At 44.9% G+C, this 66,779-nt stretch overlaps 2 protein-coding genes across 3 annotated transcripts; one reads left to right on the top strand and one right to left on the bottom strand.

The window, feature by feature from the left end:
• The first annotated feature begins 25,251 nt into the window (after positions 1-25,251).
• Positions 25,252-51,153, top strand: TEKT1 (tektin 1). 2 transcript variants are annotated; one of them, XM_058560017.1, is made up of 8 exons: positions 25,252-26,090; positions 27,308-27,514; positions 36,192-36,357; positions 38,636-38,764; positions 39,231-39,443; positions 41,307-41,529; positions 50,263-50,459; positions 50,906-51,153. In XM_058560017.1, exons 2-8 carry the CDS (start codon positions 27,325-27,327, stop codon positions 51,111-51,113), a joined length of 1,326 nt encoding a protein of 441 aa, XP_058416000.1. In that variant the 5' UTR covers positions 25,252-26,090; positions 27,308-27,324; the 3' UTR covers positions 51,114-51,153. The 2 variants fall into 2 exon arrangements, with proteins under 2 accessions (XP_058416000.1, XP_058416001.1); XM_058560018.1 differs by having other exon boundaries at positions 25,253-26,090; positions 39,300-39,443.
• An 8,941-nt stretch (positions 51,154-60,094) lies between these two features.
• Positions 60,095-63,784, bottom strand: FBXO39 (F-box protein 39). Its single transcript, XM_058559287.1, has 3 exons — positions 62,730-63,784; positions 60,911-61,087; positions 60,095-60,613 (listed from the first exon to the last, which is right to left on the bottom strand). Exons 1-3 carry the CDS (start codon positions 63,753-63,755, stop codon positions 60,485-60,487), a joined length of 1,332 nt encoding a protein of 443 aa, XP_058415270.1. The 5' UTR covers positions 63,756-63,784; the 3' UTR covers positions 60,095-60,484.
• Between the last annotated feature and the right edge of the window lie 2,995 nt (positions 63,785-66,779).

Genomic DNA, 66,779 nt, shown 5'->3' with positions numbered 1-66,779 from the left:
TCCTGAGAGAATTATTTCTCAGAGCTGCTTGTAAGATTCTGCTTTTCCAGATCGATTCCTTCACCTGGATTTTGTTAAAACTTATTAAATTTGACCAAATTGGCTTGTGTGTTTCCCCAAAGTGAACGTTTCACCAGAGCCAAGATGGGTTTTAGCTTTTCTGACAGCTGATGGATATTTTTCAAGGCAAGTGAGAGCTTATGAGCACTCTCTGAACATGATATAGCACACGCTGGTTAGAGGAGAACGCACAGGCCAGGTGTTGGGGGAACAGTTTGTTAAAGCCAATGAGTTTCGCAAATGTGTTAGATGACGAAAAGTTCTCAGCTTTCCCAGTTGCAGTGGTCAGTGCTCTGTAACTGGAGGAGTCCAGTATGAGAGAATATTTTATTTTCTGCCTTACTGGGTCTATATGACTCCAGGCAAGTGAATGGCAGATTCAAGATGCCGATTCAGCAGTCAGTTTTGGGTGGGACATCTCAATCCAGCAGAACCAACTCTGGATGGGGTTTCTCAAACTGGTGACAGGTGACCAACTCGTTCTGATCAATTGATTATGCCTGTTGAGATGGCCAACTTAATTCCTCCCTCCCTCTCCTGGCTGTGCTCTCACATCTACGCGATCGGTGGTCATCAGCTTCTGCTGAATGATAAATGGACTGGTACGATTATTATCCATCTTATCTCTCTCGCTCGTGAGATTTGTTTTGGGCTTGCTCCTAGAGCCTCTGATCTCTTATCTCGTGGTTCTCAGACTTACTTTGACATCAAACAGCCTTCATTTTCCTTTGAAAGAGTACGTTAAAAATGCCTGGGCCTGCCTTCTCCCTAGAAAGCACCAAACAGGAAAAAACACCCAGGAAGGATGGGGCCGAGAATACTGCACTCTCCGGGGTATCTGGGCAGCCTCTGCTGGAGGGAGACAGTCCGACCGGGTGCAGTAAAGAGCTGCGGGGGATCCGAATCAGTAGGGCAGGCGGTCTGGTTGGCGGCATCAGACAGATGCCACACAGCGTTTAGGCGCATCCTGACTCCCCACCCTCATGCCTTGAGTTGATCCAGTGCTGTCATGTAGGCAGGGGTCAAATCTATATTTTTTACAAACCCAGTTTTTAATCACTCACAGTTATAAGTGTTCTTCGCATGTTTGGCGTCTCAGTGGCATTTGCGCTGCTGGGCCCCTCTTCCTGGTGTCCGTGACCCCACCCACAGTCTCCAGGTTCCCCCACCTTCTCTGGTGCATCATGGCCTCCTTTTCCTCTATCCATCGGCCCTCTGTGCTGTCTGTCTCACACTCTGTGCTCCATCTTCTACATCAGGGGTTCATAACCCAGGGCCGGTTTGGGCTTTGGGAGTCTGTGGATGTCTGGATTGAGTGTTTTACCTCCCTTTTCCCTCTCAAACTGGTTCCTTCTCCAGAGTTTGCTACCTCCGCAAACGGCAGCCTGATCACCACCCGTTGTCCATGCTAGAGACCTGGGCGTCCTGTTACACCTAGCATTGTGGACCTACTGCGAAAGCAATTCACTTGCTTCCTTTCATGCAGTGTGAACTAGGCATTTGGAGCACCCTTGCCAGTGGAGGCTCAAGATTTCTCTTCTACTGAGTGTTCTGAAGCATCAGAGCTACTAATTTTCCCCAAGGTTTTATTTGAAAAGTCTCAAATTTACAGAAGAGTTGGAAGAAGAGATGAACATGTGTAATCCTTTGTTTTGACTGTGAACATTCTGCCATGTTTGTGTTCCGTCTCTGTTTTTCTGAGCCATTTGGAAGTAAGGTACAGACATCGTGGCACTCACACCTAAATACTTCAGCAGATATCTCTCAAGAATAAGAACATTCTCCTACATAAGCACGGTATGTTGGCATACCTAAGAAATCAAACATTTATTCACCTAATGTACAGTCTATATTTAAAGTTTCTCTAATTGTTCCCATATGCCTTTTATGGCTGTTAAACAAATTTTAAAAGCCCAGGATCCAATCAAAGTTTACACATTGCATTTGGTTGTTATGTCTCTTTAATCTCTTTTAATCTGGAACAGTCCCTCCACTTTTTGTTTACTGTCTATTTTTCCCTGGAATCTTTTGAAGAGCCCAGGCCGGTTGCCTCACAGACTGTCCCCCAGCCTGCTGTTGTCTGTTTCCTCCCAAATAGATTCAGGTGAAATGTGTTTGGCACGATGGCTAGTTCCGTGGCATCCCATCAGGAACGCGTGGGCGGGTTTGTCCACCATTGGCCCTGGGAGGACTGACTGCGTGGTGAGGGTGTCCATCAGCCTCTCCAGGGCACTCTTTCCCCGTAATGAGTTGGAAATCTGGGGGTGATACTCTTTAAGACCATGGGAGTATCCTGTTCCCCAGCATCTTTAGGATTATCAATTGATTTTTGCCTAAATGTGTAATTATATCGAAGGTGGAAAACAGTGATTTTTAAATCCCATCATTTCTTCTATATTTACTAGTTGGCATTCGTTTGTAGAGAAGGTCTTTCCCTTTTCCTACCTCGTTGTTTGAGTATTACTATGGACTCATGAATTCTCTTTTTTCTAATTCAATGTGTTGTAATCCCTTACTGTCATTATTCTTTTGATGCTCAAATTGTCCAAAGTCTGTCCAGTGTGAGAAGACAGCCCTTGTGTCCTTTTGACAAGCCCCCATCAGCCTTTGGGGACTTCCTTGTTTTCAGGCACAAGATGTTCCAGGCTGACCTTTAATTTTCTTTATCTCAACCCTGGAATCAGCTGTTTCTTCAAGATATTCTGGTCTCTTTTAGTGAGGAATCGTGTTTATCAATCAAAATCCGGGAACTAGCTGGGTTCATTGCTATTGGGTGTCATGCTTCTAGGCCCTTTCAATGAACACAGCTAAGAAATTTTATGTATAGATGCCTCCAAGTTTATCAATACCTCCAATTTAAATCCAAGACCATAGGACTCATCTGTACATTCTTCTATCTCATATTTACATATTCTCCAACAGTCCTGATTCCCAACAATTTCAATATATTGACAGACTACTTCTACAATATGCAGACAACAGTTTCATAATTTTTAAACTGATGCCACTGCCAATAACCAACTCCCTGAGTGAAGTTCAGGATTCCTCGGCAGCCCTTCTTCCCCCCTAGAATACATCCTCTTAGGATGCACAGAACACTGGACACAAATGTTACTTGTATTGTTTTTTTCTTTTTAAAGTCACGTTATGAATTTGGTATACAGTTAGGTTCATTTGTTCCTGTTTGTATTCGATTGAGGGTTTGTTTCCATTATTTTATTTCATTTTTTGAATGTGTAAATTCTTTACCTAATTCAGAAATTAAAACCATATAAAAGGAATTCTCCCATTCATGTCCACTCTTGCTCACCCCTTTAGTCTCTGGTTTATCCTCCCTGTGTGTTTTTCTTTTCTTCTTTTATTCCCTCCCTCCCTCCTTGCCTCCCTCTCTTTGTCCCACAACAGTAAGCAAATACATATCTATGTTTCTATTTTCCTTTCTTCCTTACACAAAAGATAGCCTAGCACATACTCTCTATGTACCTTGCTTTTTATTTTCATTAACAAGTGAAACCGTTTCATAGAGATGCTCCTCATCCATATAAAGTGGCCGCATGGTCCTCGGCTGTGTGGAGAGTTCTTGGTTTAGTCTACCAGTCTCGTGCGTATGGGCACCTACGCAGCATTTTTTTTCAATGTTTTCAGCATTTTGCTGGTACAAACAGGGCTGCAGTGAACAGCTATGTGCATGTGCTGTTCCGCACTTGTGAGGGCGTATCTTCAGGGTTAAATCCCAGAAATGAGGTTGCTGGGTTAGGGGTAAACGCATCCTTTGTTAGATGTTGTCAAATTCCCCTCCACAGGCCTTGTTCCATTTGCGTTCCCACCAGTAACTATGAGATGCCTGTTTTTCCCCCAACTCACTTTTTCCCCAAGTGAGTGCTGAACTTTTGTCAGTCTCATAGGTGACAGATGATATTAGTATGTTTCAATTTGTATTTCTCTTATGAGTGAAGATGAGCATATTTTCATATTTATGGGCCCTTTGTCTTTTCCTATGAATTTTCTGTTCGTCTTTTGCCCATTTTTCTATCTCTTGATTTTTAAGAGCTCTTTATATCTGAGGAAGATTTCTGTACCTCTTGATCCTATTTTCTCCATCCACTCTGTCCTGTAACCTTATCTAGCTCAGATCTCTCCTCTGATTAGAACAATTACCTCCTGGAACTGGTTTCCAGGCCTTCACTCTTTTTTTTTTTTTTGTGTGGAAGATTGGCCCTGAGCTAACATCTGCCAATCCTCCTCTTTTTTTGCTGAGGAAGATTGGCCCTGGGCTAACATCTGTGCCCATCTTCTTCCACTTTATATGGGATGCCGCCACAGCATGGTTTGACAAGCGGTGCATCTGTGTGCACCCGGGATCGAACCAGCGAACCCCGGGCCGCCACAGTGGAGCGCGCGCACTTAACCGCCTGTGCCACCGGGCCAGCCTCCCAGGCCTTCTCTCTTGGCCTCCTCTAATCCAGTCTCTATACTGCCTCCAGAATAATCTTAAAATGCAAATCTGATCTCCTCTCCACCTCCATTGAATGGATTCCCTGCTCTCCTTAGGATAAGCAATTCCACCACCTAACCTGGCCATTGTCTCCAGCCCCAACTCTCACCTTCACACCTGTCCTCCCCTGTTCCCTCTGCCCGGTTCCCCCGAATCTTTCCTACTTCATGCTCAGTCTAAACATCACTTCCTCAGGGAGGCCTCCCCTGGCAGCCCTCCGCCATCTCTGTCCCCAGAGCACTGGGACTTACTTTGCCCTATCACTCACCACTCTTGTTTTGTCACTAGACCATAAGCTCCACGAGGGCAGTGGGCCTGGGTCCCCACCGGGTCACCACGACCTAACAAGTGCCCGACACATAGTCGGTGCTCCGTGAGTATTTTTTGAATGGAGGCCAGTGCTGCTAAGTCAGCAGGCTACTCAGTGCCAGGTGAGTACAGGAAGAACTGGCTGAACCAATCAGCTGTCCTGGGCCCCGTGGACCCGGCCCAAGTTTCTGAAGGTTAAGTGCTTGCTTTCAGAATTCATCTGGTGCCACTGCATTTCTTTCCAGTGGGACATTCTTACTCAAGATGCTTCAATTCCAGTCACCAGAGACTCTTGAGGACCAGTGGGAAGAGGCTCAGGAGATCAGAGTTACGCTCCAGTCAGCATGTGTTATTCAGCAGATGTTAATAAACGAAGCCAAAGGTCACAAACTGTGACTTGGCTTCTCCAGGCTTGACTGGAAACACATTGGTTAAAGGGCTCAGATTTCAGCCCCCAGAGTGCAGCGTCACTGCCTGGGATGAAGGACAGTGATTAGTGTCACAGGGAGACCACTGGTCTCAGTCCCTTCAGTCATTATCAAGAGACTGGAAAAAAAATCAAATTCAGTTAGAACAGAGAAGTGCGGAGAACTCAGCCAGAGACCCTGCGGATCTGCCGTACTTGGTCACAAAACAATGCCAGTGAGGGAAAAGCAGACGACAGCCCCCTCCACTTGCTCAAGGACCCACAGAATGACCAACAGGGCAGCACTTTCCAACGGCTAAAACACTGCCCGCAGCGGAGTAAATTACAGGATCCTGCCCTAGCGTAGTTAAGCAAATTGGATTAACCACACTGCACGTGGCAGAATCACAGAGCAAAATGCCGCTGAGGAAAGTGAGGGTTTCCTGAGCCAGAGTCTGTCCACTGCCCGCACCCTGGGGGCGGAGATGGAGCTTTGCTCACCTCTGTTCCCACTGCCCTCTGGGGCCTCGGACCGAGTCTGCACACAGTAGGTGCTCAGCGGGTTCTGTGGACTTGGCCGTGGCAGGGTCATCTGCCCACCTGTTGGCACGGCTCCACCATCATGGTTACCATTGCGTTGCGCGTCGGCAAGTTTGGGGGACACTTTTCACCAGGCCACTTGAGCACGTTAATAAGGGCTTTGATGTAACTAACAACAAATCAGGGGGTTAGCTGGCTCTGCTGGCTGTTCAGGGTCTGCAGAGGGTTGACTGATTTACATGATCTTGCCTCCCACTGTTGTGTTTCTCTCCGCTCCCCACCGCAGGGTTGGGCTCTAGGCACACTAGGCCCACCCCCTAATAGGGACCAATTCTCAGGAGAAAACCCAAGATTCTGCCCAGGACCGTGCCCCCTGACCCCTCGCTGCAGTCTTCCTCGGGGCCAAGGAATTTCATTCCAAAGGAGCTCTGTTTATTTCTTTCTGTTACTTTATCCAGCAGGCTTACGCTGACCTGAAGGAGAGTGACTAAGGGGAAATGGAGTATTTTCAGCCAGGGGCCATCACACTTGCTGTATCAAGTATCTTTTGGGGGCAGTGGATTTCATGACAGGTGTGTTGTTATTCATGAAAAATAATACACTTAATTTAGAGAGATGGACTTCCCTTCCAAGAACATTCTCTTTTCTCTCTCCTCTACCCCCATCTCACACTGCTAGTAAAATCTACAATGATGGCAACCGCCATTTTTAGCATGGTGAGACCATTAAACCATAAACCAGGAGCCCTGGCTTCTAATCTCCACTCTGTCTTTTGAAGAATATGTGAACTTGTTGTTCTCTTTCAAATGGGCATCAGCCCTGCCCTAGGGGCCTGAAAGGTTGGGGAGGGGGATTCGTGAGATGCATCTAAGACCTGGGAAGCTGTGCTGGTTCTTGCTGGGATGGCACCACCTGAATGGTGCCCTGGGTTGTGCACTGCGGCCCCTGCGGGTCTCAACACTCTTTCAGGCCAGAGATGTGAGGGAGGAGTCGCAGAGTGGGAAGGGGACTGGGTTGGGCTATTTTCTAAAATTGCCCTTGCCATATAGTTTGGTATTTTTTCTCATAATTTTTTAAAATCAATCTATTGAAACAAAATTTACATCCTTTTAAAAACTAATTATTTTATTAAAGTAATACATGTTCATAGATTAAAAAGTCAAATGGTACTAAAAGACATATTGAAAAACACTGGCTCCCTTCCCCCTCCCACACCCTCGCCCCACCGTGCTCTCTAGAAGGAACCATCCTTCCCTCTTCCATGGATTTCCCTGTGTATCTATACCTGTATTTCTAACTGACATTGTTTTACTCTTCTTTCTTGATTTTCCCTTTGTATATGGCCATTGACTGCCCACAATGGGGGATGAGAACTTGGCTCTCTCGCACTGTGGTCCCATTCCCTCCTTCCCCTCTGTCCCCTCACAATGTGGTCATATCACCATTTTTGGTTCAAGCAGTGGTCGGTGTTTATTATGACTATGCAAATCGTGTTCAACTCAAAATGTTCCCCAACTGAATTTTCTTCTTCCCAAAACATGTAAATTTAACATGTTCACAAATTCTTTGACTCTCCCTCCCTCAGGAGGGGGAATCTGATCCCCTCCGCACTTGAATATGGTGACTCGATTCTAAGGAATGGAATGCAGCTGAGGTGATGCTGTGTTGCCTCTGATGCTAGGTCATAAAAGGCGACACAGCTTCCCTCTCTGACCTGGAACACACCCCTGGGCAGCCTTGGGCCACCATGTAAGAAGTCTGGCTATTTTGAAGCCACCATGCTGGAGAGATCATGTGGAGAGATCACAGAGAAAAAGAGAGAGAGAGAGATGCTCGAGGAGCCCCAGCTGTCCCATTCCTTAGCTATTGAATCTTCTAGTAAAGGCACCAGACATGTGAGTGAGGAAGCCTTTGAGACGACACCACCCCCAACCACCAAGTAAGACCTGCCTGGCTGAGCCCAGTCCACTGCCAGAACCATGAGAGCTAATAATGATCCATGACTGTTGTTGTGCACCGCTAATTTGGGGTTGGTTCAGCAACAGATAACGGGAGCGCTGCTCCGACTGTTGTCTCCCCATCGACTGCAACTTCATCCTTCCAGTTGCTCAGACCCAAAATCTTGGAGCCATTTCGACTCCTCTCTTTCTTTCATACTTCACATCCAATACGTCAAGAAACATTTTGGCTTTGCCTTCGGAGTCTACCCAGAATCTGGCCACGTCTTACCACCTCCGATGCTAGCACCCCAGTCCAAGCCACCATGATCCTCTTGGGCCATCGTCATTGTCTTTCACCTGGATCACTGCGAAGCCTTCTAACTGCAATAGCATCTTGCTCCTACCTTCCCCTCCTACGGTTTATTCTCAGCACACCAGGCAGAATCATCCTGCTGACATATAAGTCAGATCACGTCACTCAGCACAAAACCCTGCAGCAGCTCCCATCTCACTCAGAGTGAAAGCCCGCATCCTCACAATGGTCTACAAGGCCCTTCATGTCCTGGCCCCTTTATCTCTCTGACATCATCCCCTAGTCTTCTCCCATCCCTGGTTCTGCTCCAGATCCCCTCTTCTTACTAGTCCTTAGATGCATTAGGTTCGTTTCTACCTTATGCCCTTTGCACGAGTCATTCACTTCATTTATTTACTGGAATTAATAATTAATTTTTGTTTTTTACTTGCTTAGCCTTCTATATACCAATTGCTAATTTTTTCCCCAAGTGCTTCAACATTTCTGGATACTATTTTCTATATCCTCAAACATGTCATTTTCTTTTATTCTTTTATTTATTCTTTTATTCTTTGCCTCCCTCCTGGAGCCTGCCCTCCTCTTGCTCCCTCTGGACTGGTTGCTCTCTATCAGCTGTCATCCTGGCATTTCCCTTCACTGCCCTCTTATATCGAATCCCATGACTTCTAGTTTCATATTTTCTTTCTTAGTTTACTTTCTCATTTGGTTGGCGTACATCCTGCAGTAGCTATTTAGGAGGAGATAGACATATGAGGTAAAATTTGAGTTCCTGCATGTCTGAAATGCTTTTATTCCACTTTCATACTTCATTGATCATCTGGTTACAAGTATGCTAGGCTGAAAATCATTTTCACCCAAAAGTTTGAAGACATTGTTCCATTATTTTCTAACTTCTGTGTGGCTTTTTAGAAGCCCAGTGCCGTTCTGATCTTTTGTATGTTTTTTCTCTCCGGAAGCTTTGAAAATCTTTTCTTTATTCAGGGTATTCTGAAATTTGTGATGACGAATCTTGGAGTGAGTCTTTAGTCACTGTGTCAGGCACTTAGTGGGGGCTTTCTTTCTGGAGACCCATGTCCTTCAGTTCTGGGAAACGGTATTGTTTTTGCTAGAATTTCCTTCCTTCCATTTCTCTTTTTCCCTGTTCTCTCTTTATAGAATTCCTATTAGTTGGAAATTGGACTTCCTGGACTGGAAGATAATAAGGGTTCTTATCTTTCCTCAATTATTATTATTTTTAAATCTCCTTTTGTTCTGCTTTATCTTCCAAACTTTCTTTTAAGGAGTTTATTCTTTTGCTCCTTTTAAAATATTTCCAAATATCATTCTTGTTTTCTCATTAATCCCTTTAAAAATAACATTCAGCTCTTGTTTAATGGGTATAACGTCTTATTTTATTTCTCTGCAGGAATTATTTATAAGACTTAATTTTCACATTTTTTCCTGCTCCCTGAATCATCTCTTGATTCCTCTACATTCCTTTTTCGTGTTTGTTTGGGTCTCTATCTTTCAAGCTGGAGGCTTTCCTTAAATATTTGGTGATCCTGGGTTGTGCATTCTGGTCTCAGCCTGATTCACTAAAAAGACAAATGGAAGCTGTGAGAGAGTGGGCGGGCCTTGCGAATGGGAAGGATTTGCTACAAGGTGATTGGGCAGCAAACTGGCTTTTTAATTGGGGCGGGACTCCAAAATGTCAAACTTTGGAGTTCTTTTCTCTGGAACCATTCAGTTACCCAGAGAGAACTTCTCGAATCTCCTGCTGGCAGTGGGGGTGGGAGGCCGATGGGTGTGTGGAGAGGGCTGAGGCCAGCCTGCCTGCCATGCCTGCTCACTTCCAAAAGCAAGAGGAAGGGGGTCCCACCACCCCTTCTGCAGGCCATTCAGCCCCTGTGATTTTAGTCTCATGCCTCATTCCTTCCTTCTACAGACCTCGTACACCCGAGTCCTCAGAACTTAGAGTTCTGTAAGGCCAATACCCCTCTGCTTTTTGGTCTCCTCGTCTGCAAGGACCCAGGAAGTGATCCCCAGCTCCGCCAAATCAGTTACCATCCTCTCCATCTTCCACATACTTGTAGAACTCTTATCCAGGTTGTCTCTCCTCCCATTTTCTCCCTTATAGGTTTATATATATCTTTTATATTCCTTTACTGCCATTGTGGTAGGTTTCGAAGGGGGAAGTGAGCAATCTGCCGTGCTTCCTCAGAAGTGGGTTGCATTTTAATAACACAATTGACTGTTTGGCTCAAAGATAAGGGAGGGTGGTTGGAATAACCAATTTAAGTGCAGGACGTGCATTCTTACTCATAATCCGCACATGCCTTACATCAAATTCCCAGATGGTGGACATACGCTCACCTCATAGCGTAGTTATGAGGATTCGACGAGCTAAGACAAGTACAATGCTTAGTGCTGAGCTGGACATGAGATTACTCAAGTGGTAGCAACTGTAATTATTCTTAAAATTTTGAGATGACTAAGAGGTCTGGGGAGAGCCTTAGGTGAATTTCTATCTGTCTTATTCGGAAGCAAGAAGCAATCATCTGTGAGCTTCTCCTGGGAAGCCCCCAAGTCAATGGGGCTCAGGGCTCTGTGGATTTGGAGGAGGCAGTGGGGAAATCCCTCTGGCCTTGGCCACTCTGGCACTGTTCATAATCGGCATATATGGGGCATCCCAGCTCAGCCTGGAATGTTCTTGTTTCTTAGCAGGAAGCTGTCTCTTTGCAGACACAGTCATTTTGTGTTTTTCCCCTCAGCCCTTTTCTAAAGTTTTCTTCTACCCATTCCTGCCTATACACATCTTTTTCAACGTAAAGTCACTCTTTAATTTGTAACGAAGAGACCTGGGTTCTAGTTCTGTCTTTGCCTCTATTGTCTAGAAATAGCTCAAACTTGGAATCTTGCTTGGATCCGTCTGGGTTTGAATCCCAACTCTGCCATTGATTAGCCATTGATTGGCAAGCCCTCAATCTTCTGTGGACCTCAGTTTCCTCGTCTGTCTGATGGAGAGGATAATAATAGTACCTAACTCATAGAGCTGCCGGGGGGATTAAAGAGATAATCCACCCGAAGCCCCCAGCCTGGCACTCAGAGTTCAAAAAAAGCTAGCTGTAACCCTTATTATCTTTCCCAATTGAAACCCTTGCACCAACTTTGTCGCTTGGGCACAACTGGAGATGAGGACTCTCAGGGGTAGGAAGCTGTTCAAAAGGCCGAGGCAGAGGAAATGCGATCTCCTTGATTTTGTCTGTAGCCTCCACTAGACCACATAGCAACAGAGCAACATAGCAACTAATTGAAAGCAACTCCGTTCTGTTCAAGTCAGTCAACTTGCTTTTTTTTAAAATGTCGGTCTGACTTAAAAAACCCCAACTGCTTGAGTAGTGTTCATGTCACATAGACAAACCCCCTATGGTAAAAGGGGTATTTGATTCTTGTTTCTGTTCAAAGCGGTTCTCATCACACGTTTATAAACGAACCACAAACTCCTTTCCTCCGTTCTGGCTTGCCTGTTATTTTATAAACTAGTTACTAGATTGTTACCACAGCGCCCTCTCGTGGAACATGGTGATTTCCTTGAGTTTAGGTCCTTGCTTAAATTTTATTTATTACTCATAGCATTAGGGTCATCTGAAGACATGGCTCATCTACATATTTCACAGAACTCTTTCAAAAATTTCTTATTATTTCATTTTCAATCTTTTGAACTACAAGGCTTGGTTTTCACCATCTAAGATTCTATCTTCCTGCAGAGCTCTTCTACCTGGTGGACACATCAATTTTGCTCCTATAGTTCCTCCAGGTTCCGAGGGCTGCTTTCAAATTAGCCGAACAGCAGTTATGGCATAGTGGGGAGAGCAGGCCTCACCAGGGCACAGGCCAATTGTTCTGCACAGGGGTTGCAGTTAGAAAGCAAAGAAACTGCCCGAAAGCATCCTTTTGCACCAGCCCCTTTCCAGCTTTTCCCCAGCTGGACGGGCTGACGATCCTGAAGGGGATCAGAATATGCCACCCCAAAATAAACCACTTTGGCATAAGGATCATCTTGAGCTGAATGTAACTGAGACACAACAGATGCAGGAAAAGTTCTCTGCCCTCCCCTTATCTACCTGAAAGCAGGGCATAAAGTTTCCTTGAGGAAGGTGCCTTCGTCTGTACCAGGAAGAGGAGACTGATCCTCACCACCAGAGACTGGAGTCACACAGAGATGCATCCGCATAAATAGACCTTACTGAAACAACTCTTATCTTCCATTAGCTTTCCCATATATTTCCTAGTCATTTTCCCACAATTTATAGCCCTTAGAAGCCCAGATCTCCTTTCCTTTGTCCAGTCAGTTCTTCACAATTTATTGCCCTTTGTTAAAATGGTATATAAGCCCCCAAGTCTAGCTGCTTCTTTGAGTTTTCACTTCTTTTTTTGTGAAGCTTGTGTGCACATAAAAATATTAACATCAATAAAAATTGTATGCCTTTTCTCCTGCTAATCTGCCCTTGTCAGTTTAATTTGCAGGTCCTCGGGGACTAAACATAAGAGGGTAGAGGATACATTTTTCGTCTCCTACATCCCAGGTGTGAACTGTGAAAAGGGCAGGAGGTAGGTTAGTAGCTTTGGCTGCACCCTCCAGGGGAGCATCTTGCAGCCAGTTTGACTCCTGAATGTTACTACCTCATTCAATTCAGCACCCTCAGCTGCTGTGCCTGACAAATGGCCAAAGACAAGAAAACCATCACACAAAGAGCCCAGTGCGCACTTTGCCCTGCCTCATCTTGACTTTCAAGTGGCTTTATGTGCTCTACGAAATGTTAATTCTCCGGGGTGAAATCAAAGCTGGTTTATCCTCAGAGCTACCAGGGCCAGTAGTGATGGGGAGCAATGAGGCACTAAATTTCTTCTAAAATACAAGGGATCCATTCAGCAAACTCACCGTTGCAGCACAAAAAGCTATTCTGGTATCAGATCAACGAAGGGAACTGGTCCAAGTACAAAGACAATTGGAGATTTATGTTGTTTCCTGTGCAACAGTGAACCCAAGGGAAGACCACTGGCAGGACAGAGCAGGCACCCCTGAAGGAGCAGCGTTTCTTAAACTCAAGTTCTGATTCAGCAGGTTTGTGGTGGGGCCTGGGAATCCATACTTTAACAAGTGCCCCCTGGGGGTTCTGATGCAGATTATTGGGGGCCACCCACGTTCGGAGAAACACCTAATGGCGTCGGCCGAGATTCAATAGCAGACACCATTAAAACTATCAGGAGCACAAGGCCACGACAATATGGTAAAAGGAGAATAAACGTATTCACAGTTTCCAGGGTTGGCCCAATCAGACTTTGCTTGGCCCACACAAATGCCAGCAGATAGGTATTTATAAACAATAAGCATATGTTTAACATCCTGAACTGTACTTCTAAATAGGATATTAAGAAGTGTCACATTTTATGCAATTAAGCAGTCTACAATTAACATTTAACACAATTAACAATAATTAACACATAATTTTTAATATGCAATACTAATTTAAAAATGTCTTTTACAGGGGCCGGCCCCATGGCTTAGTGGTTAAGTGCGCGCGCTCTGCTACTGGTGGCCCGGGTTCGGATCCCAAGCGCGCACCGACGCACTGCTTCTCCGGCCATGCTGAGGCAGCGTCCCACATACAGCAACTAGAAAGATGTGCAACTATGAAATACAACTATCTACTGGGGCTTTGGGGGAAAAAAAAGGAGGAGGATTGGCAATAGATGTTAGCTCAGAGCCGGTCTTCCTCAGCAAAAAGAGGAGGATTAGCATGGATGTTAGCTCAGGGCTGATCTTCCTCACACACAAAAAAATAAAATAAAAAAATAAAAATGTCTTTTACAACTCACAGGATCAGGCAGTTGTTCAAACTTTTGTAGAAGGCCTGACTTGCACCTGTATCCATTACCACCTTCCTCTCTTAGAAACTGGATCTTCAGATCCTGTTGATGTGTTTGATAATTTCGTCATAAAGAACAAAGACAGCTGCTATATGCAGACATACTCTGCCATACTACGGAATTGTTCTTTATAAAATCTGTTAAATACAAAATTTATGTTTAAAAAATGCCTTTCAAGGAAAAAAAAGCCCTCAAACTTTACTTTTGGAAGATTCTGGTTTTTTAATTAGGAAATACAATCCAGTTTAATCATGTATTTTGAATTTTTTGGCATTCATTTAAAAAAAAGATTACTAAGTGGTTATTCTGTTCCAGGTGCCCTTCTCAGTATTGGCCCAAATTCATCTTTAAAGCAATTTTCAGTGAATATAATATATACTAATTATATGTTAATTATATGACTACGACTAATATAAGATGGAATAGTTAATTTCAAAATAAATTATTTTCTTGGGCATCATTTTAGCAGAAGTTCTGCTTCCTTTTCTTTCATGCAGAGGAAACGTGTTTTCTCCCAGTGCAGTGAGCGGCCGGGAGGGAACTGCTTTCTATCAGCTGATGGACTCAAGGGGTGGCGTTATTCTAGCACCTGTAGGACAGGTGGCAAAAGTGTTCTCATGTCCTGGTTGTTGTCACTGACAGCTCAGGAGCTCCCTTGAGATCACGCCTGCAAGTTCTACACCTCACATAATGAGGCACTGGGGAGAGAGAAAGAATTTCCAATTAAAAAATATGCAAAAGTCAGTGTGTTTTGACGTACTCTTACTCAAATCACTTAGCATAATATATGCTGTTTTAATTTACATTAGGTGCATGATACAGTTTTCAAACACAACATTTATTTTTTAGGAAAGACTAAAATTCAGAATTGCTTGTAAGGTGAATACGAGGATTTTAAGAGATTGTAATAATATTTTTTTCTCTAAAGATCACTGGGTCTAATTCTTCATTCACTAGATAGGGAATCCATCTGAGAATTACATAGAAGTGGAAAAAATATTTTTTTGTGGTAAATGGGAAATATGTCATGGGAGAAGAAGTGGATATAAAGAAAAATTGTTCATAATGAATGAACAGATAGGAAATTTCATCAAAGAGAAACTATTTAAAAAAATAACCAATGTTGAATTCTAGAACTAAAAATATATAATATTTGAAATATAACATTCACTGGATGGGTTCACAGCAGAATGGAATGAGCAAAAAATAAATAAAGAGTCACTGTACTTGAAGACAGAACAATATAAATTATCTGATCTGAAGAACACAGAGAAAAAAGATTGGAAAAAAATGAGACATATCTTTGGAAAAAAATCAATGCCCCTTGGGAGGGGAATAGGAGCCAGGGGGATGGGGATGGGAGGGAGATTCATTTCTCATTGCACACCCCTTTATGTTATTTCAGTTTTTAATCATCAGCATGCATTACCTATTTACAGAGGAAATAAGTACGTACTATCTTCATATGCCCCCGCCCCACCCTGGTGATTCTGACTGAGTAGGTCTAAGGAAAACTTTCTAAAAAGGTTTTCAGTTGATGCTGATGTGAACCGCTGGTTAGGAAGTACCAACCTATGGTATACGCTGTTTGTATCACTTATTTGATGCAATATACTGCCCTATAAATGAGTGATCCTCTGAGAATGTCAAGACACCAAACACCTTAAAGAAAAGGGAGATAAAATATTTATTGAGCATCTAGCAGGTGACAGCACTTTACATATATTATTTCGTTTAATCCATATAGTGCCCAATAGGGTAGACATGGTCGTGCCTATTTTTTACAGATGAGGAAATGAGATACAAAGAGACGAGTCCTTTGTCCTAGATCACACGGCTGATATGAGCCTGAACGGGATTTGAACTCAGGTCTGATTCCAGAGGCTGACTCCACACTGCCCAACCTAAAACATCTAGAACAGTGTTATGCAGCAAGTGGAGTGCAAAAAGGGATTTGTTAAATGAATGCGTAAATAATGTAAAATTCTTTCTGAAATAAGGCACACATCTAATTAGATATTCAGGAAAACTATAAAATTTCTATTCATTATTACGCCTGGACTCCTTCTGGGCTGTGCCTAACTACAATAAGAAACGATTATTGGAACTGAAATTTCAAGAGAATCATACAAATGTAGCTTACATAATGGCTTCACCAAAGCAGAAATTTGATTTCAGCTTTCTTTTTTTTTCTTTTTGTGAGGAAGATCAGCCCTGAGCTAATATCCATGCCAGTTCTCCTCTTTTTGCTGAAGAAGACTGCCCCTGGGCTAACATCTGTGCCCATCTTCCTCCACTTTATGTGGGACGCCGCCACAGCATGGCCTGACAAGCAGTGCGTCGGTGCGCACCCGGGATCCGAACCTGCGAACCCCGGGCCACCCAAGCTGAGCGCGCGTACTTAACTGCTGCGCCACCAGGCCGGCCCCCTGCATGTTGGTTGTTGTTGTTTTTCACTTAACATTATCCCTTGGAGATCATTTCATTTGGCTACATAAGGACTTTCCATGTTCTTTTATAGCCTCATAGTTTACAACTGTAAGATGTATTTTATTTTATTTAACGAGTCCCCATTGATGAGCATTGTAAGTTGTTTCTAGTTTTTTACTGTTATCAACAAGGCTGATAAATAACATAATAACATAAATAACACTATGCACGTGAGCATCATTTTAAAGCCATCTCCGAGTTTCATTCTTGCTTACTTTTGATTACATTTGGCCCTATTTCTGGAGTGCCTGTGGAGCCTGGAATATTTTCACATGTTCAACATTTGGTTTGGTTAAGAGCAAGCCTTCTAAGTCTGGTCAAATACATATGTACTCCCTGAGTGTCTCCAGAGCAAAAACTGAAAAGACTTGAAACAAAAGACGTTTCATAAAAGTTACTCCAGCAATCCTGGAGATGAGGGACTGCATGTTATCCTCAAAGTCAAACTCCCAAAGCACTGTCAAGACTCTGTTGTGATCCGGAGCCCAGACTTCTGGAGGTAGGACAGCCTGGAGACAGGGCTCCTGCCCAGGATGTTGTCGGCGGGGAGCAGCTTACAGGAGAGCCCATAGTGGCAGATGGGGAGCGTTCACAGGGTCACTCATGCAGCCCGCTTTTTCATAAGGAGAATCATATAGCACGTGGTGAAGGACGTAAGATGGCGACTTAGCTCAGACTCCAGAAGGCAAATATGGGCTAGATGTCTCACCAGATTCAGAAAACGGCTCAGTCAAGCCTCCAGCATTACACTTTGAAAAGGTCCCTTTGGACTACCTTGAAAATGAGCAGCCTGTCTCTTGTGAGCACATCTGTGAGTGCAGTGCTCAGATAACGGGCACAGTGGATGGATTACAGCCTCCACAGTCAGGTCCTTAAAATCCCACTTTTTTGCCCAGACAACTCAGCTCATAAGAGGTGGAGCTGGGATTCCAGTCACAGTACTGTATCAGCTTCAGGATCAATTACTTTTTTCTTTATTTAAAAATTTAGCTGCATAATAATGAGAAAATCCCAGATACGTAGTAGCAAATGATATTAACTTATTTTCCAGACTTGCAAACTCAATATATTCTTCAGCCAAAGACTGATTCCAAAGCTTGTAAGAGGAATTAGTGGAAAATTTTGGTTTCAAAGTACGGACACTCACAATATCTCTCATTCCTTGTCATAATTATAAATGTCAGACAAATAACATCTTAAATATAATTAGGACTAAAGCTGGTCTTGGCTCTCCTGTGACTGTACAGCTCGCTACTGCGTTACGACAAGAGAACGCATCCCTACGGGTGGCCTGAGCCTTGCCTGGCACTGGCTGATGTGGCATCTATGTCCTCACTAGAACAATTTTATATGACTAGACACACACAGGCCTGGATTTTAAAAAAGCTCTGCTGAATAAACCTTTCCTAATCAGTGACACTTTTAGATGTAGTTCGAAAATATAAAAATATGACAAAGCTGTTTTTAGCCTGAGGTCTGCAGCAGAATCTTGGTTGACTCCAATGAGCTAAATGGGCATATAACATTTTTAATACAGGACAGATTTGATTGTACATGTTTTTATTACGGTTTTAAAAATAAAGACTTCAAAATGAAAATCAAACATTTGTGAAACCACTGAAATGCCTATGCAGAACCCTGGAATCCTGGGGTTACGTGGTGTCCTCCTTGTCATTCTACAAATGAGGAAAGGGCGGTCCAGGGAGGGGAAGCGACTTGCTCGAGCAGTCATTGGTGAACTGGGATGAGAAGCCCCGCTTCACACTGCTGACCCAGGCTCCTGCCACTCAACCTCTCCTGGGCAGTTCATTTCAGGCTCTGCAAAGGGCCAGGGTTAATCAATTGCACTACAATCAAAAGCTCTTGTTCTGGGTATTTTGATGCTAAAAAGTCATCCTATGAAATCTATTCCATTAAAATAATAGCCCCTTCTGGTATGGGAGTATGATGTACAATTCTGGCCTATAGGTAAACTGAGATAAGTCAAGAGAAGAGAGGGTGTGATGGAAGGTTAGAAACGCTGTCATGTGAAGAAGGGCTGAAGGAACCTGACTACATAGCCTGGAAAAGAGACTTCTTAGAGGAGAAAGGGCAGATGTTTTAAAACACCTAAAGGTAGCTTATGTAGAGGAAAAAGCAGGTTTATTCTGCATAGGATGTAAACTAGTACCCATGGATGGAAACTACAGGAAGGCCTTTCCAGCACAGGAGCCCAAAGAAGGACTGTCACGGGACGTGATGAGTTCCCCGTCAGCAGGCGCGTTCAAGGACTGGAAAACTTTTGGCAGGAATGCTACAGAGGATATTTCAACATCAGATTGGACCAGATAACCTGTCAAGTTCCTTGCAATTCCAAGAATCAGATTCTCTTAAAAAGTATCTCAAAAACTCAAAAGTAAACCTCTAGGTTTAAAAACGACCAAAATTGCTTCCCAAAGTTCTTTCATGCAAAATAAAGATGAGTAGAAACTCTACTACCATATACACTAAATGCTTAAAAAGTTTGAAGGAATGGAACTATAAGCTGTACCTAAGCTGTCAGAAATGTACATCAAAAGGAGCACTGGGATGAAATAACGATGTAATGGCACCCTTTCCTAATCTTCACAAGCCTAAAATAGGTAATCAGGAGAAACAATAAAAAAAATTACACTCAGGGGCCGGCCCGTGCCTTAGCGGTTAAGTGAGCGCGATCCGCTATTGGTGGCCCAGATTCTGATCCCAGCCGCGCACCGATGCACCGCTTGTCTGGCCATGCTGAGTCGGGGTCCCACATACAGCAACTAGAAGGATGTGCAACTATGACATACAACTATCTACTGGCGCTTTGGGGAGTAAAAGGAGGAGGATTGGCAATAGATGTTAGCTCAGGGCTGGTCTGCCTCAGCAAAAAGAGGAGGATTGGCATGGATGTTAACTCAGGGCTGATCTTCCTCTCAAAAAAAAAAAATTACACTCAAATTGCATGATTTCTAAGGTCTTGAAGTATTTTAGTTTTTCTGATAAGGAATTCATAAATGTATAATAATCTTAAAAAAACCTTCATAATTACCTTGACTCTTGATAGGAAAGCAAAGCAAGCTTAAAAAGAGAATGTTTCTCATAGCCTTTTCTCTATGGAACAAAATGATATTTAACAAAAAGTAGCTAAACAGTGATTGGGTAACACAAGTCAGAAAGGCTAGCACATTGATTTCTTTACTGAGTAGTTTGTTTCCTGATATTAACACTAATTTAGGCTACAGGACTTTCTTAGACATCTCCCTGCCACTTAGGGGAACTGGATTCTTATGTCAATGCTGCTCACTTTCATTACGGCTGGAGAGCTCCAATGATTAGAGACATTCATTCCACGTACACTTATTGGGCACACACTATATGTGCAGGGAGGCTAGGCACTGTGGGCGTAATAAGATTTAGTCATAGCCCAAAAGGAACTCACACTTTAGTGAAGGGAATGTGCTAGGTCCTGGGTTCAATCTCTGGGAAGTCCAGTTAGCTTCGCGGCCAGCCATCCCACAGATGCATGCTCTGAATAACAAGAACCGGCAGAATTCACGATGCATTGTAGACTTGGGGAAAATACTACTGGCCTTGCGGATTTGCTGTGACCACATGAAAGAAAGATGGCTGAGAGATCTCTTAGTCCTTTTTGGCAGTGGAAATGGGCTATTTCAAAAGAGAAGCATGTGCTTCACGTCCTCTTTATCTTCTAAGGACCTCAAAAACACACACCAGCTATTTGGTAGGTTAGTGGAAGTCTAAAATTCCACTGAAAAGCTCTTAAGTTATTATGTTTCTTAACTGCTGACTTTTGAATAGAGCCATACAACAGAGGAGTGACTCCCTGATACAGACCCAGGACGCTTCATACAATGAATGGCCTATGCTATTGAGACTTAATATGAAGAATATAGAGAATAAACGTTCATGGTTTCTTATCAATAAACTCGCTGTTCCACAGTGAAACCTAAGATAGAAAACAATTTAGCTCTTACCAACACCCTCATATGGAGGAAGATATTTTTTTCCTCATCCAGGTGCAGTTGGGTAGGGAAGCTGATACAGGGCCTAAGACCACTGGCAATGCTACCGAAACAGAGTTCAAGGGTCATGGTGGCACTGTATGAAACTTAAACAAGAAATTAATAATATTGGATGCTTTGGTAGCATTTTTGCATCCACAAAATACTCTCCTATGACTGTCGTAAGCCAAGCAGGACAGGTATTAATGTGGATAAAGAAAACTGAGGCTAGGTAAGTGGTGGGATCCAGGCTGGAAGCCAGGCTTCAGGCCTCTGGCTAGTGTATTTTCCACCATGCCACACTGCCTCCATTAGCTTCCTTCAGAATTCTTTTGGTTTCAAAATGACAATTTAGCTCTGCCCCAACCCTTTCCACATCTGCTCTTCTCTTGGCTGCCCTATTTGTGTCATCCATTTACTTAAATGATTTATTATTATAAAGAGCTTTTACATTTTTTAAAAGTGATCAGATATTGTACACCTCTCAAATGGTAGAAAAGTATTCAGTGAAATCTCCCTTCCCCTCCAGACCCCAGCCATGTAGATCCCTTCCCAGAGGCAACCAGCAAGTTACCAGTTTCTTACATATCTTTCTAGGGAAATTCTATGTGTACACAATTACGTTTTACGTTTATTCTATCATGAAAATGGTAGAATACTATGTTTCTTCGTCTGAACCTTATTTATTTACTTTCATTGACTATGTCTTGGCGGAAGATGGCTGCTGTAACTCGAGGCCTCACACTCAAGTCAGGGAAGAAGGGAGAAGGTGGTGGTGCTAAATATACCTGCTCTTTTTTGTCTCAATCAAAAAAGCAAATGATTTTCCAGTAGTCCCCCAGTAGACCCCCATTTATGTTGCATTGGCCAGAACCACATCATATGGCTCCCCCTATATGCTAGCAAGCAGAGGAAGCAAGCACCCCGCTCCTCCAGTCTCTACAGTGGTAGGAGGTAAGGGAGAAGGTTGGGAAAGGGTGTTTATTTAGCCAACCAAGTGTTAACATATACCACAAATTCTAATCATAATCTCGTTTTCTCATTCAAACTGTTCTGTCTCCCCAAGTAGAATGTAAATTCCAGAAAAGGAGTCTTTACCTTGCTCACCAACGTGGGACCAGAGATATAGTTATCGGTTGGATGAATAAATAGCTTTAATGCCTTGGTGGTTATTTCATATCAAAGATATCCAAAAAGATTCCTAATTATACATTTTGCAGCTGAAAAGTATCCCACTCAATGACTGTTTTATGATTTATTTAATCAGTTTCCTCTTGGTAGACATGTAAGTTATTAAAATTTTTTTTCTATTAAAAACAATGCTGCAATGAATAACCTTTTAGATACAGCATTTTGCACAGGTGCAGATGTATCTGTCAGATAAATATCTAGATGTGGAATGGAATTGCCATGTCAAACAGCATGTGCATTTGTAACTTTGATAGATATAATAGCTATAATAATAATAATAAACTATTTATGGAGCTCTCACTGTGGAAAAGTTTTGTGCAGGTTACTTTTGGGTAAATGCAAATATAGATTAGATTTAAACTCTTCTATTCAGGAAAAGATAAGATGTAAAAATAAAGAATTTACAAGGTATATGGTGCCATTTGAGTCAGAGTAAAAAAGAGTTGGCTTATAAACTCCATAAAAAGACAGGGAGCATGTCTTCTTGCCATCTTCCATCCTCAGTGCCCAGCACAGGTCCTGGGACTTCGCAGATGTTCAATAAATATTTGGACAAATTAATGAATGAGTTAGGGAATTCAGAGAATGAGCTCAGAGAATAGTCAATAAATCGCTGTTGAATGAATCAATGAATGAGTACAGAGAATGAATGAGTTCAGCTGGGGTGATCAGTAATGCCTTCACAAGGGGGTGGTGACACTCGGCACCATTTCTTGTATTTCATATATGACTGAAAAATCACATCAAATTTTAAGTTTCTTCATAGTTATAACCTTGTACAACTTTTTAATTTTCTCAGAATTTCTATTTGTCTTTCTTTTTATTGGTCAGAAGAGACATATAATTTCAACTCACCAGGATATAATTCTGGGTTATGAATCACATAGTTTGTGTAATTCTGCTTAAAGTTATTCTTCAGGAACTCTTCTGACTTTCAGTTATAATTTGAACTGATTGTTGATACTGAGGTTTCTTTTCATCATAGTTCCACTGCTTCTTATAGTCAATGTCTTCCCCTTTCTGGATTTTTCACTTTTTGCTCTAGCAATTTTTTTCGCCAAAAGAATGTATGCTCAACTTTTAGAGTATTAACATGTCCAAAAAAATCTTTATTTTTCTCTCATACATGAGGTGTTTCGAGTGGTTATTGAATTTCAGATTTGAAGTCATTTTCTCTAGAATTTGGAAGATATTATTCCAGCATCATTTCTAGCAACATGTGTCATAGATGAAAAGATTGATACCTATTCATTCCTTTCCTCCTTATTCTTTGAATTAAGAACTTTCATTGGAATAGGTAGGGGTGTGTGTGTGTGTGTGTGTGTGTGTGTGTGTGCGCGAGCGTGCGCGCGTGTAAATTGTTTCAGGTGGGTCTTTCAATCTAAAGACTTGAGTCTTCAGCTCAAGGACATTCTCTCTTTCCTTTATCTTTGTTTGCCATTCTCTTTTTTCCCCCCTTCTTGAAGTTCTACTTGAAAAATATTAAATCTCCTGGATCCATCCTCTCTGACAATTTTTCTCGTATTTTCCATCTCTCAGTGGACACAGAGGGACTTAGGGGTAGTTTGCCTGGGCCTCCTGCCCTGTCAGTTGCCCATTCAGGCCTTCCTTCCAGCAGGAAGAGGCCAGGTGTGGAAACAGACTTATACCAACTCTGGAGAAAACTCATTGTCGGTTAACTGGTTTCCTGATTAAAACCCTTCAATTCCAGGGGGAAAGTGTCAAGAGATGAGGCCAGATAATGAAAGAACTTTGTGCTGGAGACTTCTGGGGTTCACCATATCTCATTCTCCTCTCCTTTCTGGGCCCATAGGAATATTCTTAGCTCCCTGCTGGACAAAAGTCATCAATTTTGAGGAGTAACTATATCTTTTAACCTTTTTAAATATGTTTACTAGTGAGATTCCTAGTTCTGATAAACACCAAAACTAAAAAACAAGTGGTCTTTAACATCAAGCCAAATATCTATTTATTAGAAATAAGTCCATTCTTTTTACTGAAGAACTTGCTTTCAGATGTGATTTTTTTAAACAATAGGTTAGATTTCACTACTTTTATCTCATTGTTTTAAATATTAAATTTTGTGATATTGTTTTGTTTCATGTTATTTATTTTTATAGTTACTCGCCATCATGCAGTTGATACTAGTTTTCCACTTATGGTAGTGATGTAAAGTCTCCTTTTAAAATAATTATGCTTACATGTAAAAATGAATGTATTTGAAAAAAACATCAAAATGATTTTACAGGTGGTGCGTGGATGTCAAAAATTAAGAAGTTGGTACTAGAAGGACTGAAGTTTGGGAAACAGCTTTTTTCCAACCAACAAAAATCTCAAAATTATTTAAAACTTCAATGCACCTAGCTTGAGTATTTCTACTTTGAATATAAGCTTTGGTTGTATGCTTATTACTTTAGCAAATTCTAAGGCCTTGTGCTGGCTATCTGCTTTACATTCCATTATTCCCTACCCACATACTAGTGCCAGATATACACTGAGTAATTGTTGATAATAAGTTGTTCCACATTTCCTCTGTTGGACTCATTCCTTTGCTGGCCTGTGTGTGTGTGCAAAATCAGGTTTTTCTTTTGAAAATATTTTCAAATGCTTGCAATTACACTTACACTCCAAAATAAATAGCTGGAGAGTTTTTTTTTTTTTTTTAAAGCATATCAAGAAATGCAACACCATCCAAGATTAGGCCTTTCAGAGCGCAGAACACCAGCAGAAGCGAGGTGTTTTGACTCAACTATCAGCCTTAGTTCCTCGGTGAGGGTCTCAAGGTTTTTTAATCCCCCTCCACCCAGAGGGGAAGTGAGGAGGACTAAATTTGTATACTGATGCAAAATATAATGGTGACCTATGATCATAATTCATATAGCTAATTTCATGTACTTTGGCCAGTTTCTATCATGTTTCCAACAGTTCCAAGAAATTTCCCATTCTGTAACCTAGGGGGCGACTCCAGGGTCGGGGCCTTCAAAGCGGGGCCTGCTCAGGAAACCGTAGATGCCATTCAGGGTTGGCTCGCTCCATCAGGACACCGCCCCTTCTCGTCTAAGTAGGAGGAGACGTCCCCCGAAGAGGGCACCTCCCCCGAGGCCCGCTCGCCGCTCTCTGACCACTGAGCACGCCCTCCCGGCACACATGGGAGCCGGGGCCAGCTTCTTCAGGTGTCCGTGAGAATGCAGTGCTGGCGCTGGGACGCGGGCGGTTTCCGCCGGCTCGCCTTCCCGGGATGGAAAACCCGGCCACCGCGACCTGAACATCCACCTGGAGCCGGGACTAGACACGCTCCCGCGGGGGTGGCGGTGGGGGCGGGGAAGACGACTACACCGCACGAGCTCTTCCACGTGCCATTGGACAGGCGGCGTGTTTAATATTCATGACGCTGCGTGGTTCCTTCGGGGCTCCCACCGCCTCGCGAGACCTAGGGGGCGGGCTCCATGAGGCAAAGCCTCCTCTGATTGGGTGCTCTCAGAGAGAGGTTGCATTCGATTGGCTGGTGTAAAGGACGGCGCAGCGGTTTACCATGTGGGCGGGAGATTTGAATACCCATTTTCTGTGTTTCAGGCTGTGTGGACAGGATTTAGGTCAGCGTTTCCAATCCGCATTTCTTCTCCACGGTGTTATCCCTTTATTTTCTATATAATAGTGCTTGCCAGCACAACAACCATAAATGATATATTTCAAGCGCTGTACTCTTAGTTTGGGAGCTCCAATACGCTCATTTTGTAGATGGAGAAACTACTCTGACTCCTAGCTCTGGGTCCAGCCACCGCTCCGGGCTAGAGACGGCCATCCGCCGAAGGGGCGGGCCCGGGGCGCAGGGCCCAGCGCCTGCTCCATCTCCTCCTCATTACTGGTCCCGGCCGCGACAGTGCCAGGAATCTCTCGCGCCTCCTCCCTGCAGCACCGGGTCTGGGGCTTAGTGGTCCGGGTCCGGCCTGTGGCTGCGAGGGCCTGGAGGCATCGTCCAGCCCAACTCCGCTGTACACCTGGGTGCGTCCGACCCAGCAGTAGCAGTGCGGCCCGCGGTGACCCAGCCCGAGGCAGGGCCAGGGCTAGACGCAGGTCTCCTGACTCCCAGCTTGGGGTTTTGGTCGCTGTCTCCTGGTTGGCGTCCCGCGTCTTCGTGATAAGTTGAGATGGTCGAGCATCTGGCCCTACCGTTCCCAGGCCCTATCCCTGTATCTCCAGCGCAGGGGGTGGGTACGGAAGAACTCGCGCCTGCGCAGAGCCTTCCGGCGACGGGGCTTCACCACGGAACACGCCCCCTTTGCTGCGGTGACGCGTCACGGGTTGCCATGGAGACTGCGCTGTTTATCTCTCCGTTCTGCAGGAGCCCCGAGCTCCAGTTGGAAGGAGACTCCCATCCTGGGCTTGTGTAGATGTTCTTTGTGGCGCTGAGGTGAGTAAATGCCGGTTCCACCCCGCCAACCCTTAACTGCCCTACCCAAAGCTTTGTGCCCGCTGGGGTCAGCCCTAATTTCGACCTAGTTTAGCCCTAGTTTAGATTTGTCTAGGGGCTACTCAGAGTTATCTAGGAATCTTGGGCTAAAGTTTGAGCCCCACACTCAAACAAACTTGGGAGAGGCCATAGGAGGCACTGGAGTAGGAGACCCCGTGTTGTCTGAGGGGGCTGTGTGGCCTCAGGTGCTCACCCTGGTTATGATCTGACTCCAGTTTCCTCCTTGTACGTTTGAAGGACTTCAGAGATCCAGAGGCCCTTAAGGGCAGGCACTCAGACTTTTGGTAGGGATGTGGATGGGGCAGATTTTAGCCCTGTCTGAGGAAGACAGTTCTCACAGTCAGTTAGAGCTGTGTGCCAACGAGGTGGGAAAATTTTAGTCTTTCTGTTGCTGCCTGCCTCTGCCTGCTGCCTTCTTATGTGCTCCCCTTCCTGTTCCCTCCTTTTCTTTGTCCTAGGAAGGTTTTGTTTCTTTCATCTGCTGAATAGGCTCAATATCCCGTTGTCAGTTTACAGATGTCACATTTGTTCATTCTTTAAGAAAACGTGTCAAGGTTCATTTGTTGGGCAGTATCTACTAAAACTGAACACTGTTGTGTGATCCAGCAATTCTGACGAGTCCTAGAAATGCATGCACGTGTTCACCAAATGACGCATAGGAGAATATTCATAGCATTCTCATGATAGCCCCAAACAGAAAACAACCCAAATATCCATAAACTGTAGAAAAGGCAGATAAAGTTTGGTATATTCATACAACGGTACACCACACGGCAATGGAAATGAACAAACTGCTACTAAGTGAACAATACAGATGAATCTTACAAACATTGAGCAAAAGAAGTCAGATACAAAAGAGTACATACTGTAGGATCCCATTTATAAGTTCAAAAACAGCAAAACTAATTTATAGCATTAAAAGTCGGGATAGTGGTTCTGCTGTGGGGGTGGGGGTGGAGAAGAGTGACGGGAAAGAAGCCGAGCTGCAAGTAATGCTTATTGCTTGATCCGGGTGCTGGCTACACAGATGTGTTCATTTTGTGTACAAATTATGATTTATGTACTTTTTGGTATGTATGTCACACTTTAATAAAAACTGACATCTAAAAAAGGACAGATTGCTTTCAGTGAATCTAAATAAGTCTGCCTTTAATCAGGACTTTGGAAGCCTCAAATGGCCAAACTACTGCAACCTCCACCCAAGTTCCTGCCCTCGGAGTGGCACATCGCTAACAAGAGCCAGTACCACAGAGCAGAGGCCCAAAGGTCTCGGTCTGAGCGCCTGGTGGCAGAAAGCCAGAGGCTTGTGGATGAAATTGAAAAGACCACAAGAAAATCTCAAAGTGATGTGAACAAGAAACTAGGTAAGACAGCACACTTGGTATATTTGTAAATGTATTTGGGTGAGACTGTTGAGGTTTAGTTACACTCTCATTTGCATTTTATGTTCAGGAGTGGCAATGTATTTTTCTTGAAATATTAGGGAAAAACATGCATATTCTCCAGGTTCTATGTTTAAGTTCACTGCCCTAAGATAGAGACATGGTAACTAGTTTGATTTTCAGCCACCCATCATTCATTATTTTACTGATTTGATACACATTTATTGAGCATCTAAGAGCATCCACAGACTAAGCACTGGGAATATCACAGGGAATGATCAGAGTCTCTGCTTTTTAGGAGCTCTTAGCTTGAGAAAGATACAAATTGATAATCAGAGAATAACCAGATAGGTGCTGGGGTAAGGGGTACAAAAATAGGGATGAGGTGGACACTGGAGAATTGGAAAGATTTTCTAGAGAGGAACATTTGAGCTGAGTCTTAAAGGAAGAGTAATTTTCTCTTGACAATTACATTCTTAAAAATACTATTTAAAAGGCAGTGCCCTTAAATAAACAAAACAAAACTAAACGTAAAATGAAACAAACAAAACCTTCCAAATACCAAAAAGTGATGAACCAGAGGTTACAAAGTCAATGGTCTATAAGGGGTGGCCAGGTAACCTAGGGGGTTGAATAAGACCCCTTAAGACAGTCAAGAGTGGTGGGGACGGTAGGACCTGGAGGCCACGTGCTCCATCTAAGGAGGCAGCTGCTTCTCAATTTCAACCTGTTTTTTCCAGGAAAGATTATGGGCCCAGCGTTGCCTGATTGTCTGATTTTTTCTAAAGAAAATCTGGAAAGCTGGAATTTTACCCACTTTTTAAATGTTGGGAACTGATTTAATGTATTTATAACACTGGGCAGGATGAACAAACACATCTGTAGATAAAGCCTGGTCTAAGAGCTCATACTTTTTCGACCTGTAATAACCAAAGCTTCATTCAGGCCTGCAATGTTAGAAGTTAGGTTTCTCCTGATGGGTTGATTCTTATCCCTGATACCAGCCGATAGGCAGGCCTGTTCTAAATAATTGTGCGAATAGGTAGGTGTTGGAAACAAGGATGCACCGTTCATTTTTCAGAATAATTGTGTTTCAATAGGCATGAAAACAAAGTTTTCAAGGTCTGAACCTTAACTTCTTTGATTCATTGATTCATTTAAAAAACTAGCCATTTAAGGGGCCGGCCCGGTGGCGCAAGTGGTTAAGTGCGCGCACTCCGCTGTGGCGCCTGGGGTTCACGGGCCCAGATCCCGGGCGCGCACCGATGCCCTGCCTGGGCTTGCTGTGGTGACGTCCCATATAAAGTGGAGGAAGATGGGCATGGATGTTAGCCCAGGGCCAGTCTTCCTCAGCAAAAAAAGAGGAGGATTGGCAGATGTTAGCTCAGGGCCGATCTTCCTCACAAAAACAAACAAAAAAAACTAGCCATTTAAAATGGCATTAAAAAACATCAAATATCTAGGAATAAATGTAGCAAAAGATATGCAAGAGTTCTACACTGAACTATAAACTGTTATTGAAGAAAGTTAAAGAAATTCTAAATGTATGAAGGGATATATCAGTTAATGGATTGGAAGAGTTAATATTTTAAAGATGTCAATTCTCCTCAACTTAATCTGTAGATTCAATGCAGTGCCAATGAAAATCTCAGCAAGTTTTTTTGTGAAATTGGCAAACTGCTTCTAAAATTCATATGGAAATGCAAAGTGTCAAGAATGACATAGCTATCTTGGAGAAGAACAAAGCTGGAAGACTTTCACTGTAGATTTAAGACTTGTTATAAAGCTATAGTAATTAAGACAGTGAGATATAGGTAAGGATAGATGAATCATTGACCAATGAAACGTAACAGTCCACAAGCAAACCCACACATATACATTCATCTGGTTTATGAAAAAAACAATCATGTGGTGTAGTGGGAAAAGGATGGCCTTTCCAATAAATTGTCCAATTGGATATTCATATGGAAGAAATTATATCCTGACCCTGAGTCAAATATGTATATATTTAAGTCAAATCTAGGTGGAGTGCACAGCTAAATGGGAAGGGTAAAACAAAACTTTTAGTGGAGTACATTCTTTATGACTTGAAGAAAGCAAAGATTTCTTATTCTTAAGCAGGACACAAAAGAACCAATCATAAAAGAAAAAAATAGTAAATTGGACTATATTAAAATGCAGATCTTTGTTTATCAAAAGGACTCCATTAAGACACTGAAAAAGCAACCCGCAAAGTAGGAGAAGATATTCATAATATACATATCTGACAAAGGATTTGTATCCAAAATGTATAAAGAACTTTTAAACATAAAGAAGAGGGGCTGGCCTGGTGGCGTAGTGGTTAAGTTCGGGCGCTCCACTTCAGCAGCCTGGGGTTCGCGGGTTCGGATCCCAGCTGTGGACCTGTGTACGGCTTGTCAAGCCATGCTGTGGCAGATGTCTCACATAAAATGGACGAAGATGGTCATAGATTTTAGCTCAGGGCCAATCTTGCTCAGCAGAAAGAGGAGGATTGGCAACAGATGTTAGCTCAGGGCTAATCTTCCTCACCAAGGAAAAATAAAAAATAAATAAAAATAAAGAAGAAAAAGACAGATAACACAGTAGAAAAATAGGTAAAAAAAACTTGACAGACACCTTACAAGGAAGGAAATCTAAACAGCCAGTGAACATATGAAGAGGTGCTCTAAGTTCATCAGTCAGCAGGGATATGCACATTAAAGTCACAGCTGAGATGCTGTAACACACCCACCAGAATGGCTAAAATGAAAAAGAATGAGAAGGAGGAGGAGAAGGAAGAGGGTGGGGGAGGAGAACAAGAGGTAAAAAAGAAGAAGAAAAAGGAAAATACCAAGTAGTGAAGACGATGTGGAGCAACTGGAACTCTGGTGCCCTACTGCTGGAAGTGTAAATCGGTATAACGGCCTTGGAAAGCTTTGGCAGTATCTGCTAAAGCTGAACGTATGCATACGCTTTGAGCTAGATATTCTACTTTTGGGTATATACCCAACAGAAATTCATACATATGTTTACCAAAGATACATGCTGCAATTTTCAAAGCAGTGCGCTTTGTAATAACCCCAAATGGGGAGGTATCCACATGCTCATCAACAGCAGAATGGATAGATAGTGTTATATGATACAGCAAAGAGAATGACTCATCTACAACTGCATGCAACAATATAGATGAAACTTACAAACTTACTATTGAGTTAAACAAACTAGATACAAATGAGTCCATACCATATTCTTCCATTTATATAGAGTAAGACAAAGAAAATAGGAGAAATTAATCTGTACTGTTACATGTCAGCATTGGTGGGTGGGAGGAGATAGAAACTGGAAGGGGTCACGAGAGGCCTTCTGGGATGCTGATTAATGTTCTATTTCTTGAATTGGGTATTGGTTACATGGATGTGTTCACTGTGGAAGTTCTTCAATTGTACACTTCTGATATGTGTATTTTTCTGTAGGTTTATGATGCTTCAATAAAAAGTAAAATAATTTTCAAGTTCCTGTGCTGGTGCTGAGTACTGACATATTAGACTGGTGCCTGCCCTTGTTAGCTTGCAGTCTGTGTGCACAGATACCCACGATACGGTGGGATCTATTCCATATGAGTGGCACAAATGAAGCACTGTTAGATTAGAGGAGAGAGCAATCACTTCCGATTGGTCTCGTCCAATGACTGCCCAGTTTCCCAATCCATTGATCACTTAGTCTTCATCTGACTTGACCACTCTACAATGCTGGATATTTTTGGAATTCCATGACACAAGTCTTTCCTGGTTCATTTCCTTTCTTTCTAGCTATTTTTTCCTCTTCCCCGTGGTTGATTCTTCTTTTTCCATTGATACTGTATTGGTATTTCCTAGTGTTTTGTTCTTGGCATTCTTAGCTTTTTCTTCTCTTCCCTCTACCTTCTTTCTTGATGACCTCACTAGAGATTTTATTACTGTCCTCTTTGTGCTATTGTTTTGCAAATAGAAATTTGCAATTCTGAACTCAGAACTTCTTATGGAAGTGGAGAACTACTTGCCATATATTTCCACCTAGATGTCCTTCAGGCACCTCAAGATAAATATATCCCAAATTGAACTCATCACTTTCCCTCAAAACTTGCTTCTATAGTTCCTTATGCTGGTTAGTGGGACCAAGATTCAACAAATATTTAGTCAACAAATATGTCTCACACTGTGCTCCATGCTTAGGATTATAAAGTTGAAGAAGACAGACACATTCTAGTAAGTGAGAGAGATAAAATACAAGTAAAAAAGACAAGAAACTAAAATTATTCCAAGTTATTATCTTGAACTAAGGCAATGTTGGTAGGTATGGAGAGAAGAGGGCAAATTTGAATCACATTTTGGGGATAGAATCAACAGGACTTGCTGAAGGATTGAGGATGGGGGATGGAGGTGTTGGCAGGGCCGTGCTCTCTCTGAAGGCTCTAGTAGGTGAATCTGTTCCATGCCTTTCTCTTAGTTGCTGGCGTAGCTTGCTGATTTTGGTGTTCTTTGACATGTAGATATGTCACTCCAATCTCTGCCTTAATTGTCACAGAACGTTTTCCCTGTGTATCTCTCTGCATCTTCACATGGTGTTCTCATTTCTGTATCTTCTGTTTTCTTGTAAGGACACCACTCATATTGGATTAGGTCCCACCCTAAACAAGTATGACCTTATCTTAATTTGATTACATCTGCAAAGACCCTATTTCCAAATAAGGTCACATTCACAAGATACCAAGGGTTAGGACTTCAAAATATCTTTTTAGGGGACATAATTCAACCCATAATAGCCTTCCATTGCCTACAAATTAAAGTGTCCTTAGCGTGGCACTGAAGAACCTTACTGAACAAACCTCCCTACCTTTCTACATCTTTCAAGTCTAACTGGAGAGATCTTACTCAAGGTCTCAATTCTGAAGACCATATCAAATAGCTCCTCAATTCTGAAGCCTTTGTTGACCTCCCCCAGCCTCCTTCCTTTGAGCCACCACTGTACTTCTTACGTAGTTTCTAGTATAGAATTGTCACACTGAGTTGAAATTATCTGTTTACATGTCTGCCCCACAGACTGTGAGAAGGGCAGAGGCTCTGACTTAACCAATGTGTCTCCTGGACCTTCTGCAGTGCCTGGGACATTGTCAGTGCTCAATAATAAGTATATTGGATTTATGAATGAATTTTAACAACAGAAGTCCAGGAGATACTGTTCTAAACCTAGGAGTTAGCTCGGACAAAATAATAAAGGCAGGACGCACATGGCATTTATGGGGAATGACCATAGGTCCGAGTTGATGTGTAGAGTACACGAGGGGGAACAGAACGATGGAGGTGAGAGGGAGAAGAGGCTGGACCAAGCCTGAGGAAGACCTTGAATTTGGAAGGTTCAGTTCAGTAGGTAGCCAGTTAGAATTTAGGAGATAGAGCTAGAAATCTGGGAGTCATCTCATAAGGATAGTTATAGAAGCCGTAGGTGTAGATTAGAAAGAATATATTGAAAGAGAGGAGAGGAGGGCATAGGATGAAGAGGAGCAAGAGAAGAGATGTGGAACAAAAGTTCAGGCAGATGAACAAAGAGAGGAGACTAAGGCCATGGAATGCAAAAGATGAAGGTTTCATGGGTGAGGAAGTCTTCCATTGTATCAGTGGTTGTACAGATGTCAGGGAGGCTGAGAGCTGAACAAAAATGAATTTGAACTGGTGACTTGACGATTATTGGTGACCGTTGAGGTAACAGGTGCAGTGGGGTAGTGGAGGACGCAAGGTGAAGTCAATTACAAAGTGTGAGGGGGGAGACTTCAGTTTATGTGGTGGATTGTACTCATGCTTTTGTCTTCCCTTCCTTTTAAAATTCCAACAAAGTAGTGGTAAAGGATTAATAAAAATTATGCCTCAAGGATGGGGGGCGGTGGGGAGGGAGAAGCAGCAGAAGCAACAGTAGGCAAATGTTGAAGATGAGAAATTAGAAGCTAGAAAGCAAAAGGTCAAGTGTTGGCAGGCTTAGGGACTGCGGAAGGCCTGGGTGGGTAGAGGGCAGTAAGAAGCTAGCCGATTCATGCTACAGATTCATGCTGCAGAAACCCTGAAATGCTCAAGATTGAAAGCATCCACTTACCACTGAAACTGGAGGTTCAGGATAGAACATAAACAAGATTGGTTGAAAGTCTTTACAGAGAGCCCCTTCCCCACTCTGGCTCTCCCTCAGCCCAGCAGAAGGCTGAAGGTGAAAGGATTCTCTGAAAGTCTACTTACTGAACAGTAATTTTTCCAGTCTCTGGTTCCCAGGACACTGGTAGCCAGCCTTATATCCTCAGAGAGATTAGATTTCTCCGTGGAGAAACTAATGGAAATTTTGGTCCAAAGGGTCCAAAGATCTGTAGACAGTAACATTTGGGGATTCTCCGGGGAAATGCCTGGGCCCTGCCTGATCACAATAAAGCATTCTGGTTGACAAGCCCTGTCACTGCAGACAGAGCTTCCAGTTAGCATTTTAGCATTTTATTCCTAAATATGATCAGATGAGGACCACCAAACATTGGAGGAAAACCTCTAACATGACAGACACCAAAACAAACAAATAATCAAACACACAGAAACTAAAGAAACAGACAGTACACAGAGCAAAAGAAAAAATACACTATAAGACCCTCAGGGAATTTAGAGAAGACATTGTGTCCACGGAACGAGAAGAAGAGTCTTAAAAAAGAGCACATTTAGAGAACAAGAGAGTGTTCTTGGAAATTGAAAATATGAGAGCAGGGGCTGACCCTGTTGGTGTCTCTGTTAAGTTCCAATGTTCCGCTTCGGAGGCCCGGGGTTCACCAGTTTGGATCCTGGGCGAGGACCTAGTTACCACTCATCAAGCCATGCTGAGGCAGTGTCCCACATAGAAGAAATAGTAGAACCTAGAAGTAGGATATACAACTATGCATTGAGGCTTTGGGGAGAAAAAAGAAAAAAAAAAGGAAGATTGGCAACGGATGTTAGCTCAGGGCCAATCTTCCTCAAAAAAAAAAAAAAAAGAAATACTGATATAAAAAAAATGTGAGAGCAGAACACTTTTAAAAATCAAAAGAAGAGTTGAAAGATAAAGTTGAAGAATCTCCAGGAAGAAGGAAAAAAAAAAAAGATGTAGATAGGTAGAAAACAGAAAAGAAAAGATAAGAAAATTAGAGAATCCGTCTGGAAGCTGAATATCTAATGGGAGTTCCAGAAAGAGCACAGAGAAAAAGGAGCGGAGGAAATTGTCCGTGAAAGAATACAAGAAAATTTCCTAGAACCCAAGGATCTAAGTTTTCACATGAAAAGGGCATGCCTAGTGTCTGGCATAATAACTGAATAAGATTGACACCAGTGTGAAATTTTAGAACACTAGGAAAATAGAGAAGAAATTCTTAAAAGCTTTTCAGGTCACATACAAAGAATCAGGAATCAGAATGGTATCTGACTTCTCAACAGAAACTCTGGAAACTAGAAGGAAATGAAGCAATACCATTAAAATTCTAAATGAAAATTATTTACAACCTATAAGTCTATACTCGAATATAATCAATTGCTGAGGGTAGAATAAAGGCATTTTCAGACTTCCAAGTTTTCAAAAATTTTACCTCACATGCATCCATTTCTTAGGAAGTTCCTGAAGGATGTGCTTCAGCACTTTGAAGGAGTAAAGCAAGAAAGAGGAAGAAATGAAATCCAGGAAATAGAATTCCAACACATGAGAAGAGTGAAGGGAATTTCTAGAATGATGGTGAAGCAGTCACAGGATGAGAGCCACATAGCTAACTGGAGAGCGACCCACCCAGATTGGAGCAGGAGGAGAAAGCATTCCAGGAGAGAGGTCTCTAGGAAAGAAACAAAATCAATAGATGACTTGATGGATTTGAATATATTGAGAGGATATTTATAGTTCTGTCAGAAAATTTGAAGAAAAACTAATAATTAGTATATGGAAAGTGAATCAAAAATACAATTATTAACCCCTCCGAAACCCAAAAAGTTGTACAAGAAAAGAAATTTATCATAGTATATTACATGGTTCAGGTTTAAGTAGCATTTACATATTTACGATAATATAGACAAACGTTAAGTTATTATTTAGCAACATGGTGATACAGCTATATTGGGAAGATGGAAGGACCATCTTGTGTGTAGGTTGTATAAGAGCAAATCCTTATCTCTCATCATAGGAAATCAATAGATAATATTAAAACCGATAATGAATAATAGCAATGTAAGCAAATGCCAGAAGAAATACTAAAAGTGGTTGCTTCCAGAAAGTAGGAGTGGGTAGGGATGGGTCAGAGAATTGTTTTCAAACAATATACATTTATATCTTTGATAAAATTAAAAGTTATTAAAATCAGGGGGCATTGAAGCGTTAGAATCAAGTGTGGAATGATCTTTGGATTAATTTGATGTTGAATGTAAGAAGAAATATCTTCCTCCCTCCCTCCTGCCCTCCCTCCCTCCATCCCTTCTATCCTTCCTGCTAGTAAACACTTACAAGGATGAAAAGATGCCCCAAGTAGCACAGCTCTAAGAAGAATAGAACACATCTCAGGTAGTTTTACAATAGTCTTTGAGTTTCTAATCTAAAAGTTGGCCGCATTGGGAGATTAACCCTGGTGTAACTTCTCTGTGTGCTTCAGAACAGAGACTTGAGGAAGTCAGGTTCTGGAAGAAGGAGTTAGATGACAAACTTGAGCAGCTTGTGTATGCAACCGAAGATCTGCTCATATATCAGACCAGACTGGAGAAAGACCTGGAGAGCCTGAAAGAGCCCTTGCACATCACTCAGACGTGCCTGGAATACAGGTAGGAGGGAAGGTTCTTCAAATGAATGATCTGTTGTGAGAAATGAAATGCTGGGTAGAAGAGCTGACTGTGCTAGGTGGTGGGTTAGAGTGAGGCAAATGAGCATGTGTTCTTTTAGATCCTGAAATTATCTTGTTATGCCTGTGGTGCTGGGCAGTGGAAGAAGCACTGGACTAGGTTCATGTCTAAACTCTGCTCTTGACTAACTTAAATATAAGTTAAGACTACATTTGGCTATGGGTAATCAGAAAACCACAAAATAACGTTGAACTTAATAAGATAGTTTCTTTCTCTCACATTTAAGGAGTCTGGAGATAGTCAGTTCAGGGTTGGCATGGTGCCCCACAGTGTCAGGGCCACAGTGTCAGGTTTTCTATCTTGTTGCTCCACTGCACATGGCTTTTACTCCCAAGGTTACCTTGTGACTCAAGATGGCAGCTGGAGCGCCAGCCATTTTGTTTGCATTCCAGCAAGTAGGAATAATTAGGATTTGGCGTTCACCATTTCCGCTTGCATCCCATTGACCATAACTTAGTCATATGGCCACACCAATAGAAACTGGGACATGGTAGTCTTTATTTTGGGCAGGCAGAGTGGATACAGTTACTAGAGGACAACAAGTTTGCTCCAATACCCGGAGCCAACAGAAGCCCTTTGTAATCCAGAGAGCACTGTGCAAACATACCTTTTTATTATAATTTCCCTCTTCTAAGGCCTATGAATAGGATGATCCTCTGTGGGGTGATACTGGTTTCCAGACCTGTTCCCCGTCACCACCCTGGCTGGTGCGCCCGAACAGGTCTTCTTGCTGCCGGCGTGAGCCCCTCAATCCAGTGCATCCTCCACACTGGCTGTTGAGCGAACTTTTCCAAATGCAGATTTTTACAGGTCATCCCCATGCTCAAAATTCTTTAATTACAACCCCATGCCCTGATACCTTCAAGATGAAGTTCAAACTTCTTGGCCTAGCGAACAAGGTTCGTCATGACTGGGCCCCCAGGGGCCTCTCCATGCCCGTAGCTCACGCCCAGCAGTGGGAGATGTTTAGTGTGCTGAGCTGCTTGCCAAACACACCAAGGCCCTGTCCACGCCATTCCCTCTTCCTGGAAGCCCTGTTCCCCCAGTGAGCTTAGCAAGGACCCTCTGCGGCCGCCAGGCAGCAGTGTCCCCAGGCAGATTCAGAGTCTGTGAAGCAAAGGGAAGTAGCAGGTGATCAGAGGCCGGCATCTAGTTGGCTCAAGTTTACGCCTAAGGGTGGTTAGAAGGTGGATGTTGCTAAGCTGATTGAGTACGTGCTACTGTGCGCCAGGTACCGTGATGCCTGCTTTTATAGCTCATCTGTTCTTGCCACAACCCTAGGAAGTGCTAATACGGTCATGCATCGCTTAACAACAGGGATACGTTCTGAGAGATGCGTCATTAAGTGATTTTGTCATTGTGCGAACATCACAGAGTGTACTTACCCAAACCTAGATGGTCTAGCCTACTATGCACCTAGAGTATATGGTAATAATCTTAGGGGACCGTCACATATGCGGTCGGTCATTGACTGAAACGTGATACACAGTGCATGACTGTAGATGGCCCCATTTCACAGAAGAGGAAACCGAGGCACAGATAAGTTATACAGCATGCCTAAGGCCACACAGCTGGTGGGTAGTGGAGCCTTCGTCCCAAGCACTGTCATTCAGGGTGGAAAAGACCGAAATATCAGGTGGTAACTGGTCAATTTGGGGAGTAACACAGCATAGTGATTGAAAGCTTGTCTAATCCCAGTTCTGTGACATTAGGTCGGTTACTTAACCTCTCTGAAACTGTTTCCTCACCTGTACTTGAAAGGGTTAAGTGCGAATATTCATTGGAAAAGCCCAGCACAATGCCTGTCACATAGTGTGTGCTCGGGGGTGGGGTAATATTAATGTTGTCATTATTATTATTATTATCATCATAAAGCATTTTTCTGGATTCAAATCTTTGTCAAAAAACAGGACTAGAGTCAAGAAAGGAAACATGTCTTTAAATTCTAAGTCAAAAGACAATGTTTCCAATAAATAGGTAAGAAGGAGAAGGCTTCAGAACTGATGGCCAAATTGAGGGGGAAAAATCCATCTGGATGTTGTGAAGTTGCATAGACACTAACTAATGCACATCCCCCACCATGTCATCCGGACGGATCAGGCGCTGCTCAAGCCAGTTGTCCAGTTAGTTTCAATGTCCAGATGTTAGCACAGACCGAGCTGCATCCTGGCGTGTGTTGGATGACCATTCTCTCGGTCAGGGAGAAGCGAGTTGGCATTGACTTGGTGCATGATGAAGTGGAGCAGGAGCTGATAAAGGAGGCTGAGATCATCCGGGGGGTGATGGCCCTGCTGACCCGCACCTTGGAGGAGACGTCCGAGCAGATCAGGTATGGCTTTCCGGGGCCTGCCCTCCATGTCTCCACGGGGCAGATCTAGAAGAGGCAGTGCCCACAAAGGCCAGGCCCACGGCACAGAAAGATTGGGTTTAATGCTCCCACCAGCACTTTCCATGCTCTGAGGTGGTCCAGGAACACTCCGAGTTGAGACCTGGACAACCTCTCATACATAACCATTGCCCTCTGGTGGTGGGTGGGGATGGAGTCAGATTTCACCCCGATTATAAACTGGAGGACACTGGAGCTGTTCCCTGCCAGGCTGACCTCACACATACAGCATGCCACAGTAGTGACATCAGAAAATGTCACAGTTGGAGGGAGGAACTTGAAGTCCAGGCTTGGTTACCTTAATCTGTCACCAAGCCTCTAATGGTACGTGTGTGTGTGTTGGGGGATGGAAGGCGGGGAGGCAGTGCCGCCATCCTGTGCTAGACCTAGCTGGAGCTTCATTTTCCAGGGTCTCCCGAGAACTCGTAGGTGCCGCCTGGGCATTCCAGAGGGAGAAACCTGTGCCTTCTCCCTTCAGGCTGAACCGCTCTGCCAAGTACAATCTTGAAAAGGATTTGAGGGACAAGTTTGCGGCTCTGACCATCGATGATATCTGCTTCTCACTCAACAACAACTCGCCGAACATCAGATATGCTGAGAACGTCGTGAGGATTGAACCAAAGTGAGTGGGTCCCTGGCTGCGGCCCTGGCTGTGCCATCTTCCCCTCTGCTCTGTGATGTCCCAGGGCTTCTCAGGCAGGCAGGCTGGCCCCTGACAGCAGGGTGGGGGCTAGCGAGAGGTGGGCTTGGGGCAAAGGTGGGTGCCGGGCAGTGACTGCCCTGACACAGGGCCCCGAGCCTCCTCGGTCCTCCAGGTTAGGCCCCACTTTAAGAGAATCTGATGTAAAATCTTTAAACCTTTATAATTTATTCATTTACCTATTCATGTTTTTAACAAGTAAAAGAATCTAAAAAGGTAACAAGGGCAAGTTAATAATTTTCTCCCATCTCCCTTTTCCCATTATTGAACCCCCTGAGATAACCACTGTTGTCTGTATGTTCCTACAAACATGTGTATACACTCACACACACAAATACATTTTATTTTGTTCACAAAAATGAGTTATACTATGTACCTTTTCTGTAACATCTAACTTATGTTTTTCAATTAACGTCACATCACAGACCTAACATTCTAATTTTTAAAATGTTCTTTTTGACGTAAAACATACATATAGAAAAGTGCATGAATACTAATAAACATAGTTTAATGAATTATCACTGTTTTAGTTATCTTTTTCTGTATAACCAGCTGCCCCAAATTTAGCAGCTTACAGCAGTAAACGTGTATTGTCTCACGGTTTCTGTGGGTCAGGAACCCAGGCACTGCTCAGCAGGGTGCCTTGAGCTCACGTCTCGTGAGGTTGTGGTCAAGCTGTCTGCTGGGGCTGCATCTCATCTGAAGGCTCGGCTGGGGTGGGATGAGGATCTACTTCAGAGCTGACTCGTGTGGTGTGTAGTTATAGCAGGCCTTGCCATGTGAGCCTCTCCACGGGGCTGTCTCGTGACGTGGCAGCTGGCTTCTCCCACAGTGAGTGACCCAAGAAAAAGCAAGAGAGAGAGAGAGTGTTCCCAAGACAGAGTCACAATTTTCTTTTAACCTAATCCCAGACATGACATCGCATCACTTCTATTGGTGAGAAATGAGTCAATGAGTTCATCACACAACTCAAGGGGAGGGGGTTACACAACAGTGTGAATACCAGCAGGTGGGGTCATTGGGGGCCATCTCAGGGGCTGCCTCTAATCACACCGTGAACAATCGTCATGTAACCACCAGCCAGGTTAAGAAATAAAACATTATCCCAACACAGAGACCCCCACCCTGTCCCACTCTTGATCAATACCCTCTCCCTCCTCCCCAAAGATAACCACATTCCTGACTCAATAGGCTTGTTTTGCCTGCTTTTGTACTTATTAGATAGCATCATATACTATCCATTTTGTGTGTGTGTCAGTTTTCTTCCAATCAACATTATTTTGCGATTCACCTATATTGTTGTATAAAGCAGTTCCTTGTCAAACTGGCAATTTATTCGTTTGTTTATATCAGTATGGACTCATGGTTTCCTATTTTATTCAGTGTATTATAATGTTACTATTATTATATATTTTGATACTCAAATTGTCGCTACCCGTCTGATCTTGACCAAGTTACTCCATCTTTCTGAGCCTCAATTTTCCTCATCTGTAAGATGGGGGTTATAAAAGTTAGCTCACTAGGCCATCGTGAGGATTAAATGAGACAATGTCTGTGAAGTGCCAGCCCAGTGCCTGGTACAGAGTAGGTAGTTTTCCCAAAGTGACAGCAGTTGCCACTGACAGACCCCTGTTTGCTCTGCCTAGAGGTGGGGAAATGTTCTAGGTGCTTCCGATGGTGGAGGTGGGCTTAGTTTCCAGTGGATTCCCAGGAGCTTGTCCCCTTCCCACACCCCCTTTCCCAGCCCAAACATGCTGTGAATGAGATGCGTGGCTTCTGTTTCAGCTCTGTGAGTCTGGAAGACTGGCTGGACTTCTCCAACACCAATGTGGAGAAGGCTGACAAGCAGAGGAACAACTCCCTGATGCTGAAGGCCCTGGTGGACCGAGTCCTGTCCCAGACGGCCAGTGACCTGCGCAAGCAATGTGATGTGGTGGACACTGCGTTCAGGAATGGGCTGAAGGAGACCAAGGATGCCAGGGACAAGCTGGCTGATCATCTGGCCAAGGTGAGCTCCCTGGAGGGAACAGAGAAGAGCGTGGAGATGAAGAATGCCCACTGGGCCAGGCCGTTGGCCTTCTGGGCCTGTGGTTGTGGGTTAACTAAGGAGTGAGGGTCATTCATGTCTCTCCATCTTAGCTGTAGGCTTTGGGCTTTTGGGGACTAGAGTGGGACTTGACCCCATTCTGGGCCTCCTTTGTCTCTCACTGCTGCAGAGAGCAGGCCGTTTCCCCTCTCTGGTCCTCAGTTCCTCGTTATGTGAAATACGGAGACGGACTATATGGTCTCGGACATCCTTTATGACTCCGAAGTTCCATGAGTTGAGTGCAAGTGATTTCTCCAACCCCAGCTGCAACTTCAGGATTCTGGCTGGTTGTCCCTCCCGGTTATCCAGTGGTGTGCTGGTAAACTGGCTCTCAGGAAAAAAAGGCCCTGACTCATAGAATTTGCAGATTTCCGTGGTGTAAATACTTCCACCGTGGTCAGTTTCAAGCTACCCATTTAACAATGGTCTGGAGAAATTCCTGAATATGTAGCAATCAGAGCCCACATGGGCCAGCTCCAGCACCCCTCCCTCACCAGCGAGGACCCCGGATCCTGAGCTTAGAGGAACCCCCCACAGGCCCGGCTCAGGGACGCTGAGAAGTAGAGTCTAGCGGAACCAGTGCTGGATTTGGCTGAAGATATGTGGGCCCAAATCCCAGCCCTGTGACAGGCCAGCTGAGGCCTTCAGCAGATCCCTCAAGCCCTCTGAGCCTCGTGCCTCACCCGTAGCGTTGGGACAGTAACAGCCGCCTGATGTGGCCACTGTTAGCCCAGCCCTTGCATTTTACTGGTGGTGAAACTGAGACACAGACAGCAGAAGGTTCTCCAGGTGGCAGGGTGCAGCGCTGGCAGCCTGGGACCGGAGCCCAGGCCTGCTCAACTCCCAGAGCCCCGTCGTCCTGCTGCTGCATCTGTACCTTGCCCTCCTGGAACCAGAGTCCAGCTGTAAGACAAGGTTTACCTGTGTGACAAGCAGGACAAACCGGAATGCAGTCAAAGTTTACAGTGCAATATTCAGCAAAAGGAGAGGTGGAAGTGCCTTGTGGGGAAGCGTGTACACTCCAGAGCCAACAGCCTGGGTTTGAACTGGGGCTTCAACACTTCTGTGTGATCTCGGGGAGCTCACCTAATGTTTTGTGTTCTTTTATGAGATGGTCAGTCAGGTGTAGCCATGAGGACATAGGAGGCTCCGGAAAACACAGTTTATCCTCACAGGGCCTAGAGACGGGAGGCAGGGCTTGCCACGCAGGGCCACGTGGGAAGGACATTAGGGTGGTCAGGGGGCAGATGACAGGAGTGAGGGGAAGGTTTAGGCCACAGCCTTTATTGGGGTTTCCTCAGGACAGGCAAGGAGCAGGGTGAGCAGTTTAAGATCAGCTAGTTTGAATAATTTCAGTGGGCTCTGGCCTATAGAGTGGTCCCTAGCTCCCTGGCACCTGGCCCCGAGATGATTAAGACAGAGGAATATTGCCTCCTGGGGTGTAGGGGCCAGATAGAGGAGGGATGGTTCTGGACTGGTCAGTGTGCATATCAAAGGCATGCTCAGGCTGGGTGCTTGGCCATCTCTAAGCACTGGCTAGCCCAGGGAGGGCCAGTCTCTCCCCACCTATACAGGTTTTTTAAGGCATCAAAACATCATAATATATAGAAAATTAAAAATATTTACGATGTACTTTAGTTCCCTGTTTCTTAGTTTCCTCATTGATGAGATGGACAGCAATAGTGCTCACCCCCCAGGGTTGGTCAGGGTGAAATTAGACAACCCAGATCAAATACCTAGGACAATGCCTGGCACATACCAATTTTACACACACACACACACACACACACACATACACATATACATACATATATATAATTTGTGTATATATAATCAATATAATATAATATATAATCAATAAAAATTGGCTAATGAATAATAAGAATAAAAGTAGCCCCAGAATAGTCCAGAGGCTTCCTGGTGGAGTAAGAAATTAGTCTGGGCCTGGAAAGATGGCTCTGAGGGGAGGAGAGACCCTTGTAGGAGGCAAGCAGCTGGCTTGTGCTGCGGCCTGCGAGCAGCGCAGTCCCGCTGCAGGAGGCAGTCACTGCAGGAGCCGGGAGCCGTCTGCTGAGGGCTTGGAAGTGACATCTAAAGTGAACATCCAAAATGGTCTGGACTGGCGAGAATGATGGACTAAAACAAATTAGGTGAGATTCAACAGGGACAAAAGTAAGGTCTTTCACATGGGTCTAAAAAAATCAATTGTACCAGCACAGAAGGGCTTAGGGGCAGCAGAAAGAGTGAAGATTTTAGGTGAAAGAAAGTTTGGAACAAGCCAATCAGAGGCGGGAGGTAACTGGGACACGGGAACTAATGGTCCTCCTCTCTGTGGTGGTGAGGCCCTTCCTGGAGGGCTGTTAGTAATAACAGCACTGATGACGAAGGTGATGGTCATGTGGACTGAGTGCCAGGCCCTGTGCTGGGTGTGCCACATATATGCCGCCGTGCCTTAGCAACCCTGGAATGGGTAGATAGTATTATCACCCCCATTTCAAAGATGAGGAAACTGAGGCCGAGAAGGGCTAACTACTTGGTCAAGCCTCATGACTAACAAGTGGCAGAGTTGGGTGTTGAGACCAGGTCTGTCTGACTCCTGAGCTCGCACCTATCGCTCCCCCACATTGTGGGGGAAGCACAGAGACCACGTCCCCTTCTGGCCTCGCCCCGCAGGAGGGACCAGGAGGACTCGAGAGCACATCCAGGGGGCAGCCTGATGAAGGAGGGGCGTGGGACAGGGGCTTTGCAGTTGAGAAAACCAAGACTAGGGCAGCGCTGTCCAGGAGGAATGTAATGCAAGCCACACACGTCCTGTTAAATTTCCTAGCAGCTGCTTTAAAAAAAGTAAAAAGAAGCAGGTGAAATGAATTGTTATGCATTTATTTAACCCAATATATCAAAAATATCACTTCAACATGTCATCAACATAAATAATTAATAATATATTTTACTTTTTTTTTTTTTTAACTAAGTCCTCAAAATCTGATGTGTATTTTGCACTTACAGCTCATCTCGTTTAGGAGGAGGCACATTTCCCCACTCAGTGGCCACACGTGGCTAGTGGCTGCTGTGTCGGCACAGCTCTGGGGGAACAGGGTCTCCTCCCTCAACTATGGGAAGGGTTGTGAGTGGTTCCTGTAAGAGAAATGAGCTAAGAGGTGGTGGCCGCAAATTGGGTGGAGCCACGAGAGATAACCAACATTCAATCTGAAATCCTTTTAATATTCAGAAGAGTCATGGCCTAAGAGACAGAAGGTATATGAAAAAAGGCAGGATTCCATCAAGTTCGAAGGCCTTAGGAGTTAGCAGGGGGAAACTATTTACATCTCTTAAGGGCCAAAAAATTTTAAGATCCCATTAGGAGCCACAGCCAGCTGGGTGGGGGTGGCGTTGTTCTGCAAATGGAAGGATTAGGAAATGTGTACTTTGAGTGACTCTGAGACCCACCACCCCCATTTGGAGACACAACTTAGGTTCTATGAGAAAAGGCTCCATCTGGTTACCCTCTGGCCAGAAGCCTCCCTGGCCATGAAGAGACTCAGCAAGCTGAGAAGACGGCCTCCAAATTAAAGGGTAGGGTAACCCCCATTTTATTTCTGATGACACAATAGTTTCTTTATTGGGAAAAGCGTATTTTAACCCCAGCAAAATCTAGAATTAAGAATAGCAATGTTTAAAATAATATAACCCAGGGTTTAGATTACTTTAAGGGGTCAGAAAAATTTTTCTATAAAGGGTCAGATAGTAAATAGTTTAGGCTTTGTGGGCCCAGAGACAAAATCAAGGATATTATGTAGGTATTGACATAATAAGAAAGAAAACAAATTTCCACAGATTCTTCATTGACAAAATTAAAAATACAATAATAATAATTGAGTATAGTTTTTATAGATGAGAAGAAGGGGATTCTTTTGGGGGAGGATAATTTGTTTTGTGGGGATTCAAAGTTAGTATTTTCTATCAAAACCTATTGCAAATTCATCTGTTAATGCTGATCTGTGGTGAAAATGTCTTTTCCTTCAGATAGTTACTGCCAAGTACTGATAACAGTCTATGAGCATAGGATTTTAATTGAATGTGTTCATCACTTGGAAGGCATTTATAGAATTCTGTTCGATTCTTCTCCTGATCTTTGCCTTTTAGCATGGCATTACATTTCAGATTAATCACTTCCAGTTGAAGGTGGGTAGAAGCTCTTCAATTGCACAGTTAAGTGGGTTTTGAAATATGGAAATTTCCTTTGCACTTGCTTTGAGGTCCGAAAGACACTGCTGGAACTTGGAAATGTTTCTTCTGAGACTGTGTGGGAATGGAGGTCTTGCTTCTTGATTTAACTTTTGACAGCACAGGAAGTGCGCAAGGCAGCTTGATATTACTTGCGATTCAGTCACGTTAGCTGTTGAGATGACTTCGCCGCGGTGTAAGCTTTGCGTGTAAGTGCTGCTACCTTGTGATTTTAGGTTGGATTCATTAAGAAATATTATTAAGTCTGCAGCAAAAGCTAATTTCCAAAACCGTTCAGTGTTGGTAATAGTGGCTGAGGGTAGTTCTTCTCCTTCAGAAAAATTTCAGTCTTGGTCTTGAGCTAAAATAAAGCACAAGAAAATTCTACCACTGCTAAACCATTGAATCACTGAGTAGTAGGGCAAGTCAGGATATTCAGCTTCTGTTTGCAACAAAACTCACAGAACCGATGATGGTCAAATCTGTGAGAGCTAAGGAGGATACTGTTGATGCTACTGGTTCAATAATGTGTGATGGATCCAAATATCTTCTGCAGAGTCCTTTCTGATGAATAATAAAATGAATAACCATGGGCTTTAAACAGCTTCCGTTTCTGCAAGCTCTGTACATATGTTCAACTAAGACTTTTTTCCTCTCAATACATATTTGTGCCATCATCAGCTGTCACACTTCGTAGCAGATTCTACTTCAGGTTGTATTGAATTAATGTTGTCTCAACTTTTTGAAAATATCCTCGCCTGTCGTTATTTCACGTGACTGTTACAGAGACTAATTCTTTAGTCACTTCCAACTCAGCACTGACTCCTGGAATAAACAACACTGAACCGTATCAGAACACCTGCCAACTCATGAAGAGCAAAGGAAAACCATCCAAAATTATGTGCCTTGTGTTTTAATTGACTCTTGATGTTGTTCCAATGTCCCTAACTCTTCGAGCCACTATTCTTGCAGAAAGACTAATAGGTTTAAACAAATTTGTATTCTCTGGACGCCCTCCTGAGCTGCTGCAGTCAAACGTGATTTAATTAACTCACCGTCAGTAAATGGCTTTCCTTGCTTGGCTGGCAAATGAGCCACTTGGAATATTCCTTTGATTGCAGCCCCATTTTCATTTTTCTGAAGAAATTCTGCAGTGATGAGATATTCTGTTTTAAATTTCTAATCTTTCTGGTCATTGCTCTTGTGTGAGTTGGGAATATTGTGACGGATGCTTAGTCTGGTAATGTCGACGTATACCATGCTTTTTCGGCACAGCTATGGTGTCATTGCATAATAAACACAATGCTCTGCTATCTAATTGATAACACAACAGACGTTTCACTATGCCTTAAAAGTGCAACACAGAGCCCACTTTTCTTGTTTTAACATGATGGGTATGCACTGGTAATAAAAAATAAAATAAGATGTCACTGTATGGTGATACATGTAGCACTCGGAAAGCTGTCAAGTTATAACCGTGTCCTTGGGACTTGTAGTGCTCTTGACAGCAGCGCAAAGCAGTGAGAGCATAGGGTACAGTCTGTTACAACATTGTACTTCAAAAGCAGCCATATATAAATGAATGAGCGTGACTGCGTTCCAATAAAACTTTATTTATGGACACTAAAATTTGAATTTTGTATAACTTTCACATGACATGAAATGTTATTCTTTTGATTTTTTTCAACCATTTAAAAGTGTAAAAACCTTTCTTTTAAGAGAATGAAAAGACAAGCCACAGACTGGGGGAAAATATTTGCAAAACACATATCTGATAAAGGAGTGTTATCCACAATATACAAAGAACCCTTAAAACTCAATAATAAGAAAGCCAACAGCCCCAATTAAAAAATAGGCAAAAGATCTGAACAGACACCTCACCAAAGAAGATATGCAGATGGCAATTAGGCGTATGAAAAGATGCTCCACAGCCTATGTCATTAGGGATTGCAAATTAAAACAACGAGATACCACTACACACCCATAGAAAATCCAAAGCATTGGTAGCGCCAAGTGCTGGCGAGGATGTGGACCAACAGGAGCTCTCGTCATTGCTGGTGGGGATGCAATGGTGCAGCCACTTTGGAGGACAGGTTGGCAGTTTCTTACAAACCTAAACATACGCATATGATTCAGCAATCTCACTCCTTGGTATTTACCCAAATGTGTTGAAAACTTACGTCCACACAAAAACCTGCCTATGAATGTTTACAGCAGCTTTATTCATAATTGCCCAAACTTGGATGGGCAATTATGTTCCCAGCAGGATGTTCCTCAGCAGGTGAATGGATAAACAAACTGTGTTACATCCATACGGTGGAATATTATTCAATCATAGAAAGAAATGAGCTGTCAAACCACGAAAAGACGTGGAGGAAACTTATATGCATATTGCTAAATGAAAGAAGCCAATCTGAAATTCAGACTGTGACTCATACTGTATGATTCCAACTTTAGGACATTCTGGAAAAAGCAAAACTATGGAGATGGTAAAAAGGTCGGTGGCTGTCAGGGCCTCAGATGTGGAGTGGGAAGGGAAGGAGGGATGAAATGGAGGAGCACAGGGTGTTTTTAGGGCAGTGAAAGCTGTTCTGTATGATACTGTAAAAGTGGTTAACATGTCATTATACATTTGTCAAAACCCATAGACAGTACAACACAGAGAGTGAACCCTAATTTTAACGATGGACTTCAGTTAATAACAATGTATCAACATTGGTTCATCAATTGTAACAAATGTCCCACACTAATGCAAGATGTTAATAATAGAGGAAACTGTGTGGAGGGAGAGAGGGTCTATGGGAACTCGATACTTCCTGCTCCATTTTGCTGTAAATCTAAAACTGCTCTAAAAATCAAGTCTATTAATAAAACAAAATTCTTATTTCACAATCTGTACAAAACAGGTGGCAGACTGCATCTGGCCCATAGGCCATAGTTCGCTGATTCCTGATCTAATCCGTAGTGTTAGCAGTTTGTTTTAAAGAATCTGTGCATTTGGGATATTTTAAGAATTTGTAAAATTTAAGAGAATTTTGCCTATTTTTAAAAATATTATAACTTGAAATATGTAATTAAATAGTTAATTTAGCCTTATGATTTTAAATTGAAATTTTAAGATCGAAGATTATTAAAATATGTCAGAGAATTCAAGGTTAATCATTTTTTACTAGTTCACTAGATTGATGAGGGCTTTCAAGAACTCCAGGAGGCCTTGTTTGTTAAGACAATTCAAGTATTTTTAAAAAGTTCTAGATCAAATTTATAAATGCTATGTTTATGTTATATATCAAATTTATAAAAGCTGCTTTAAATAAATGTTCAAAAGATTTCAACTAAGTTTGAAATGGGAGCAACTATTGATCAAAATTAATTTAAAGTGATTGTTAACATTTGCTAAATTTAAACATAGTATAATATCTGTGAATTGAACTCGAGAAAAGCTTAAGAAATGTTAAGGCTTAAGAACACCAAATGTAATGTGTGGACCTCATTTGGATTCTAATTTGAACAAACCAACGCTTACAAAAAAATATGAGACAATCAGGGAAGTTTGAACACTAGATATTAGGTGATATTAAAGGATCATTCTTTGTGTGTGTGTGTGTGATAAGGGTATTTTAGTTATGTTAAAAGAAAAAAAAAAAAGAGTCCTATGTCTTAGAAATCATACTCAAGTATTTAATACTGAAATGATATAATATCCGGGATTTGCCTTGAAATAATTAAGCTGATGGGTAGGGGTGAGGATGGGGGGTTATAGATGAAGCAAGATTGGCCATGTATTGATCATTGCCTAAAATTGATGAGGGGTCCATGAGGTTCCTTATAATGAACTGATAGTGGAACTATCCACTTTTTTGTGGGTTTGGAAGTTTCCATGATGCAAAGTTTTTTAAAAAAAAGCTTAAAGAAGAAATAAATTTTTAAACTCATTAAGTATTAATCTAAAAACCCAACTAAATTCTAAGTAATCTTTTCTGTGCACAAAGCCACTATCAAAGAAACCAACAAAACACAGATTAAACTGCTCACACTCTTTCTTCAGGCTTCTAGGGGGCAGAACCAATGCTAGTGGGTGGATTGATAAGGAAATAGGCAGCTTTCTGCTGACGATACAAAGGTACTTTGTACCAAGGTAAATGGGCAGCCTCCAGCCTTTGCTGAGGGCATTGTCCAGGGAATTCACCTTATTTGGGAAGGAGATGAGGCAACAAGGGCCATTCATGTACATTCCATCTGTTAGGCTTGCCCACCAGTAACCACCGCTATAGGGAAGAGAGATCAGACTCATCCCAGGGCCCTGCTGGGGTAGAAATCTGAGGTCCCCTCTTCCTAACTTACGTGATCACAACGGACCTCCTAAGAGTGTCTGCTGCTGAGTTTTAAGGAGCACGACCTGGCCTCACCTACTCTAATCCTTTTTGTAAGGTCATGGAAGAAATTGCTTCCCAGGAGAAAAATGTTACAGTTCTTGAGAAAGCCATCCTTGACCAAGAAGGGCCTGCCAAGGTGGCTCATACACGCCTGGAGACCAGGACACGTCGGCCTAACGTGGAGCTGTGTCGCGATGTTGCGCAGTATCGGCTGATGAAGGAGGTTCAGGAGATCACCCACAACGTGGCAAGGTAGGCCGGCAGCTGTGGGCAGAGGGCCGCGGGGGTTCCATTTAAGCCTGGACTGTGGGCAGGACTAGGCAGTGCACGGTGGGTGAGCCTGCTAGGCATGAGTTTGCATCTATAATGTTGAAGGTCTTCCTGTCTAGAGGGCAGTCTCTACTAACTCCAGCCAATTGCTGCCATGTAGGAAATGGATCCCAATGTTTAAATTTTTCTAAAGTCCAAATCCAGACGTTTAGGTAAAATCTACAGTTTTAAATGTGGGCAGTTCCTGGGTTTGTCTGCCTTGTGAATCTGGCCTGTGGCCACCGATTTGAAATCTCTGTCTTAAGGAGGAGAGAAACAGACGACATATCAATTTGGCTTCTGCACTGAAGACATGAATACATTTTTTTCCCATGAAAACGCGATGCAGAGCGATGAATCATTCCCTTATGTTCTTCCTCTTCTCCTAGATTAAAGGAAACATTAGCCCAAGCTCAGGTCGAGCTGAAAGGGCTGAATCGCAGACAACTCGCCCTGCAGGAGGAGATCCAGGTCAAAGAGAACACCATCTACATCGACGAAGTGCTGTGTATGCACCTGCGGAGGTCCATCCCACCGCGGGACGGGGATGACCACGGGGAGTGGGCTGGGGGCCTCCGTCCGGATGCTGTCTGCTAAATGTATGGAGAGCTCAGATTCTCATTAAATCGCGTCGTGAAACAGTAGTAGAGAACTCTCATTTCAGGTGGGCAGCACTTCCAGTCAGCCCACTGCAAGCTCTCCGCCGGGATTCCAAGCCTGCTGGGGAGCTGGGATTTGGATGCAAGGCTCTGTTCCGCTGCTGCTGTGGGTGTGGTGGTTGGTTAGCAGTTAAATTCCATGTATTAGCACAGGCCATTCTTATGCCATCACAGGACTGGAGCCCTGGGGGAGGGGTCCAAGACATTTTAGTTCAGATTTATCTCAATTCAGTAGTTAGGCTGGATCCCCTATTCAGACCATGCCCGTCCTACTCGTGAGAGGGGAGGCCAACATTTCTCTTGGCTCTCAAGATCCCTTTTCCCTAGAGGACGATGTGGTGACTGCTGACTTAGACCCCCGGCTGGTCCACGGGAAGCATATTCAAGTCATATAGAACTTAGATGGGAAAGGTGTGGCCCTGGATCAGGAGCCCCCTTAAGTCTTCCCTGACACCCGCAGGCGTCTCTCTTGGCCTCTGTCCTGGTGAAATGGAGAGGACAGGACAGGGCCAAGAGGTTTCCCGCTCTTAGAAAGGCAATCTAGTGGGACAGGTTGAGAGCGGGTGGGCCAGGTTGCTGTTGTCTGGGGTCACGGGGTATGAAGGGGGATGTCTCTGTTCACAGGTTGGAGGGGGGCTCGGAAGGGCACCAGTGGACACATGTGTCAGCTGTGGGGTGGGCGGCTCTGGCAGGACGAGGGCTGAGTGACACTCTGGGAAGGCTGGAGGTGTCAGGACCCACAGGGCAAGGTGAGGAGCGGCTTATGGAGGGTGCTCGGCTTGTGTTCAGAGCCCAGCGACTGTGGTCTCAGGTTTGTAGCCTGGGAAAGAGGGGGCAACGCTCCTGGGCTCCAGAGGTAAGCTTTTCCAGTGGCCTGGAGACCACATCCTTTAGCATCGCCACGTGGAAAGGATTTCCGGGTTTTGTTTTCTTTCCTGAATGTAAACAGAGAGTATGAGTTCGGTGTTGGTTTCCAGATCAGTTAGTAATCATTTGGAGTATTTTTTTAATACTTAAGTAACAGTAAAAGGAAAGAAAAAAAATTACTCCAGTTCTTGCTGCAGACTCAAGTCAGTGGCTAAGAGTGGAGGTTCTGGAGTCAGACATTCCTGAGTTCAAGTTCTCCGGCAATACCTGCCTCATGGGGTCACTGTGGGATTGACTGAGATGATCTTGTGGGAAGGGCGTCATACAGAGCCTGGCCCGTGGGGAAGTGAGTGTTCACTAAATGTGAGCCATTTTTAACGTCCCCACCCCTATACCCGCATAATTTCCGCACAGTTGTACTCGTGGCACAGGCTCAATTTTGTATAATTGTTTTCTTCCTTAATTGTACATTGCAAGTAGTTTTCCATGGTGCTATATCATCTTTATAATTATTTTAATGGTTACATTCCTCTTTGAAAGTTTTCACCAAGACCATTTCCATATACTTACTATTTCTTTTCCAAAGAGCGTTCTGCTTAGAGCTGGCTGTGTTCTGCTGAGTCACAGCAGCTCAAGGACACATCCGGGTGACGGTCAAAGGAAGACCTTTGCTGTGGGAAACTGCTCATTCATTCATTCATTCGTTCCACTGACATGGAGGGAGCACCTTCCAAGTGGGGGGTTCACCGTCTCAGGACTCTTCTGCATATGGAGCTGCTCGCCTGCTCTGCGCTAACACTTGGTTCCCTAATGCCTACTGGTGGTATAGGGCAGAGCACCGGTGGCCGGGGTCAGGAGACCTGGATTCTAGTTCCGACACTGCCCAGAAAGTCCCTGCCTCTCCCAGGGCCACCTGTGAAGTGAGAGGATTGGCTTAAATGGCCCAGAGCCCTTCCCGTCTTTGACGTTCCCTGTGTGGTGTCTTGGGACACAAAGGCACAGAGTGTGGGACGCAGGCCTGACTCCAGGAGGTTTACAGTCCACGTGTTCCTTGGTTCAGAGATTCTTTGCTGTCAGCCTTGGATGGAGAACTCTTTGAGGCTGAAAGCATCAGCTTAATGCTGATCTGTGCTGTGACCTGCCCAGCCAGATCCTGAGCATCACCTCTCAGATGCTGAGCAAATATGCAGCCCTCCCCAGGCCCAACAAGGTGGGGGCCCCTCCTCTCTGCCCTGGGGAAGTGTCTGGGGGCTCTTCTGCTCTGGCTTGGAAGGGTCTAAGCAGCCCTCCCCAGCTTACAGGGCAGACTTCAGAGTCTGTGCTCACTTAACAGGATTATGAGCCTTGTCCCCAAGGATGTGGCCAGCAGGGTGGGAAGATTTGGGGAGACACCCTTCCTTGTGAATATGGCTCTGAGAGGCTCAGTGGTTAATTAGGGTCACATCCTTCTCACAGGTTGTTGTGAAGATAAAATGAGGTATTGTGTGTAAAGGACCTAAGATAGAGCCTGATTTAGTAGGTACTCAATAAATGTAGCTAGTTTTTTTTTTTTTTTAAGTGAGGAGTTAGTTTCTAATATTCTAAAAAAAGAGCATCTGTGAACTAAGAGAAAATGTTGAAAAGTAACACTAGAGCTTAAAAAAACTACAAATTTCAAAATAACTCATCCCACATTTATTGAGCACCTATCATGTGGCAGGGGTAGGGAGACTAGGAAGCTAGGATGATGCCGTGGTGGAGGCAAGGACAGCCATGGCCATGAGAACAGCTGGCGGGAATCAGGGAAGGCTTCCTGGAGGGGATGACACCTAAGCTGAGATGTGAAGGACAATGATGATAATAGTGGAGACAACCATTACCAACTAGTGAGCACCTGTTATGGAACATGAGTCCAGATTAGCGTCCTGGAGGAGAAGAGTGGGAAGGACTACTCCAGGAAGGTGGAAAGGCCATTGCAAAGCAACAGAAGCTTGAAGGGCAGAAGCTTGTGGGCACCCCTGTGGGGATGGGGTGGGCAGAGATTGGAGCCAGAGGCCTGAAGGCCTTATAGGAGGCCCAGTAATCCAGCTGGACATAATGGGAGACTGAGTTAAGACGTGAACATAGAAATAGCAGAGGAGGGACAGAGTCCAGCTGTCTAGGAATTATGGGGCTTGGTGACTGCTTAGATATACAGGGCGAGGGAGGGACAGGAATCAAGGATGGCTCCCTGGTTTCTGGCTTGGGTAACAGGGTAAATGGTGGCACTTCTGGTGAGAGGGAGTGTGGGAAAAGAAGGGCTTCTACAATGCGGGTGGGGCGGGCGGGTGAAGGTGACCAGCTCACTGGTTGAGGGTGAGGAGCCCGTGGTGGGAGGAACGTCTGGCTGTAGCCAGAGAGCTGGGAGGAACCCAGAGAGGCGGTGGATGGAGTCAGGGGCGCGTGGGAGTTTGAGGTGCACGGAGAAGGATCTCGGCCTGAGCCCTGGGAAACACCAACACTTCCAGGTTGGATGAAGAAGAGTCCCACAGGTAGACTAAGAAGGAACATCCAAGGGACTGGAGGAAGCCAGGAAAACGTGGTGTCACAGATGCCAGAGTAGAAGAATGTTTCCAGGCACTGGTGGTCAGCAGGTTCAGGGCTCCAGAGCATCAGCTAAGAAAGGCAGAGCATCCTCTAGATTTGGCAATTAGGCAATCACCAGTGACATTTTGCCAAAAGCAATTTCAATAGGGTATTGGAGGAAGAAAGCAAGAAGTGTAGATGCTTATTTTTAAAGATGCTTATCTTAGGCTGTGCTTTGAAAAGAAAAATACTAGCCTCTGCTCTCTGCTGGTACATATTCTTCCCCCAAGGACTAAGAAAAGCTGAGAGGTCAGAGCAGAAATAGTGCAACATTTCCCCATTTACTACATGCAAGGCTGCAGTCAGTCTTATAAGGTGCCAAGCTGATTTCTTTCACCGTGGCTTATGGCTTTGAAAAATAAGTGTGTCTTGGAAGTCACAAATCTTAGAGCTGTGAATGCAGACTTTGAAAAGTATCTAGTCCAAGTCAATCATTGTACAGTTGGGAAAACTGAAGCCCAGAGAGGGAAGTAGCAGAGCGCCAGACCTAGCTGTCTTCCAAATAATGAAGTCTCGTTAATGCCTTTTGTTGTGTTTGCCTGTGTATGTAAATTACACAATGGAGTCATCAGGAGATCCAGATCCCTTGGTCTGAGCCTTGTTTAAGAATAGTGGCCCTGATATCTTCCTGAAATCCTTGAAGAAGACAATTCTTTATAAAATATTTCCCACTGCATTCCTTAGATCATAAATGGCATTTAAAAGGAAGATCTCAATTAGGTACAAAGACTCTTTAATGGCCCCAAACTCAGCGTTCTTCTCACCGTGGTCTGAGCTAACTTCCTGGCCCCCAATCATTTCTTCTCTGAGAACCACACCCCAATATACACAGGGAGGGCTCCACAACCATGTCCATATGATAGGACCTGCTCTCCCTGGCCACTGCTCAATGACCCAGCTGGGCCATCCTAAATCGGCCTCCTGGGAATCGGGATTTTGAAACACACAGAGACTGGAGTGACCAGAGGGCTCTGGAGAGGAGAGTCACTAACTCCTGTGGTCCCTACAGCTACCTTGGGTCCTCCCGTGCAAAATGTTCAACATCAACTCTTTCTATGAGATACCCCTATATAGTCCCTTTCTTGGCTTAAGCATCCAGAAGTTTGTTTCTGTTACTTGCTCCCTTAGGAACCTCAACTAATATACACTGAAGGAAAGAGTGAGTGGCTCTGCTGGGACCAGAGAATGCGGGGGGCATTACTTCTGAATGTGAAGCAGGGCTCTAAGTAGGTCACAGGGTGACTTCTTGCTTATATTTATATTCCTGCACTCCACTGTGTGCAGATTCCCCTTTCAGGAACTGTCCCCGCCCCTCCACATGACTCAGTGGGAACCACCGTATTTGCACCACTGGCCACGATACTCCTCACCTTCCTCCCCGGTTGACTGGGTGAGGGGTGAGCGGCTAACGAGGTCGGCCAGTGAGCCCTCTCCTGAGGAATGTGGACTTGGGACTAGGAGAGTCCAGTTCCACCCGGCTGCTCTCTGGAATTCAGGAGATGTAGGCTTTGGAAAGTGGATGACAGCTGCTGTCTGTCATGTGGGCAGGAAACAGAAGCCAGTTTGCAGCAAGAGAAAAAGTGGAAGCCAATGCACCTAGAGAAAGAGAAGAGAGAGAACGGCCCGCATCCCCTGCGGCTTTTGCTTCCTCGGCTCCAGGCAGCTTCTGAGGCCCTTGGATTCTGTGGGTTTTGGGAGACTCTCAAGAATCCTCATATCGCATTCCCCTTTCTGCTCACTGACTCCCGGTGGTTTCTCATGGCTGCCCACCTGAGAGGGTTGTCACTCATAGACCATGCCGCTTGACTGGACAAGCGGGCTGACCAAGAAGGCTGGGAGTGGGAGTTACCCGAAGGGGATCTTGATGGAGAAATAGATGTTTGCTTGGTAGAAAGTAGTGGGGGACATTCCAGGGAGTGGCACGGCATACACAAAGGCAAGGGGTCTCAAAGAGCCAAATCTGTTTCCAGAGGAATTGGCTGTGGGTCCCTATGAAGGATGTTACAATCTCATATCAAAACCAAGGAGGACTTATTATAGCCTTGGAAGACAGGTGTACCATTGGTAATCCCAACAATTGTGGCAACCATTAACGTAGTGAATGCTTCTAGTGAGTTATTTATACAAACTGTTATTATCCCCATTTTACAGGTGGGGAAACTGAGGCTTAGAGAGGTCATACAGATAAGATTCAGGCCCAAGCAGGCTAACTGTAGAACATACACTCCTAAAACTATTATGTCTCACCATCGAGTAGCAAGGAGAGATTTTTAGACGGAGAAACCAGGCACAGAGTTAATAACTGGTTTATAGTGACTCACTGCCAGATTTAGAGACTGAGCTTAAGTTTTCTAATCAGACCTGAGACTTTAGTATCTTGATCTTGGGGAGTCTGTTTCCTGTGAGGACCTAAACTCCACTCTTTGCCTCTAAGTTTGGGAAGCGTTTGGTAACCTCAAGTCCCAGGTAAATGCCAAAAATGGTCTTTCATATTGAGGAACCACAATCAGGGACTCAGCTTCCCAAACGTAGAAGAGTTAGGGAAATGACGAAATCAATAATGCGAGCTGATCTGGCTTCTGGGTTTCCTAATGAGCTGCATCTGAGCGCACTTGTTGTACCTGACTGTGACATTGGAGCTGCATCCCATCAGGAAAGGGCTAAGGCCCCTTTGTAGCCGCTGGACTCTGTGCTCCCAGATGGTCAGCCCCACACAACCCTCCGTGGTGGAGGAGACAGTGTGCCACTGCTAGCTGCCTAACCCAACCGCTGTGCCCAACCTGCAGAGTCTCCCTTGGCCACCTCCCTTATAGAGGCTCCATGAGCTAAATTCGCTCCCGGCCTCCCTTGCATATGGGGGTGGCTTGTGACTCAGTTCTGGCCACAGAGGCAAAAGCAGAAGTCATCTGGTGGCTTCTGGAAAAGATATCCACCACTGGTGCCTTCCTCACTCCCCATCTTCCTGCCTTGGAACGGCTGAGGTGTTTGGAGCTGCAGCAGCCCCTGGAGACCGTGGCGAAAGGCTAAGAGGGGCACAGAGATAACTAGTCGCAACCCTGGGAGGCCCAAAGCACAACTAGCAGCCAATTCACTCCAGACTTCCCATTAGTAAGGAAAATAAGCCCTTATTTGTTTCAGCCGCTGTTGGGTCTCCTGACACTTAGCCCAGAACATATCTTGACTGATAACCTGTCTCAGAGCCAGAGTATGGACCTGGAGACTGATCGGACCAAGGTTTTTGTTTCTCTTTCTCTCTCTCTAGATTGTTTTAACCTCAGAACCCTTTGTCAAACACAATCTTATGGGAGAAACAGAAAGCAGGGTGTCTGGGAAGAGTGTCCCCACTGTTCCCCCAGCAGTGTTCCCCAGGGTGCTCCAGGGAGCACAGTTTGAAAACCACTGATCCTATCTAACCTCCTCATTGTACAGATGGGAAAACTGAGGCCTGGAAAGCAGCAGGGATGTGCATCAGGCCACCTGGGGCAGAGGCGGCGAGGGAACGCAGGCTCCGGCTCTTACGGAGAGCTCTCCCATCCCTGTACAACAGAGCTCTACAGTTTATAATGCCTTTTCACAAACAGGATCTCATGAGGAAACTGGGGCGTAAAACATGAACTGACTTGTTGGAGGTCACACGGTTAACACGTTACTGATGCTTCATCGGATCTCGGGCTTTCAGCTCCTGAAACCAGGATCTGTTGCCTCAAAGTATTTTTACCTGAAAATTCATCCATGAATTTTGGCAAGGCTGTTTAAAAATGGAAGAAGATTGGGAAGAATCTTACCAACTCCCTCGAGGCGAGGAGGATGTGCTTGTTCCTCTAACTGTAGCTGAGTTTGGAAACCTCGTGTGCTCTGGGTTTTCCCACCAGGACGCTCCCGGTCTTAGTCCTGTTTCAGTCCCTCAGAGGAGCTGGAATGTCTGTGCAGTAGTTCTCGGTGTGGCCGAGGGAATCTCTGAGGGTCCTGGAGACCTTTTGTCAAGGGATCCACGAGGGTCAACACAATTTTAACAATAACACCAAGACGTGATGTGCATTTTGCACTCTCATTCTCTCTGGAGTTTTCCAGAGGCTACGTGGTACGTGATGTGGCAACGTTCTGCAGAAGCAGGGATGAGAAGCCAGCTGAATACTATTAAGCCAGACAGCAGAGAGATTTGCAAAACTATAAAATGTATCCACTCTTTTATGGAAAACATGTTCATAAAAATGTTATTTATGTTAACATGTTTTCCATAAAGAAGTCCTCTACACTTAGAATCTGCATGTGGGGATGAAAGGAAACGAACCAGAACTGGTCTACACATGGGTAAATCATGATACCAATCCACCTCCCAGGCGGTCTGGATTCCAGCCGAGGCTCCCTCCTCATCTCAAGCCACCTCCTTTCTGGTCCACTTGGTACTCGATGGCTCCCAAGGGCCTTCTGGTTTTAGCATTTCATGACACTTCAAAGTGTCTTTTCCCATCAGTCCTGGGAGCTCCCCACAGATGGGGACCCCATTCGCCTCACCAGTGTCCATCTTTTCTGAATGTTAGTGACACAGGGACCATCTCTGCTCACCAGCACTGCAGGGACATCCAGACGAGACAGAGAATGTGGACGTGCTGTGAAACTGAAAAGCACTGGAAAAATAGGAACTTCACCAAGGGCCTAAAAAGCTAGGCATAAATATAGACACAGCACACGAAAGGCGAGACAAACAAACTCTGAAATGAGACGCTGGTCCAAAGTATTCTGAGATTTTATTAATTTATATCTATTGGAAAAAACCCCATATGCACAAAAATCTCAAAAGACCAGAAGAAATATATGTCTGTGGCATGGGCTCAGGAATTTATAATTACTCCCTGTTTAAAACACGCTAGATTTCCCTGATTATAAAAATAGCATATGGTCATTGTAGAAAATTTGAGAAATAGGAGAAAGCATAAAAAGGAAAATAAAAACCACCCATAATTCCACCACCCAGAGATAACTGTTCACATGTTTGGTGTATCTCTTCTATGCTTTCAAAAAAACCCTTATATAAGTATATATAAGTAAATATACAGTTTTGTGTCCTGCATTTTTTTCACTGTGCATTCATTGGGAACATTTCCCCATGACATTACAAATTCTTTGTAAATATGCTTGTAGGGGCCACTTCTGGTTCAGCCCCACACCTGAGGACCGAGTGATCACCACAGGCTGGGCGCCTCGCTGCCTGGATGGGAAGGCAAAGGAGACACAACAAAAGCAGAGGCAGGAGATCCGAGTGGACAGTGCCGATAAATTAGGGGCTGAGTTCCTTCTGTGGGTGGGGGGACTTCCGGCTCCTTCTAAACGTGGGGATCTCCCTGCTTCATTCAAGGGCAAGCTGGCGGATTTCCATTAGCGTCAGTGTCGGGGGGCTCAGCTGAAGGTCAGCCAGGACAGAGAGCACTCTGAGCTGATAATGTCGGTCAGGAGAAATGCGTTTCTATTTGCTCCCTGGCTAGTGACCCCTTTTCAGGAGCACAGTAGCAGGAGTCAGGGTCCCCTAGGAAGACACTGCTCTGAACTGCTTTGGGCTTCCAGCTCTGTGGCTGAGTCAGGGGGTCAAAAAGCAAAACCAAATAACAAAAAGGAAGTCACCCTGGATAGTTGAATAGATAGCACTTTAAAGTCACCCGGGGCCCTCAGGTCACCAGCAGTCCCAGCCTTTGCTGGGACATTCCTGTTGGTGTGGAACTGGCGAAAAGGAGAGGGAGAGGAAGAAGGGGTGGGGGGAGGGGATGCCCCAGGTGTAGTTCTGTGAGAACCAGATGGTCAAGTTCACAGTGTTCCTGGCCTTCTTCCTGTGGAGAGCGCTCATTACATCATGGGGTAAGCGATGACGAAATAGTTAAGGTCTGAATTGATCAGCTTTCTGTACTTCCTGTAAATCTCCCGCAGGGTCCTGTCCTCTTCATTCGTCTCATATCTGTTCGTATAAATTCTCACCTGTGCCAACAGAGAAACACACCCGCACACACACAGCCCATGACTGCATCATTCAGGCACTGAAAACCATCCAAATGACGTACACGTACAGTTGTTGGCAGGATCAGGAAAAGCCCAAACCCAACTACTAAGGCAGACAGCTCCAGAGTCCCTTCCGGGGGCAGACTCAGGTGAGAGGGCTGCCCCCACTCCCTGCCTTGTCTCTGACCTTCGTCCCAGAGCAGAAGCGCCATGGCTGGACGCCTGGACACCCCTGCTCTGTCCCCGTGGAACCAGACCTGGGCTAGGGGCTCTTACCTTGAGTGTGCGCAGGGCACACTGCCCTTCTTCCTGACTCTTCAGGATCCGCTCCACAAACCTGACATCAAGGAAAGCCCAGATTTTGAAGTAAAACAACTTCCTGCAGGATAAGATGAGGAGGTGCAGCTCCTCGTCGAGAGACTCATGGTTGTTGTTGAACTCAAAAGTTAATTTCTGGAAAAGCACCAAAGGAGAAGGTGTATGTGGGGCAGGACTGGCCGTATCATTCTGCAACATCACCATGACTCAGCTTTGGGCCTGATGGCCGTGGTGCCTCGAGGGCTTTACTAAGGGATATGGGACAGTCAGTGCACAGAGAAAGAGATCTGAGGTGCTCTCATCCACAACGGCAGAACTTGGAGTTTGGAAGCAATGTGTTTGGAGTCCAGAGACCAAGGTGCTGGTCTAGCCCTGCAGTGGACTGACTGGCCAGGTGACTGTGGGCGGGCCACCATACCTCAAGTTCTTCTGCAGCACCAAAGGATAATAATGATGTCTGCCTGCCCAGTTCAGGGCTATGTGAGTATTGTCGGGGGAAGAGGGAGAATCTCCCTCTGCCCTTTTCCTTAAGGTTCTTATGGCTGGCCAAATAATTAACAAGACAGGTTAACAGGAGAAAATAATACCAAGTTTAATAACATGTATACATGGGAGAAAGCAGGGACACTGCGTTTCTCAACACAATAGCAGAAATTCTCGCCTTAAATACCATGTTCAACCAAAGACAAGGAGGATGTTGGGGGTGGGGGTGTCAGTTACAGGAGATTATCACTAAAGCACTGTAAACAAGAGTAAGGTTTATTATGCAGCTTTAAGGCCTCACCTTCCACATTGATAAGTTTCTAGAAATGAGGTCATCCCCGCTCTTCCCAATACAGAGAGGGAGATACATTTACAAATGGAGACTTCCCTTGTAAATGATTGTCTGGCAACTCCTCGCAGGGCCATCCAGAGAATGTGGCCAGAGAGAGAGAACTTCCGATAAGATGGGCTTGTTGGTGCCTTTTCTATCGTAACCTCTATCCTACATTATCTTTATAGCAGTCATGATAATAACTCCTTCCTGAAACAGATCTTTTGTTTTAAATTCTTTAGGCAGTTTGGGAGGGGAAACTCAAATATTCTTCCTGAGTTCTCTGAGTCCTTATTGTCTTCAGCTCGAAATAATCCGCATACCAGAGTGGTGCCTTCTGGGGTAGCTTGCCCTGAGCACCATCAGTATCAAATGAACTATTAGCATTTGAAGTCCCTCACTGTTAGCAGTGGTGTTTATACCCATGAACATTAATCGTCACAAGCTTCTGTGAAGTCCTTAGGAGGGAAAGAATGATCCCAACTTGACAGATGGGGTGCTGCCAGGTTAGAGAACAGCCCATACCCCTGAGCTCTTCAGTGACTTGGGTGAAATCTGGCTTTTGTTTGGTTTGGAGTCACACTGTTTGCTGCCTGCTGCTGTGACTGGGTGGAAAGGTCGGAAGAGGCTGCCAACCTGACTTACCTGTAGAGGCCCCTTCCTGCTCAGACGTCACAGCTCTGAGCTGGGGATCTAGGGGCTTTCCTTGATTGAGAGCTAACCAGAAATTTCCTTGTGTTCCACGTGTAGGAAGTGAGCAGCAGCTCCCGTCGCCTGCCGTGGTCTTAGGGGGCCGGGAGAGGCTTAGTTTGGTAACATTTCCCAGAACCTCATGTTGAGATTGAGTGAGTGTGTGCAAGCCCAACCAAGAGCAGGCAGCCGGCCTTTCCTCTGAGGAGGCCAGTAACCTGAGCGGCAGACAGACCCTCCTCGAAAGCCTCCCCGCCCTCAGGTCACACCTACCTGCAGAGTGTGCCGGAAGGTGGGCAGGAGGTCCACGAGGGTGGGCCTCATCGACCAGTCTGGGTCACTGAAGTAACAGCTTCTCAGGCTGATGCTCCTGATCGGGATCTCCTGCAAGAGGATCCGGGCCAAGCGCTCGTACTTCATGACCCGCTCAAAGAAGAAGTTCACCTTCAGGTTGGTGGCGTGCCTGGCCAGGTTGGCCCAGGACATGCCCCAGATGACCTGCCCGTGGGGGTCATGAATGTGGCATTTGATGTTTATGGTCCCGAGGGTACCGGCATTGTTCTCGCACAAGTTCTCGAGCAGCTCGTCGGAGATGCAGTTGTAGTTGAGGGTTAGGGACACCAGCTGGTGGAATGCGGCCATGGCCTTGTTGAAGCGGGGGCTGCTGTAGACGGCGAGATGGTGGCTGAAGTAGTCCTCGAGGTTGAGCTCCGACGCCACGCTCTCGTTCCTTAAGTAGCTCAGGGAGTTGAGAACATGGCAGCCTTGCTCCACGGTCAGCCTGGCCCCTTTCAGGTTGAGATAATCCAGGTGTTTGCCCATTTTCTTTAAGAAGAAGCTCAAGCTTTTGATGAAGGAGCTCTTGATGCTGTTCCTCCAGACGAGGCGGTCCAGCTCCAGGTGCTGAATGGAGAGAGATTTCAGACGGTTGTTAGTCTTGCCCAGCCACGAAAGAAGGGCTCGCATGGTGATCTGGAACTTCTTGGTCAAGACAGCGTTGTAAGGATTCAGGAATTTGATCTCCAGGTGCTCCAGGTAACGACCAAATTTCTTAACATACCAAAGAGCTGACTCGAACTCGGATGCGTGCACCCTGGAAGGTCTCCCACTGAACGTGATGCTCCTGTATCGCCAGAGCTCGGCGGAATACATCGTCTGGTTCCACTTTCTGCAGACAAGGGCCGCCCTGGACCTGTCCCTGTCTCCCAGCCACCAGAAAACACGCCGCAGGCACACATCGGGCAGGGTGGCCCAGCAGCTCTGGTCTGGCGGCTGGAGCAGTTGGCTTTCTTCGTCCATCAAGGAACAGCGATGTCAGTACAGCTGTGTGGTAGGCAGGGCTTCCAAAAATGAGGAAAGAAAAGCAATCACTCGTTTTCTGTGGGGAGGAAGAAGGAAGAGCCATTACCTGCCAAACAGAAATTAAACCCAATTGAATGAACGTGCACTGTGGCCGTGGGTGTAGTAGGCACCATGCTGGTGCAGGTGGTGCAATAATAAAGTCCCCCTACAGTCCACACCTGGAAGGAGTCACGGTCCAGCAGGGGTCTCTAAGGGACACAGACCAGGACTCAATTACAACACGGTGAGCCAAGTGGAAAGGTTTGGGCATATTCATGGTGCAGGGTAGTACAAACAGTGGGCGATGAATTCTGTCTGGGTAAGGAAGAAGTAGAGAGGACTGCTCAGAGGAGGTGTCGTCTAAGCTGGGTGTTGCAGGGTGAGAAGGATTTGCAAGGCAGACCAGGTTGGCGCAGAGGTGGCGGTGGAGGAACTGATGCATTCTGGGGCAGAGGGAACAATATGGCGAAGCCACAGAACTGTGAATGCACGTGATGTAGTCACATTCAGGGAAGTAAAAATTGCTTGGAGCTTAACTTGTAAGGGGCGGGGAATGATGGAGCTGGAGCTGGAGCAGTGGGAGGTGCTGGGTCAAGGGGCCCTGAGTGATGTGATGCAGGCTGTGTCCTAGAGGCCGGGGAGTCCCACTCTCCTCTCTCCTCAAGACTCGGAATTCTGACATGGCCGGCCCCCTTCCCCAGGTGAGAATCACTGTCGGTGCCGAGCTACATTGAGGATGGCTGCGTTTACGTTCAAAAGGTAGAGCAGTGGAACGAGGGTGGAGGACCTCAGCTGAGGTCACGGGGAGCCAGGGAAGGTCTGAGGGTCGCATGTTCAGAAGTGATGTGGTCAGTCTTGAGGTACAGAAACGACACTCTAGGAGACGGGAGGGAGGATGGTCCAGAGCAGCGTCTAGGCTCGACCCTGGGACTGGGGCAGCATTGTGGTGGGAATGGGGTGGGTGGTGAGTTCTTTGGAGGACACGATCTGGTAACTGGTGAACACAGAACTGGGAGGACTGGAAGGTCTCTGACTTGGCTGTTGGATTGCAGGTGGTACCTCCAGCCAGGCTAGGGAGTCCCAGGCGAGAGCTGGGCAAAGGCCCCACCTGGTACGGCAAGCCCTCGGCTAGATCTTTCAGGGCCATCTTCTGAAACCTTCATGACTTTGCTTTCAACGTTTCCCTGCCTGAAAACTCCTCTCCTTTTCTTTACCTCTTCCCAACACCCCATTCTTTAAGGTTCAAGCCCTACCACTCCATGAAGCTTTTATTGGGTACTTTACCAAGTTGCCCAAGATTATGTTCATGGCTCATAAAAACGCAGAACTGGAAGACATCTGAGAGTTGATTTCTTTACAGATGGAAACTGAGCCCCAGAGAGGTGAAGGGGCTTGCCTACGGTCACACAGCAAGTTAATAACAGGGCCCAGGCTAGAACCTGGGCTTTCTGATCCTTTTTCTTACCTCCACTTCTCAGGCCTCAGGTGCGGAGGGACAGATTAATCATATTTTTCCGTTCAGGACACACATTTGTGCAAGACCTCTCTTTGGTTTTATTTATTCCCTTTCAACTCTACGTCCCACTCCATTGCCCCCTACCATAGGCAACTATTCCATTGTGTTTGATGTACTTCTTTTTGTTTGTGTGCGCGCTTGCCAAATGGGCAATTAATGTGTGTAAGCATCATTCATGTTGCGCCTCGTACATCTCACTCACTGCATCTATCATCTGAATAGAACCCGAGGTAGGTACCCCCGCCTTTCTCCTAGCCATACTTCCTGGGATGGACCCCGGCCTGCTCCAGCTCCCATCAGCACCACAGTGGCACAAGCATCCTCAGGCGAGCTCCTGGGGAGGACTTTCCTTGGGATCTTCTCTCATGTCTTTGTCCTCTCTGCCCCATCATCGCTTACGAACAGTTTGACTCCTGCCTCCAGCCGGCCCTCCCTTCTCCAGATCCAGACAGGCTTCTGCGGGATTTGGCAGCAGCCTGCCCCCACCCCGGACATGGCGCTCCAGCGGGTCCCCAGAGCCACTGCCTCCATATTCAGCTTGCCCTCTTCTCCTGCTCTCACCAGTGTCCATCCTGTAGTATAATCTGTGTCTCAGCCTTTCCCTCCCACGGGACCCACACACTCCTTGAGACTAGGACAGCCTCGTTCTTCTTTTGAGTAGGCACTTAAACATTTAACAAATGAAGAAATATTGTTGTGTCTTCAATTACACATAAACTGCCCGCGGCTAGGGGCCTCCACAGCACTTCACATGGAGCAAGGCACCTAAGAGATGCTCAAGAAAAGCTAAACCAATTCAAAAGCTAAGCAAAACCCTCTGCCCCAGCAAAGTCACTGGCGGGAAGAACTGTCAGACACTTTCAGCCATGGGGTGGGGCTGGAAGAGTATTTTTGGTGGGAAGTTGTTGCAAGCAGTCCAAAAGTCCTAGGTAATTACTGGGACACCCCCCACCCTAAGACCTCCTCACCAGGGGGAGGCAGAGTGGGCTAGCCGTTAGATCCTGGTCCTGTCAATTGCTATTGTGACCTTAGGCAAGTTAACTGCTTTGTGCCTCAGCCTCCACCTCTGTAAACAGGAGTAATAATAGTCCCTTTCTCCTAGTGTTGGGAGGATTAAGTGAGCTGACATATGGAAAGCGCCAGAACAGTGCCTGGCACACAGCAAATGCCTCACAAATGTTTGCTGCCATCACTAAGTTGGTGCCAAGGTACTTCTGCAACATCCCTGTGTGGAAGGTATGAACACACCCATTTTACAAATCAGGAAACAGAGGTGTTGGAAGGTTAGGAAAGTCTCCTGGGGAGATCGCGGGCTAAGGGAGGAGGTGGGATTTGAACCCAGCTCTGGGGACTCAAACCTACCATACCATATCACACAGCGCCAACTCTGGAAGGAAACTTAAGGTGTCCAGTCACCCAGGGGAGGGGAGGTGCCGGAAGCTTCCGAAAGGAGACTGGTGAGGAGG

This window comes from Diceros bicornis, chromosome 18 (genome assembly GCF_020826845.1).
Source record: "Diceros bicornis minor isolate mBicDic1 chromosome 18, mDicBic1.mat.cur, whole genome shotgun sequence".
In the NCBI taxonomy this organism is placed as follows: domain Eukaryota; kingdom Metazoa; phylum Chordata; class Mammalia; order Perissodactyla; family Rhinocerotidae; genus Diceros; species Diceros bicornis.
This window is presented reverse-complemented; position numbering and strand designations above follow the sequence as displayed.

Bases quoted from the DNA above. Each gene is read 5' to 3' on its own strand.
- TEKT1 (XM_058560017.1), top strand. From the start codon at position 27,325: ATGGCCAAACTACTGCAACCTCCACCCAAGTTCCTGCCCTCGGAGTGG. The intron at 39,444-41,306 runs GTGAGTGGGTCC...CTTCTGTTTCAG, and splicing joins GTCGTGAGGATTGAACCAAA to CTCTGTGAGTCTGGAAGACT. The intron at 50,460-50,905 runs GTAGGCCGGCAG...CTCTTCTCCTAG, and splicing joins ATCACCCACAACGTGGCAAG to ATTAAAGGAAACATTAGCCC.
- FBXO39 (XM_058559287.1), bottom strand. From the start codon at position 63,755: ATGGACGAAGAAAGCCAACTGCTCCAGCCGCCAGACCAGAGCTGCTGG. The intron at 61,088-62,729 runs GTAGGTGTGACC...GTGCTTTTCCAG, and splicing joins CCTTCCGGCACACTCTGCAG to AAATTAACTTTTGAGTTCAA. The intron at 60,614-60,910 runs GTAAGAGCCCCT...CTGTTGGCACAG, and splicing joins GTGCCCTGCGCACACTCAAG to GTGAGAATTTATACGAACAG.